The sequence below is a fragment of the Daphnia pulex genome, chromosome 12 (assembly GCF_021134715.1).
Source record: "Daphnia pulex isolate KAP4 chromosome 12, ASM2113471v1".
Lineage (NCBI taxonomy): Eukaryota > Metazoa > Arthropoda > Branchiopoda > Diplostraca > Daphniidae > Daphnia > Daphnia pulex.
The window spans coordinates 6360937-6430171 of NC_060028.1; the positions used below are offsets into that span (position 1 = coordinate 6360937).

The 69235-nt window shown below is 40.7% G+C and overlaps 7 protein-coding genes and 1 non-coding gene across 10 annotated transcripts; 5 read left to right on the top strand and 3 right to left on the bottom strand.

The window, feature by feature from the left end:
* The first annotated feature begins 15872 nt into the window (after positions 1-15872).
* Positions 15873-16989, top strand: LOC124209974 (endoribonuclease Dicer homolog 1-like). Its single transcript, XM_046608225.1, has 4 exons — positions 15873-15938; positions 16492-16582; positions 16637-16712; positions 16770-16989. The coding sequence occupies exons 1-4, from the start codon at positions 15873-15875 to the stop codon at positions 16909-16911; spliced, it is 375 nt and encodes a 124-aa protein (XP_046464181.1). The 3' UTR covers positions 16912-16989.
* Positions 16990-17660: 671 nt separating this feature from the next.
* LOC124209846 (immunoglobulin-binding protein 1b-like) lies at positions 17661-18994 on the top strand. The gene is made up of 3 exons (XM_046608066.1): positions 17661-17843; positions 17921-18639; positions 18707-18994. The coding sequence occupies exons 1-3, from the start codon at positions 17727-17729 to the stop codon at positions 18921-18923; spliced, it is 1053 nt and encodes a 350-aa protein (XP_046464022.1). The 5' UTR covers positions 17661-17726; the 3' UTR covers positions 18924-18994.
* LOC124209844 lies at positions 18978-22194 on the bottom strand. The gene is made up of 9 exons (XM_046608063.1): positions 22032-22194; positions 21445-21967; positions 20457-21379; positions 20182-20390; positions 19960-20121; positions 19737-19876; positions 19621-19666; positions 19254-19555; positions 18978-19191 (listed from the first exon to the last, which is right to left on the bottom strand). Exons 2-9 carry the CDS (start codon positions 21962-21964, stop codon positions 19082-19084), a joined length of 2412 nt encoding a protein of 803 aa, XP_046464019.1. The 5' UTR covers positions 21965-21967; positions 22032-22194; the 3' UTR covers positions 18978-19081.
* A 542-nt stretch (positions 22195-22736) lies between these two features.
* Positions 22737-28758, top strand: LOC124209842 (protein bicaudal C homolog 1-like). 2 transcript variants are annotated; one of them, XM_046608062.1, is made up of 18 exons: positions 22737-23170; positions 23237-23408; positions 23646-23821; positions 24206-24255; positions 24643-24712; positions 24881-24960; positions 25033-25248; positions 25315-25557; positions 25619-25837; positions 25899-26064; positions 26126-26242; positions 26309-26641; positions 26700-26813; positions 26892-27005; positions 27179-27324; positions 27388-27568; positions 27630-27749; positions 27813-28758. In XM_046608062.1, the coding sequence occupies exons 3-18, from the start codon at positions 23653-23655 to the stop codon at positions 27893-27895; spliced, it is 2421 nt and encodes an 806-aa protein (XP_046464018.1). In that variant the 5' UTR covers positions 22737-23170; positions 23237-23408; positions 23646-23652; the 3' UTR covers positions 27896-28758. The 2 variants fall into 2 exon arrangements, with proteins under 2 accessions (XP_046464018.1, XP_046464017.1); XM_046608061.1 differs by having other exon boundaries at positions 22903-23170; positions 26889-27005.
* A 308-nt stretch (positions 28759-29066) lies between these two features.
* Positions 29067-30208, top strand: LOC124209847 (protein C1orf43 homolog). The gene is made up of 4 exons (XM_046608067.1): positions 29067-29294; positions 29359-29506; positions 29590-29809; positions 29890-30208. Exons 1-4 carry the CDS (start codon positions 29136-29138, stop codon positions 29993-29995), a joined length of 633 nt encoding a protein of 210 aa, XP_046464023.1. The 5' UTR covers positions 29067-29135; the 3' UTR covers positions 29996-30208.
* Positions 29980-33373, bottom strand: LOC124209845 (endonuclease/exonuclease/phosphatase family domain-containing protein 1-like). The gene is made up of 10 exons (XM_046608064.1): positions 32941-33373; positions 32651-32876; positions 32363-32571; positions 32076-32295; positions 31725-31872; positions 31490-31666; positions 31214-31398; positions 30821-31139; positions 30610-30753; positions 29980-30542 (listed from the first exon to the last, which is right to left on the bottom strand). The coding sequence occupies exons 1-10, from the start codon at positions 33057-33059 to the stop codon at positions 30415-30417; spliced, it is 1875 nt and encodes a 624-aa protein (XP_046464020.1). The 5' UTR covers positions 33060-33373; the 3' UTR covers positions 29980-30414.
* A 15555-nt stretch (positions 33374-48928) lies between these two features.
* Positions 48929-49001, top strand: Trnak-cuu. The gene has a single exon. It is a non-coding gene; the product is annotated as a tRNA-Lys (tRNA).
* Positions 49002-51656: 2655 nt separating this feature from the next.
* Positions 51657-59698, bottom strand: LOC124209848 (transcription factor MafB-like). Of its 2 annotated transcripts, none has more exons than XM_046608069.1 (5): positions 58577-59698; positions 57816-58068; positions 57413-57744; positions 56381-56743; positions 51657-54756 (listed from the first exon to the last, which is right to left on the bottom strand). In XM_046608069.1, the coding sequence occupies exons 1-5, from the start codon at positions 58880-58882 to the stop codon at positions 54538-54540; spliced, it is 1473 nt and encodes a 490-aa protein (XP_046464025.1). In that variant the 5' UTR covers positions 58883-59698; the 3' UTR covers positions 51657-54537. The 2 variants fall into 2 exon arrangements, with proteins under 2 accessions (XP_046464025.1, XP_046464024.1); XM_046608068.1 differs by having other exon boundaries at positions 57413-57747.
* Between the last annotated feature and the right edge of the window lie 9537 nt (positions 59699-69235).

Consider the following 69235-nt stretch of genomic DNA (forward strand, 5'->3'; position numbering starts at 1 on the left):
CCTGATTAGCTGTAAAGTTTCGACTCGCATTGTCAAAAACACAAAAAATTTTTGTCTGGTGTAATTCCATAATACCCCAAAACCAATAGATTTGGTTTGTGATACAATAGGAGGACGAGGTTTTACAAATTACGTTGGGTTTTCCAATTAAGTGGTCCACAGAGTTGAAAGTATTTCACTGTAATAAACACACGAGAAAATTTTCATGAATATTTTGGTAGAGTGATCTTGGGTCATAAATAAACGTTTGCACTAGAAGTATGACAAACAAGTAAAAAGTTTAGTTTCGAGATATTGCGATGGAAACCTTATTTTATCGATCGAATCTTTCATGAAAGTAAAAAAAAGCAATGTAGAGAATTTAATTTGAGTTCTCCAAACCAACACAGATAGCTGTAATCAACGATTCAAACAAGTCCACACGGCAATATCCTTACTGGGTTCAATAGTTGGGCCCATGTCTAATTTTGCTGTGAGGATTACCTTGCAATAAATTTGGAATCAAATATCATGCTCAATGTCTATTTGGAGAGAATTCACTCTACCCAGATTTTTCGGGGTGGTTCAGCAGACAGTATGACGGTGTCCGACGGTAAACGCGTCGGTGGTTTTGGATGTTACTGTGACTGCTAGTCCTGTAACGACAAATAATAACAATAATACCGATTAGTAATTGTTATCTAAACCGGATTAAGACGAATAGTTAAGACTAGTTTCTCCTGCCTGGCGGTAAAGATTAATTACCTAGTTATAAAAAGGGACTTAACCGTTTTAAGAAAATATGACCACAATGTTTTTGATTGACAAATATTTTCCTCGTTGATTTTTCTTAAAATTTTGTAGTTTATGTTTTAGAATTCTATGAAATCCCATTTTCATGGCAATTACTTATAATTGAAAGACTATAATGATTCGTACGACGTAGTACTCTGGAAAAATTTTCTGTCATCATTTAAGGATCAATCTTCCTAGGCTCATTCACAAATATGCCCAGATAATATACGCATCTTCATGAAGACTTTATTATGAAATTATGTATTAGCACCTAAAATGAAATTCCTCAATGTTGAATCTTCTTACCGCTTCCTTGAAGGCGGTTCGCATCCGGCTGATGGATTGGCGCACAATAAGGCGGTCTTTGCGGTGGACGTGGAAGTGAACGGACCGAGCGTCTGTACTACTTCACGTTTGTACGACGCTTGTACTACTGGCGAAACCATACAGTCTTTGCAGCTTCAGATGATTTAATTGGCAACTTAAGTAGTCTCAATTGAGATTGGATGCAATGAGTGTGGTTGACCAATTTTTTTACTCAACAACAGCTTAAGAGAATGGACTGTGGATCTGCTGGAGATAGAATCATCTGCTCTGCTGATCATGTTTTCGTCGATTGTAGTAAGCCAAAAATCTAACTCTTGCTGGTTTCGTCATCTGGACAGATCAAACCGTAACAATTGATGGTCGCACTCTTGATAGGACACAATGAGATCTTTTTCTATTCATAATTGATATGTAACTGCCGTGTTCAGCTATCAGGTCACGGACGAGTTTCACTAGGTCTGTAATACGAAGTTTCGTTTCGTCTCCTAGCAAAACCTTTTCGTATACCGGTCCTCCGTATATGTGATAAAATGTTTAAACTTAATAGATGAAGCAGTGGAATGAAGCAGCAACCTCTATCAGCAGGTATTACCTAACATTTAGCGACTATGTGTTTACTTTTTTGTACTTCTTTTACTTTTTAATCATTATCGTGTTTTATTTGCTATACTATATCGTGAAATATTTGTTTTTTTCGATTTGATAAGTGTGAAAAAATTCTTTGTCACTGAAAATTTCAGAAAGTTACTTGGAGTTTTGGAACGAATTTGGTTTTGATAAAGACTTTGTTTTTGCAAAGTTAGTCAAAAGTGAGTTACTTCTTGTGTTGCTGTCAAACTTGATATTTGAAATTTGATATTGGAGCTCGAATGTTGATAGAATATTGAATTTTTCACGACTTCGTCGATCTTTCCCGGTTCAGAAATTTTCATGGCCATTTGCACAAGTACTTTCCTAGGAAATTTGACAAGCATCTTGATTGTCCCCAGGGAGGCAGAAAAATTGATAGTATCAAGAAGCTCATGGATCTCAACGTCAAGAAATCGAAGAATAAGTGAATTTACGTTATAAATAAGGTGATTCCCTCCGTCAATTTCTCCAAACTGATAAGTGAATTATTGCAAACATGACCTTTCCAAGTACAAATAAAGAGAGTGAAAGTATATCTTTGAAGGCTAAACAAAAGAAGTATAAGTAAAAAATTAGTGACCGTAATTGTCTTTCTTTTGGTTAGGTGGGTGGAGTGTTTAAAAAATTGTCGGAATCCGGTGAAATTCTTCAGGGTTTGAAGAATTGTTGACTCTAAGTCTCTTTCCCGTATTTCAAAGTTGGCAATGCGTATTGCACCAGTATACCGTCCTAATTTTCAACAGCTGCTTGAAATTTCCAAGCAGAACGAGATGCATGGTAATCCAGGAGGAACCAGAAATCATGTTCATATGTAAATTAAATAAATTTGTCGTTGCTTCGTCACCAATAATGTGTCCTCGAAGAACTTTACCCACTTTATTATTACAACAGATTTTTCCAGTATAAACTGGAGTAAGACTACAGACTCAAAAATTGAAGTATGATTCCCCCTTCCCTGGAAAGGATACAGAGGTTTCCCTCCAGTCTGACATGCATTCCAAAGATTATTACCTTGCTGCTTACAAGTAAGGAGAAATTCAAGAACTCCTAGTAAGTATCTTTAAACTACAGAAACTGGTCCAATCAATTGAGTATAACAAAACGTTTTATAATCATTGTTAGGATAACAATGTTTCATGTTTTCATCTTGGTGGTAATTATAATAAAGTCAGGATAAATAACATCTTTTTCACTGATTTTACAAGGTTTAGTGTATAGAGCTTGCTTAGCAAAACAAGTACATGAAAAAATACAAAAACTCGCTAAGATATAAAGGTAAGAAGTAAATTTATTGGGTTTAAACTCAATAAATGATCCCCGAATTTGTTACTTAATTAAGTAACAAATTATGTGAAATTAATTTTTTTTTCACAAATCTGTGAGCTCTCTCTATATTTTCCTTTTTTAAGTGGCCAATTTGAAAAAAATTGTAGTTCCTGAAGGGGAACAGCTTTTGTGAGGTAGTCCAAAAAAGGTGGAATGATGATCCGATCACTCTTCTTTCCAAACTGACATTTTACATTTTTTCCAAAATTGAAGCCACAGATTCTGCAAACTGCAAAAATAAAACAAATAGTAATCCATAATGAACTATCAGGTCACCTTACTACTGTTGCAGCCAAAGCAGACCTGCAATGAAGATCTGTCTTGGAGTTTTGTAACCATTTGTCCTCATTTTGAGGTTATTCCACACAAGGGTAAATTCCTCGAGAGCAGTAGCTATATAAGTTCAATGCATACAGAAGTAAGCAATACACATCAAATTCATCTTCTGGCTCTACAAAGCCCTCCCCCCAACTTTTAAATTTTAAATAGTTAAATTTTAACAAGCAATCTACCACTCAAGCGCACCAAATCCATGGACCCCCTTTTTCCCCATTCCGCTATGGGACTTAAAAATCTAAAATAATTCAGGCATATCCAGTTTTTTACTCCGGAATCAATTGGTCTTGCAGAATTTCAATATTCCTTGCCGTTCGGGAGATATTTTATGTTAAAGTCTGGGTTTTTTTTCAAATTTTAACAATTTTGTGGGTCTTCGGTATCGCTTTTTTGGTAAATGCTAACCTTTAAAAAAAATTCTCCCAAAAGTTTGTTCGTCCATCCCTCAATACGAATCCAAAAGTAACTTACATTCTGGATTAGATTGGTCGAGTTATTCCCAAATTAGTAAAGTGTAATTTTGACAAGTTTCCCACCCAGCCTAGTCGCCATTTTTTATCACTCTCCCTCGCGTTCCTGGCGGATGTTCTCTGCACCTCGGGCTTCATATTGCCGGCCACTAAACTATATGAAAGGGCCTACAGTATGTCCCCCGGTCTAAAGTGAAGGCCAGGAAAGCGTAGCTTCGGCTGTCATCCGCCAGGAACGCGAGGGAGAGTTCTTGGTTGGGCCCCTTCCTTTGTAAACTAGATCAGTTAGATAATGCTGAACTAATCTGCATAATTAACAAAAGCATATCTCTACTGCGTAATCAGGACAATTTCATGGATGCGTTTGAACAGGAAAGGACAGCAGTTCTGAGGCCTATGGGCTCTTAACGGTAAAGTAGTGAAATAGCTGGAATAAAGGCAGCGCTTGCAACCAAGACGGAGGATGCACTTAAACTTAAGACCAAAATTGCGGATCTGGTAGTAGCTTTTGCTGATTGAACTCTGGAAGCTTTCTTCTCCAAGACAAAGCCCACATATGCAGAAATTACCCGTGCAGAAGGGTTGTGTTGTGTGGGTTCTGTTGTAGTGGATGACTACGCCGATGGTAGGAGGCCAGCAGAGCCTCTGTCAATAACTGAAATTGAGAAAATTTGGCCTCCAAGTCGAGTGACATCATCCCAAATCGCGCAGACAAAGAGAGGGCAGGGAATATATCCCTTTTGACAAAAAAGCCGATGCTGTCAGAGCAGCTTCCATTCTGAGTAAAGACCCAAAGTCAACAAATCTTTTCAAGGAAGTAAATAAGGTAGATTTTTTCTTCCCGGTGGTAGACTCTTTGCGTACATTTCCAACCTGGAGGGCCTCAAGTCAGAACTTGAACATCGTAATAACAAATTCTCCCATAATCAAATCCACTCTATCAAATTGATTCACTCCAAGCAAGGCTCCGAAAGGGGTCATGTTAAGATTAAAGTCCAAAGAAGCAAAGACCGCTTCCCTAGAAATAAAGAGGGGTGTTTTTTATGAGTCCATCAGAATTGTGGATTTTGATTTAAATCGGGAGGTCCGGCACTGCTTCAACTGCCAAACATATAGGCCCACTCCACAAATTTGCCTCTAGTGCTTAATGCTGAAAATGCGCAGAACATCACCGTACATCTCTGTGCACGGTACTCGATGGGAAATTTAAATGTGCTTATTTTGTGGGATTCCAGCAAGCAGGTCACAAAAGCCGTAGGGAAAAAGTCAGTGCTGATAGGGAACGATAATATGCCTATTTATATCGTTAGTGTATTTAAATACCCACTCATATGTCCATTAAAAACAAAAACCTTCTCCACCCACAACCAAATTATTCTTCCATTCGCTGCCTTCAGAATTAACCTTCTTCACTCAAAAGCTGCATCTCAGTCCCTTGGTTCTCGATATCTCTCGATATCGATTGTGTGCTAATCCAGGAACCGTACGCTTTCACAACTTTCTATCCCACTATTATTAATATTCCGAATGGTTTCTCGTCTCATCGCCAGTTACAGCTCGGCGACCATGCCTATGGCTCTGCCATCCTTGTAAGTGATAATAAATTAAAAACTGCAGCCTAACAGCCAAACACCTGGGCAATCACAACATAGTCTCCAAGTCTCAGGTCCAACCATGGACTTGCAATTCTCCTAGCATTGAAAAAAAAATCCTTTCTCCGTTCTGCAAGTTTGACATTTTCTCCGCTATTGAGCCTATATATTCACAAACTGTATTTAGGCAGTCTGTGTTTTTGGCTGGTAGTCATATTTCAGCATCAACGGTACCCCAGTATCTGTAGTCATGGGCTCTCCATTGCTTCCTAAAAACCAAAAGACAATAATAAGGATGGTAAAATATGATAAAGAAGATTAAAAGAAGTATTATCTAGGTAATGCATACCATTTTTAGTAAACATATCGCATGGTATCTGGTTGTTAAGATGACTGAAAACTTGTTTGGAGCAATGACTGCCATCCTATAAGACTTTATTTTGAGTCGTTGGCCGCTGCTTAACGCAATCCACTCTTAAAAAACACTTGCCGGGTTTCAGGCTGTTGGAAACTCGATGAGTAGCTTGTATATCACCTTCTCTTAAGAACGTAACTTTTTTATTTCTCTTTAGGATTCAAATTTGCTTGCAATTCTTTCCTTTTTCATCCATATCTTCTACCAACTTGACAACTGTCTACACAATATAATTTGAGCTGTTTTTCTGTAAAAAATCACAAATGTAAAACGAGAAACAACGAAGGAATAAATTAGCATGGCTGCCCTGGTTCCTGGCAGCTGCTGAAAATCGATTGGAGAGTGGAGACTCGAGACTCGATTACCAATAGTTAAGGCAAACGGCTCAGTTCCAACCCCGGACCTAACAAGCGACCGCTTAGTAAGTCCAAGGTGGGACCTGAGACTTGCAGACTATGTTGGGCAATCATGTGGCTTGCGTTTACATCCCCTCTTTCCTATAAGTGCTTCGTCTAGCCTCTGTATACCTACTTCCATCACTTGGTCCTTCCTTCTCCTTGTCTTTCTCCGGTCCTTCCTTCCTGCTCCTGGTCTGTCAATCATATATTTGCTTCTCTGTCATTTAGGGATTGACTCAAATGCAAGAAGCCAGATGTGGGACAACCCTAAAATTATGTCAGAGGTGAAGAACTAGAACTCCTAATTCAGCAACATAATCTCAACTTAGAAAATATACCCCATCATGACTTAGAGTTCGTACCACCAGGCACCTATTTTGTAGACGTAACGCCTTGCTGCCTTGCTGGCTTAGGAACAAAAACTATGAGGTGGCTGTTTCTTCCAGTCCCCTCTCTTTCTGACCACCCTTTCGTATCTATGAAGTGGATTGGACCCCACAAGTCAAATTTTGCCCAGAAGAGAGGCCCAGATGCCTTGCACCTTGCACTACTAAAAATAGAGCTAGCAGATGTTACTTCTCTCTCCAAACCTTTATTGGTAGCTGGAATTGACAACCAAATTGAGTTGATTACTCGAGCCGTCGTCAAGAGCGCAACTGTATCCAATCGCCCCAAAACTACCGAAACCAAGTCCAAATCTATGCCCTGGTTGTCCCGATAGAGTTGGTGCTCTACGTTTCAAAAGATGGCAGACTTTCAATGCTTGGTTCTATAATAAAACCCCACAGCTCGGAAAAATTTACTGCAACTTTGCAGCTAGTTACCAAAATAACTAAGGCGTGCAAAAAGCAAAGCATGAAAGGAGTTTCAAACTAAGATGACTCCAACTTATTCTTTCAATATCTTAAATCATTTTCTGGGAGCACTAAGGCTAAAAGCGTTCCAAGCACTATGATTATTAATGGCTCTACCACAGATTATCCTACTGAAATCCTTAAGGGTTTTGTAAACCACTTTATCCCGCAGGTTGAGTCAACCCTGTCTACAATCCTTGAAGCCACGCCAAACGGCGTTTCAATTTTCTTAAAGGAGCTGCCCTCCATTCCTCACTGACTCTCACTGACGGAAATTTTACGTTTTTCTTGGTTCTGGTTATTCTTGGTCGGCTTTCCTGGTTTGCCAAATCTCACCACTGGCTGACTGATAGACAGCACGGGTTCAGAGAAGGCAATTCTACAGAGTCCGCCATGCCCTCTGTAGTCTTCGAAATTGATGATGGATTTAATTAATTTAATGCTAAGAGATGCACTGTGGCTGCGTTTCTTGACATCCAAAGTGAGTTCGACAGAGCTCAGCCCAGCCATCTTTTCTGCCTTAATTAAATGCTCTTGCCCAATTTACCTCCTTCACCTTGTTAATTGCAGTTAATTGTAGACTCTGGTTCTGATAACGGGGCGCTTTTTCGTCTAATCAACGACCTTAATTCTCTCAAGATCGAAGGCACTCCGCTGACAAGGATCGAACCCACATTTTTGCAATTGGAAGGATAAACGCATTACTATTTTAGCTATGCAGTCGCTGAAAATGTGAGTTTTTATAAGAACCTCCTTATACTGATAAAGTAGGTTAATTTGGTTTTCTCTACAGTTCATTTGCTCCTGCATTGCTAGGTGGTACAACAGTATGCTGGAAAAATAAGCATACCCACCGAAGCAAAAATTAAAACTGCGTTTTATTACATTACCCAATATTACAGTTTTCGAGTTGGGCCTCACACAAACAACTGCACGAATAAAAAACAACGTCTGGGATTTTCCATACGAATGGCGGACTCTGGGTTAAGTTGATAATACGTAATTTTATTTGGGCCTGCAAAAACGTAGGTATGTAATGTTGCTAAGTCTTATTTAAAAGTTCATGTAATTTTTTTTTTCAGTAAACCAGAGAGACTACAACGGCTTTGAAAGGTTGTGGGCCAGAAACAAATCCGATGGTGGGTTCCAGTGTCGGCGGCGGTTTGTTTGGCAGAAATTTTTATATTCGAATGTTTTGACGAGAGCTGCGGTGAAAAGAAAAACCTTGTTCCGAACCAGAGACTCACCCAGACAAATTAGTTTCCCTAATTAAAATAGAAGTGAATAATATATATATAAGTGAATATTAGAAAACCGTCAAAATTATTCGTGCTTGTAAAATAGTTTGCGTCTCAAAATTATTACCAATGCCGAAAGGAGTAAAGGCTTCGTTTCTGAACAGTTTTCCGTCGGCGTTCAGGTTACGTTCTGGTCGGCAATGTTCTGGGTCGTGCCACATTTTGGTGTCTTGGAGCATAGAATTGATATTGACCGAAACGATGCTTCCCCGTTTCGAATGTTAAATTGATTAGTAAAATAATTATTTATTTTGATTATTCTATGTCTGATGGTAGAACTTTTGGTATGATGAATCCTAGAAGTTGCGTTTCCTTCATGGCAAGATGTTAAACTCCTAATGGATCTACGCTAGACATTCTCATAACTTCCGTAATAAACGCATCGGTAAATGGCAAGGTATGAAACGTGATGAAAGTTGATTGATTATTGCATAATTGTATACTACTCGCAATCTTTCCTCACCTAGCGCGATGTTCCAGTGACGGAAGAGAATCGCCACAGACATTTTCTATTTCTTCGCGAATCTTCTGTTGAATGGTTGGATAATTAATCATGTAGAAAACCCTAAATCCTAAAATTAAATTAAACGATTAAAAATTAATCTATTATTATACTTTCAGGAAAATCAACTTACCAATCGTCCCTGACGAGGTGTTGGAGCCTGCAGTGAATAGATCCTGTACTGAAGCTATCAGCTGATTTTCTGCACATCGTCAATAATTAAATCAGTTTTCGTCGTTCTTTCTCAGCAAAGTCACAAAAATCAGAAGACAACTTGATCTCGACCCCTTGCAGGCTGGATCTTGCTCTGAGTCAGTGACTGATGTTCCAGCATTCGACTCGTTCGTCCTTGTTGGTGTTTTTTACATAACAGAGAGAATTCTGGCTTCCTCAAACAAGTCCTGTTCCCTTGACCCAATTCCGATGCATGTTCTGAAAAGGGTTGTAATTGTGCTTGCTCCAGCTATTACCTCCATTGTAAATGAGTCACTAGTAAGTCAGATATTTCCCGACAGCTTCAAAACGGCGAATGTTACACCACTATTGAAGAAACCATCTCTGTGTCCCGAACAGCTTTCTAACTACAGGCCTGTATCCAATCTGTCTTTCTTGTCTGAATTGACGGAACGTGTTGTAGCTGATCAATTTGTCTCTCAGCTCAACATAACTTGTATGTTTCTGTGCAATCTGCTTATAGTACGTTTCATTCTTGTGAAACTTCTGTTATACGTGTAGTAAATGACCTGCTTAAGTCTGTTGACGAAGGGATGGGCTCTCTACTGCTTTTTCTGGATTTGAGTGCTGCTTTTGACACCGTAGACCATGCAATTCTCATTCAGAGGCTCATGCAGATGGTTGTTGTGTATCGGGAAGGGCATTGGACTGGTTCAAGTCGTACTTGAGTGGCCGGGAGTCAGTCAGTGAGTGTGAATGATGTTGTGGGAATCTTCCAGTGTGGCAATGGCTGTACCTCAGGGCTCAGTTCTCGGTCTGACTCTTTTCTCTACTTATTCTGGTCCGATCTATCACATATCAGTGCGTCATGGAATCAACTCTCAGCTCTACTCGGATGATACGGACCTTTACGCCAAGTTCAAGCTGAACCTTAAGCATTTTCACCAGAGTGAAATGTACTGTCGGCTGGCGGACTGCGTGGATGAAAAGACACCCTGGATGAAGAGAAACAAGCTCAAGATCAATGGTGACATATCTGAGCTTCTTCTGGTCTACTCAGCCAGGAAGCGCTGTCGACATACGAAGATGGTGAATTGCAGCTTGACCCCTCATGCATCTATAAAGAATCTGGGCGTCATCATTGATGTGCATCTATCGGATTGAGGAGCAAGTTCAGAGTCTGTGCAAGAGGGCTAATTTTCACATCTGGTCTATCGGCAAGACTCGCAGATTCCTTGATGACGCTGCAGCTGAGAAGCTGATGCACGCCTTTGTTTTCTCTACAATCGACAGTTGCAATTCCCTTCTGTACAGGCTTCCTGACAAGCTCCTGAACAAACTTCAACTTTTCAGAACAAGGCGGCGAGAATGGTGAAGAGGGTAAAGAAATCTGAACACATCACCCCACATCTGATTGCCTTGCACTGGCTTCCGATAAAGAGCCGAATAGAATTCAAGATTCTTGTTTTGACATTCCGGTGCCTCCACGGATCAGCCCCAGCCTATCTATCTGAACTCATCACACCATATCGTCCATCATCTTAATAAAGATCTGCCGCATCATCTTATCTGCTATTTGTCCCACGATTTTGCCTCGATACATATGGCGCTCGCTCCTTCAGCCATGCATCTCCAACGCTCTGGAATAAGCTACCGAAGGTATTACGGGCAACCAACACCTTGTCATTGTTTAAGTCCTAACTCAAGACGCATCTTTTTAAAATCGCATACAATATGTTATTACAGATCCCTTCAGCTCAATGTAGCGCTTTGAACATTTTATGAAAAGCGCTTTATAAATTCTTGAAAATTTAAATGTAAATGTAATAGTTTTATTTCAGATCGCTCCGCTGTCCTTAGTAGTCATTCTTCCACAATAACCCAAACCGTTACGTTGGGCTTCCCACAAAATGGGGACACATCGCCCCATTTATGGAACATCTTCGTAAAAGATTTGCTCCGAGTTACGTTCCCTTTTCCAATATCAATCAGGCTATGCGGACGACCTTATCGTAGTGGCTCAGCATAATGATCCGAAGATTTCTCACTACAAGCACAGTTGTATCCATAAAACTTTTCAAACTCGTCCACCGAGTAAGAGCTGGACGTTCTTGCGAAGCTACTTTTTTTGTTTTTGGACATCCCAATGTCCTCTCCGCTGGACGTTCATACGCGACGTTTGAACGCTCATTCTTTTAGATACAAATTTTTTTATTCTGCCAGGAATCGAACCCCTGTTTCTTCTCAATCTAGTTATCCGCTCTAACGACTGACCAATATGACCAATAGCTATTAAAATATATACTCCATTTGATGCGTAGCTTAAAACTTCATCTTTTCTTTCCGAAGAGGAATCTATTGAAAAATTTATTCTCAGGTGCCAACATTTTTCCTTTCATCGTGAGCCTCTAATCCGTAGCGTCCTTCATCTAAAGATAACTTGGCCCCCTCAACTTCACGTCTACATCCAATCAAAACAACTTTTCCTTGCCCCTAAACGTTTCCACGTTAAAAACACAGCACCTCAAAAAACCACTGACAAATGCACTAATTTCAATCCCAATCCACACAATCAACTATTTACTTCCCACATTTTCGCCATCTCAACATATGTATCCTAACTAATTTTTTGTTTGTTTTTGTTTTCACGTGAAGAGGATCCAGCAGCAAAGTCATCAACTATATGTGTTGAGAGTATCGGGGGAAGATTGTTCAGAAGCCAGTCCTAAAAAAAGAAAGAAAACTCTAAACTGCAGTTGACATCTATGGCTATACTTTTTAGAGGAGAAAATTCTTTAAACTTCAGACATTAATATTTTATGGTTTCTGTTGGTTTGCCAACACTTGCTGCCGATCTGATTTTACCTGATCTAACCTTGATCCATGTTAGAGTACAAAGAATCATGTCTTGACAACGCCTTTTCTTGTCAATTTTCTAGGCAAGTTGACACTTTACTTGAGGAATAGACTGAAGGAGATGAAGATCATTGTAAACTATTTTCCTGACACAATAAATTATGTTTTTTTGTAAAAGATGACTTTGAATTATTTCGTGAATCGTGTATGGGATTTTTTGGCGTAAGAGGTTTAGATTCTTTCCCTGTATAAAAATGTAAGAAAATTCTATTAAAAAAAATAAAATAAAACAACGAAATGATCTCAGACTCAATGCTGTACTACCTAAAACTACGCTCTAATTAATTTGAACGTACTTCTAGTCGTAGTATTCGTAGTAGTATTCCTGCGGTTTTTCTTCAAATATTATATTCAAAACATTTTGCTCTATCAACATTTTTACGTCAAAAAGTGTCTAAGAGAACCAAGGTAACATTTTAATCCTTGTTTTGGCGCTGACATCGCATTGTATTCGCGCGGTTTCTTTTCAAAAAGTATATTCAAAACTTATTGCTTTGTCAATATTTTTACATCAAAAAGTGTGTAAGAGATTCAAGTTACTGTTTGAATCCCAATTTTGGTGTTTTTTTTGCCTAGTGGGGTTAAATAACCAACCCATCTTGGGACACCTGTTGTGGGTTTATTGCTGATATTTCTTATCAGAACTCCCAGTTTTTTTTTAATGAATAGCCATTGTAAAATACATTAACTTAATTATTTCTAGAAATGAAACGCAAGTTAGAAACCAAAGAGATGGGTATGAGCCCCCTACCTAAGAAGAAGATATGTTTGGACCGGAAAGCCATGATAGAATTTTTGTTCAACGGGCTTGAAGAAGTAGAAAAAACAATTGCTGGGTATGTCTTCAGAGATAAACTGCTGCTTATCCAAGCCGTGACAGACACTTCATTCAAGAACAATTGCCTGACTGAGTCCTACAATGAACAGGAGTGGATAGGTGACCGAGTATTGGGTAAGCTAATTTCTAATTTCTTTTAATATTCTAACTATTTATTTTTAGGATTTGAAATGGCTAAATTTGTTAGCAATTGCAAAGACACGGTGGACGCAAAGTTGGCCTTTTTTCCACTCTAACGAGCAATGAATTTTGGGCCGTTCTGACTGTTAGACATGGCATCCACAATCACATCAAGCTATCTGATAGCAATTTGAAGACTAAAATTGATGCATTTTCTAAGCAAAAGATCCGTAATGGACACCAGCACATGCATGAGGTAAGAGATTCTTATATATAAAAAAGAATCTTTGTATCAAGACAACTTTTTGTTGTTTTGATAGTATTTTAAGATTGTGGAGTCGGTGGACGACCCAGACCTGCCGCAACATTCATTGAACCCCCTAAGGAATTGGCTGACGTCTGGGAAGCCCTTGTTGGAGCTATATTCGAAGACTCGGGTTATTCTAACGACATTACGTGGGCGGTTATCGCCCCACTTCTTGCCCCCGGTAGATTTGAATTAATTTATAAATGTATCAATTATCTTATCTATATTAAAATCTATCAATTAACTCAAAATTTTAAATTTCCGATGGAAAGATCAGTTACTGGCCTAAGAACCCTTTCCAGACGATTCATTGTAAATATAGAAAAGCTTTGCAATTTGCGTAATATAATTTGACATATTACTAATTTTTTTTATAATGTTTTTTTTTTTATAATAGAGAAACAAAGATCATGGGTTTGACCTGTGTTACGCTAAAAATTGATGCAATCCCTATCAGTAGAGGTTTGGCAAAAAACGTCAAAGTTGCCAAAAGTGCAGAAGAAGATATGTTTGGACCGGAAAGCCATGATAGAATTTTTGTTCAACTGGCTTGAAGAAGTAGAGAAAAATATTGCTGGGTATGTCTTCAGAGATAAACTGCTGCTTATTCAAGCCATGACACACACTTCATTCAAGAACAATTGCCGAACTGAGTCCTACAATGAACAGGAGGTTATAGGTGACCGAGTATTGGGTAAGCTAATTTCTTATTTCTTATAATATTATAATATTCTAACAATTTATTTTTAGGATTTGAAATGGCTAAAATTGTTAGTCGCAATTGCAAAGGCACGGTGGACGCAAAGTCGGCCACTTATTTTTTCACTCTGACGAGCAATGAATTTTGGGCCGTTCTGACTGTTAGACATGGCATCCACAATCACATCAAGCTATCTGACAGCAATTTGAAGACTAAAATCGATGCATTTGCTGAGCAACAGATCCGTAATCCGCACATGCATGAGGTAAGAGATTCTTATATATAAAAAACAATCTTTGTATCAAAACAACTTTTTGTTGTTTGATAGTGTTTTGAGATTGTGGAGTCGGTGGACGACCCAGAACTGCCTTTCGCCACCTTCACTGAGACCCTAAGGAATTGGCTGACGTCTAGGAAGCCCTTGCCGGGGCTATATTCCAAGACTCGGGGTTTTCTAATGACATAAAAATAAAACAAAAAAAAATAAAAAAATAAAACAAAAATAAAACAACTAAATGATCTCAGACTCAATGCTGTACTACCGAAATCTACGCTCTAATGAATTTGAACGTACTTCTAGTCGTAGTATTCGTAGTAGTATTCGCGCGGTTTTTCTTCAAATATAATATTCAAAACATTTCGCTTTATCGACATTTTTCGGTCAGAAAGTGTGTAAGAGAACCAAGGTAACATTTTAATCCTAGTTTTGGCGCTGACATCGCATTGTATTCGCGCGGTTTCTTTTCAAATAGTATATTCAAAACTTATTGCTTTGTCAAAATTTTTACATCAAAAAGTGTGTAAGAGATTCAAGGTACTGTTTGAATCCTAATTTTGGTATTTTTTTTTTTTGCCAAGTGGGGTTAAAGAACCAACCCATCTTGGGACACCTGTTATTAATTGCTGATATTTCTTATCAGAACTCCCAGTTTTTTTAAATGAATAGCCATTCTAAAATAATTAACTTAATTATTTCTAGTAATGAAACGTAAGTTAGAGACCAAAGAGATGGGTGTGAGCCCCCTGCCCAAGAAGAGGATATGTTTGGACGGGAAAGCCATGGTTGAATTTTTGATCAACGGGCTTGAAGAAGTGGAAAAAACTATTGGCTATATCTTCAAAAATAAGTTGCTGCTTATTCAAGCAATGACCCACTCATCTTACAAGAACAATTGCCTCACCGAGTCCTACAATGAACAGGAGTGGATAGGTGACCGAGTATTGGGTAAGCTAATTTCTTATTTCTTATAAAATTCTATTATTCTAATATTCTAACTGTTTATTTTTAGGTTTTGAAATGGCAAAATTTGTCAGTCTGAACTGTCAAGACACGGTGGACGCAAAGTCGGCCACTTTTGCAACTCTGACGAGTAACGAATTTTGGGCAGTTCTCACCGTTAGGCATGGCATACATAAACACATCAAGCTATGTGATAACAACCTAACAGCTAAAATCGATGCCTTTGCCGAACAACAGACCCGTAATGGACACCAACACATGCATGAGGTAAGAGATTCTTACATATAACAAAACAATCTTTGTATCAAAACAACTTTTTGTTGTTTTGATAGTTTTTTGAGATAGTGGAGTCGGTGGACGACCCAGAATTGCCTTTCGCCACCTTCACTGAGCCCCCTAAGGAATTGGCTGACGTCTAGGAAGCCCTTGCCGGGGCTATATTCCAAGACTCGGGGTTTTCTAATGACATAACGTGGGCGGTTATCGCCCCACTTCTTGCCCCCGGAGGAACAATCAGTTACTGGCCTAAGAACCCTGTCCAGACCATTCATCGAAAATTTGGAAAAGCTATGGAGTTCGTGTAAGAAGTAGACATATTACTAATTTTTTTTTATGCTAATGTTTTTTTTTTTTAAATAATAGAGAGACAAAGATCATGGGTTTGACCTGTGTCACGCTCAATGTTGATTCCATTCTCATCAGTCGAGGTTTGGGGAAAAACGTGAAAGTCGCAAAAAGTGCCGCAGCCAAGTACGCGTTGCGTATACTAGATTGCTAAGTGTCCACATTTCTTTTCCAACCATTTAATTTGTTTTGCTCCTTACTGTCTTAAAAATGAAATTTACTTCTAACCTGAAACGTGAAAGTCGCAAAGAGTGCTGCAGTCTAATACGCATTGCGTATACTAGATTGCCAATTGTCCACATTTCTTTTCCAAACATTTGATTTTTTTTTGCTCCTTACTGTCTTAAAAATAAAATTTACTTCTAACCTGAAACGTGAAAGTCGCAAAGAGTGCTGCAGTCTAATACGCATTGCGTATACTAGATTGCCAATTGTCCACATTTCTTTTCCAAACATTTGATTTTGTTTGCTCCTTACTGTCTTAAAAATGAAATTTACTGCTTACAAACGAATTGCGTGTGCTTGCTTTTCAAGGCCTTTTCAAATCGGGCCGAACCAATCACATGCGAGAAAGGGTGGGCTAAAATTGCGCTGGGGTAGTGGGAGCACGTCTCTAATTTGGGAAAATTCTAAAAACTCGGCGGTTATAGCCGGATATAGCCCTTGCCGGAGCTATATTCGAAGACTCGGGTTATTCTAACGACATTACGTGGGCGGTTATCGCCCCACTTCTTGCCCCCGGTAGATTTGAATTAATTTATAAATGTTCAATTAACTCAAAATTTTAAATTTCAGATGGAAAGATCAGTTACTGGCCTAAGAACCCTGTCCAGACGATTCATCGTAAATATGGAAAAGCTTTGCAATTTGCGTAATATAATTTGACATATTACTAAAAAAAATTTATAATGTTTTTTTTTTATAATAGAGAAACAAAGATCATGGGTTTGACCCGTGTTACGCTTAAAATTGATGCAATCCCTATCAGTAGAGGTTTGGCAAAAAACGTCAGTTGCCAAAAGTGCAGCAGCAAAATACGCGTTGAGTATACTAGATTGTTAATTGTCTAGCATTTCCTGTTTAAGCATTTGATTTTTTTAATTTTTATTCTCCTTATCGTTCTTAAATATGAAATTTAAGTCTTACAAATAAATTGCGTGTGCTTGCTTTGCAACTGGTTAAAATTGGCGATGTTCCAGTCTGCAGAACCATCGAAAAAAGTCCGAGTGACAAGACTACCCAAAACCTAGAAGTGCAAATTTATACTCGATACATGGTTGTCAAATAGGGTTATATTGGGTGATAAACTGAGCAGAACCAGAGTCATCTAGCCTATGGTCGCTGCAGTCAACGTTAAATTCCAATAGCCCTCGACGACCATTTGCAACATCTATCTAAAATAGGGGTTTAATTAGGAGTAAAAATAGGGGTTTTCATATTTGGGGGTCCCCATATTTCCCATATGGGGATTTGACGGGAAGCTACTTTTTACTAGCGACTTTTGTATGGAGGCATAGGGAGGTCTCAACGAATGCCACGCCATCTAGGCTGTTGCGGCATACGGAAATACATTGAGACCCCCCTTTAGTAAAATGAGCGGAGCCCCCTCTTATGGGAAATTTAACAGGGAGACTGGAAATATTGAATTTTTTTTAATGGTTTAGTATCAAAGTTATAATAAAGTTCATGAAGAAAATCTCATGATGCAATTTGTTTCTGGTTAAAACCGGTTCTTAATGACTCCACTACGTGGTATTCATGGATAGTTGGTGTAATCATTTTACGAGTTACGACTACTAGATGGCAACCCGTGTAAGCACTGTCTCAACTTAGTAGTCTATGGCTCTATGCTTCAGTATAAAAACATAGCATTAAGAAAACGGAAATGTCGGCCGATTTAGAAGATGGATCTGAAACGGTGTCAGGGTTGTTTGACAAAGGATTGAAGATATATCATGGATTGTGTGATACCATGGATCCTTCCAACAGTCCTGAATATCAGGTATGTAGTCAGTATTCTATTCAAAGAATTTCTTGGTTTATTGTGTTTTTCAAACTATTTTTTTGAATGATTTATAGGCTAAAGTTAGAAGTTGCATTCAAATACTGGAGGATGCAACCAGACTTGTCAGCTCCCTTGGACTCTTTAGTACAAATGAAAGTGTTGATGAAGTTGCAACCAATGATTTGAAATTTTTCCTCTTGCCAGTGCTTCTTGGGGATTTGAGTCTGAAACTCAATTCAGATGACCGATTAAATATTCTTAATGTTGCAGAAGTTTATTTTCAAGATTTTCTTCAGCGATGCAAGGATTATTCAGTTGGAGGATTGGATATCCCTGACAGAGATCAACTTGTGAAATGTGAGGAACCACCAAGACATCCTGGTCCTATGGGGTTTGAAGAAATGGCAAGACAAAGAGAGGAGAAAATCAGGAAATTCAGAGAAGCCAAGGACTTGGAATCGAAACTCATTGAACTCAAGAATGCTCTTGAAAACCCTAGTTCAGATGAATCAATTGCACGTGAATACTACATATTATTGATGAAGAAATTTGTTTTCTCAACTATTGAAGAACTTAAATCCATAACTCAAGAAAAACCTATAGTTGAACACCTCATCAAAATTAAAAGAGGCGGTTGTGATGCCAAAAAATTACCACCATATGTGGGCAAACCATTGAAACCTATCATTATTACAAGGGATGCCGTCCAAAAGGCAGTTTACGGATTAGGATATCCTAGTATTCCCGCTATGACGGTAGAAGAGCTTGTTGATCAAAGAATGAAGGATGGATGGTACGTGTATTTAAAGCAACTAAATTAATTTATCAGTTCTAAAATCAATTTAATAAATGGGATTTAGGTATGGAAAATTAGGTGAAACCTCTGGCAATTCTCGTTCTCTGCTTGATGAAGCAAAAAATACAGAAATGGCCGCTTTGAAAGCGGAACAAGAAGCAACAGATTTAGAGAGAAAGGCTGAACTAGACCAAGAAGAACAACTTATCCGAGCTCGCCAATATGATGATTGGAAGGATGACCACAGGAGAGGCTACGGGAATCGGCACAACATGGGCTAATGTTATGGATTAAACATTGAATGTAATTCCAAAAAGAAACCCGTCAAATATAAATTTGCTTGTATAACCAACATTTGTATTCTTTCGTGTAAGATATTGCATACCTCTCAAAATATAATTCTTTTTAGATTACAAGAACAAATAGGAAATCAAAATCTTCAACCAAAATGTGTGGCCGAAAAGCCTTCATTTACATCATTGTTATTTTCTTCTTTATTTATGGGAATGTCACCGACACGTTCAGGAGTCAAAGAATTTATCTCTGCGTCTAGATGAAAGAAAAAATTAGTAGAGGAAATAGCAAGTATGTAAACATGAATACCGACTTACTTTGCTGCTGGGGTTTGGTATATTGAGTAATCCGTGATTTAGGTGTATACGAGGAAACCATTGCCTCTTCTGTTTGTGGAAATCTGTTGGGTGAGTGACTGATTCGTCCGCTACGAGTGACATGCACTCTCGTAGATGGGCTTTCAGATATGTTGATGTGCGGGTGAATTCTTAGTTCCTCAGTTTGACCATATCTATCGGGGGAACGAATTGGTCGCCCACTACGAGTAGTACATTGTGCCGATGGGGAAAATTGTATCTTGGGAATTCCAAGGAATTGGCTGGGTGGCAGAACTTTTTCCCTAAAATAATAATAATTTTGCTGTTACAACTGAAATTGCAAAGGAAAAGAATTGCAATAGGCTACCTCTTAGCTAAAGATGTTGGAACAAGAGGATGATCCAATATAACATCTATTTTTAAAAAATCCAATATCCATTTTAATCTTTTAATTTCATAATAGTTAAAAACTAATAAGCTTACTTGTAGAATGACTTCTTGGTCGAGGACTATCCGTGTGACATGGGGACTGATGAGGCGAAGAAAAGAATGTATGATTTTCAGACTTGTGCTTCATTCTTCTGATCAGTTTGGAGTAAACCGGGGTTTCAGCTTGTATTCCACTATCGTGTAGAATTCCAAAATTAATTAAGATTTATGCATAAGGATTTAGAGAAACTAATTTATCCCTGAAAAGGATTTTTACCTAGGAGCAGAAAATTCTTCATCTCTTATTTTCTCAATAGCTGACTGACCCATTTGGCACGGTTTGTCGGTAAGGTTTAAAGCTGAAGCTGAAGCAACTTCTCTGGGATTCAAAAGCGATGACTGGTCAGCGTAAGAAACAAAATCATCCGTTTTCAACGAACTGCAAATGTTAACAATAATGTTCCATTAATTTGACCAATGGAAGAATAAATAAGTTTACTTTGATTCCATATGTTTTTTCCTCAGAGAGGCAATATGAGACCTGATCCCAGACGATTTAACTTCTACTTCGCCAATATTTTTCTTCTTTTCAGTTTTCTTTCTTGGTTTCTTTGTTTTCTTCAATTGGAAATGGACAGTTTCTTGGCGGGTCCAACCATCTCTATGAAGACAATCTAATTCGGTAAATTTGTTTTCAACATCGGTTACCTGGGAACACAAAATTCTTTAAAACTGACTTTGAAGACTGAATAGAAATTTTTTCAAATGAAATACCTGTAGCAAAATCATCTCCCAAAAGCCTTCCAAATCAGTTTTCGTAATTTTCTTCTCGTCACTGTTGTTCTCAAATTGAAGTATCAGGCCAGCGTACTGATGAAACTTTTCGCGCTGAAGTTGCTGTGTCTGTCCAATAACAGTGAGAACAGCCCCTGTTTCGTCGTCCGGTATAGCGTTGTCTTGTTTGAGCTTGTCGTTCCATAAACGACACAATTCATCCAATTGTGTTTTCTTTTCATCTACTTGGGCTCGTAGTTGCCGGGCAATTTCCATGTTTTTACCATGCGTACTCTGCTGAAGTTGGTCTTCTTCGAGTTCAGCCTTGTTGGGAGACGCTATTTGAACGGTAGGCTCATTGACTTCAGAATTACTCATACTGGTGTCTTCTTTAGTTTGGTGAACTTCTTGTACTTGTAACTGTTGGGCTACTTCCATGTTGTTCTTGGCATGCAAACTCTGCTGAAGTGGACTTTCTTCGATTTGAGTTTTGCTGGGAGATTCTGTTCCAGATTCAGTAAATTCCAACGTACTGTTATTGGTGTCTTCGTTATTTCGATGAACTATCGCTAATTCAATTATTTCGTCATGTTCTTCCTCAGTAGAAGTATCGCTTTTCTCAAGTTTTGATTCAGCGATCTCTTCGGTTACACCTTGATTGTTGCCACGTCTGTTATCCAAAGGTTGCTCGCCATCCGAGTCTTCTGAACTGTCGATGTCTGAGCCATCTTCCTGAAAATCAAACAATTGCGGAGCTGACAATTCTTGCGTATTCAATAATCTGCTGAATGGTTTCTGAACTGAAGTCCTTCGATCGACAGCAATAAATGGATTGTGTGTAGAAAGACGTGAAGAGGAGCTGGCAGCAAAGTCATCAACTAAATTGGTTGGGTGTGATGGGACAGAAAGTTCAGGAGCCAGTCCTAAAAAATAAAATAAAAATTTGAATAGATTGAATTGAATGACACACTTATAGCTATAGCTATACCTGTTAGAGGGGCACAATTTTTACACTTCGGACATGGAACTATTTTTGTTTCTGTTGGTTTGGCGACACTTGCTGCTGATCTGATTTTACCTGATGCTTGACTGGATGTCACCTGCTGTTGGATGGGAGTCACCTTGCCAACACCTGTTCTTGTCACGGTTTTCTTGGCAGGTAGACACTTGACTTGACTAATAGACTGAAGGAGGTGAAGATCATTGTAAACAATTTTCCCTGGTACAATAAATGGTGGTTTTTTTAAAGATGACTTTGCATTATTGCTTGACTCGTGTATGGGAAATTTTGGATTAGGAATTTCTTTCGAAGCTGCAGCCTTTGCTCGTGAAACAGGTCTTGAATGAAAAAATTTCTTAAATTTGCTTGCACATGAAATGACCGACTCAACATTCTTTCCGTACTGTTCCTTCCACTTAGACTTCTTAACCGTTTTCGGCTCATCACCATGTTTTACTGTGCTTCCATATAAAATTTGATCAACACGTGATTTCCGAGGTTCTGCCATAATCTGAAAAAATACCAATAAACAAGTTAGACCTTTCCTTGCACCATAATTAGTTGAGAAATTTTACTTGGGGAAATGCCAAAAAAGTGAAAATTTCAGATCATAAAACGAGGGAAAATTGCTAGCTGGAACGAGAAATATATGTGTTTTGAACGATTTCGAGATCAGACCAATTTTCTGTGTAAGGCGTTGCCAGTTCGATTTATATTTCTCTATGCTTCGGCTTGTTGATCAGCTGTCAACATCAGCTGACCAGAGCAGTGATCGTGTAGCCAGCAACAGCATGGTGTAAATTGTAATACTAATATACACATGTAATACTAATACACCATGGCAACAGCAAGACGCATGCAATATTTTTTTTTTCATTTTTGGTATATTACACTGAAAGAACTTATACAATTTTGCAACATTACATAAATTGAATCAATTGTTTCATAATCTCATCAGTTACACACTCATCTACCCGTCGTTTGATACTTTTAAAATAAAAAAATTAGTATCTGTATATAAAGATTGATAGCAAGATTACAATCGATTTGTTTCCAATCGAAACAATTTGGAATAATGTCTTCAAGTTGACAAGATGGACATCGCCATTTTTTACTACAATGAAAATATCTCGTATTGCCTCAAGGCACGAACAATTAGGGTTTGTCATTGTAATCCATTGTACGAGAGAAAGGGTAAAGAGCGAAAAAATCTGAAAAGAGAAGTAATGGTAAGAGCTGTCCACTTGGAGATACCTTAGCTTTTTTCATAAACGTAAATAAGGTTGAGATAGGAAGAAAGAAAATCTGCGCGCCGCTCTCAACCTTTATTACAGGTATCGGGTAATACCATACCTTGAGAGGAGTGGAATATTGGGTCATAGGTAACCCGTCACCTGGCGGCGAAATCAGTTATTTTCACGTAAATCTGGTTTGCTGCGTTGAAATCGCCCACTAGTGTTTTCACTTTCTATAGGGCGCCCCGTTGGGAGAGTCACCTAGCACGCACACGCACCGTTGAAGGGTTGGCCGATTTTCAGTGACAATCTTCACGCTCACTCAACACTTCATCACTCTTCTTCTTCGAGCCAAGACGTATCGTGATTATTAGGGGGGTTAAAAAACAGTAGACTCGATATTGGTTTCCTATTTTGTTAGCCCATTCTATCTTGGCCTTAGCATCATTCACTGTTTTCTTACCACCTTTCGATCGCCAGTAATAAAGAATTCCTTATTTTTGCCAAAGGCTTTTTCAATCGATTTTAAAACTGATCTGTGCTAGGCCATCTTTTTTCAAAAGTAACTTGGAACCATTCGTTTCATCGCATATCTCATCTCGCCCTTTAAATCGTGATTAATTGCTGCTGAAAAATCGAAAAAAAAAACTTTTAATTCTACCTGCCCTCTGCAAACAATTTTATGTCGACAGTGTGAAATCTCAATAGTGAAATAAGGTAAGAATAATCAGTAATCATTACTTTTCATTGGCACATGTTGTACTAACCCGCCATCTTTACTTTCCTGTAATCATTATTTGCCCCCTCCCCCTTGAAACTAGGGACTGTAATTATGTGTCATACCTCAAAGTCAATGACATTGATTTGATTGTTTGTCCTAGAAATAGTCTCGATTGAGATATTAGTAAGTGATTGGGTCACATTCTTATTTTATCTTCTTTTTTATTTCTACAGGATAAAGATGATGGAACACGTCATGGATTTAGCATCAGAAATATCGGAAAGTTCTTCATTGGTGTCTGAAGATCTGCGAACTTTAGATGGTAGCGTCGATGGTGAACCCCGCGCTGATGGACTGTACGAAGAACGCTTTCGTGTTGATCGACGCAAATTGGAATCAATGCTTTTAGGTGAGGTTGCTACCCAGTATACACTTGTCGAGAAAACGAACGTTTTCGACGTTTTTGAACATTAGCCGAAGGGATAAGTAACTTAAAGTCTCCAGAGGTTTTCGTCCCCCACGACCATTTTTTTTTCATCCTGTTAGCCTAGGGCTGGCTTATCGAGTCAAGGGAATTGCAATCACACAGGACTAGATTCTTTTTTTCGCAAGTTCAACAAAACAAAAGAATGATTGCTGGTCATTCGCCGGTCGTTACCAGTTTGACCCTTAAGCAAGCATCACCTTTCTTTCTTTTTAAGAGAGATAGGGTGATGTTTTATTTAATGAAAATTGTGAAAAGTTATCTGGATTTTGGTTTCAATTTAAGTGTTCTTTCTTATTCTCGTTCTAGTCCCTGCTGAGGGTGGAAGTGAGGCAGCTGCTGAACGATTTTTTCTCAGGGTAAGTTTATTAAACAGTAAAAGTTAATGTGTGTGTAACATTGTAATGGCTATTTGACATGTTACAAAAATTGAATTTTCTTTAACGGCCATTCAGTGACCACCGATTAGTCTGTGTCCTCAAGTCTCTAGAGGGTTAGAGATGAGGGGGTGAACATTTCATTTTCATTGGTCGAAGCCTTAAAAGGGGCTGGATATGTGTTCTCGACTTTTCGTGTTCTTGGACATTTTGAAATGTGCTCCACTATTCCAATTTCATTACATCGGTGTACACCGTCAGTGAAAGTGCTTCCGAAAATTCTTACATAATTTTATTTTGGTTCGGATGGCCATTGTTGTGATTTTTTTTAACATTTTTACTTTGATTATTTCCTACGTTTGTGCGAAGGTCATGCAAGAAACGAGTACTGTTATCATGTGGCCAGAGAAACTGAAAGTTGGTTCGAAATCCAAACGAGGTTAGTGTAAACTATTTAAAAAAATTTTAAATTCGTGATTACGTCAATTTGACAGTAAAAATTGAGTGTTTGAGCTTTTTTAAAAAAATTGTTTATCGGGTTTCTATTTCATGATAAGAATAGTTTAAGACTTAGCATAAATATTCTAATTTCATTATGTCATTCCAGATCCACATGTTCGAGTGGCCGGGGAGCCAGAATCAGTTCGCGCTGCCAAAGAACGTATCATGGCTGTTCTTGATACTAGGGTAAAAAATTAACTGAATTTGAAAATGAAAACTGAAGGTTAATGTTTCAATTTCTTTTTCTTGATTTTCCAGCAAAGCAACAGAGTGACTCTAAAAATGGAAGTGAGCTACACAGACCATTCTCACATTATTGGACGTGGAGGTAATACCATTAGCCGCGTTATGGAAGAAACGCGTTGCCACGTCCATTTTCCAGATTCGAACCGCACTAATCAGACTGAAAAGAGCAACTTGGTTACTGTCGCTGGCGAATTGGCTGGCGTCGAGAAAGCTAGAGCTCGCGTTCGAGTAAGACGCACAATTCCAATGTTTACAATTTTGCATGGTTTTAATTCATTTATTTTCCAATAATAGGATTTGATGCCATTGGTGGTTATGTTCGAATTGCCCATTACGGGTTGCTTTCAGGCTTTTCCCGATGTGGAATCGCCATTTATTCAAAACTTGCAATCGCGTTACTGCGTTCAAGTTTCTTTTCGTGCTCGTTCTCGTGGACCTCGTCCAGGTGTGGTCGTTATTAAAGGAAGTGAATCGGACGTTGCTCCTCTCAAGGAAGCCGTTAAAATTCTTGTGGACTACTTTTGTGGAACATTGGCTGTAAGCAATATTTCTGAATAATTTGCAATAATTTTTTACTCATTTTGCATCTGTTCTGCAGAATCAAGTGCAAGTTTGCATGACATTGGAGATCTCGCCCCAGCATCATGCTGTTGTTCAAGGTGGTAATAAAATGAATTTGCAGCACATCCGTACAGTCACTGGAACTACTATTATGTTTCCTGATCTGACTGATCCGCACATTCCTCCTCTTCGTAAAAATACCGTTTCAATCAGGGGGTCGCTGGATAGTGTACTTCAAGCTCGTTTGATGCTGATGGTAAAAATTTCATTCTACTACCAATGTCTTGTTTATTTTACCTAACTCTAAATATCAACAGGGTTCACTTCCCCTTATGTTGACGTTTGATTTACGTGAAGAAGCGGAGCCTGACCCATTGACTGTTTCAAAGCTGGTCGAAAAGTATGATGTCATTATCTCGATTAAGCCGAAACCCAAACTCTCAGTCAAATCGGTGAACATTCGAGGTTATGAGCGTAATGCTGGTAGGTTGTGTGAATATCATGTATTGGAAATCGGTTTTTATTGTCTCGTTTCTTTCACTAGGTAACATCTACGAAGCCCGTCGTATGATCTTGGGGTGTTCAGATGGCGATGAGAAGGTGGTTGCTTCGATTCCAACAGCATACATAGTTACTTCAACAGATCCTTCGTTTAGCTTCCGTAAGCTCAATTAATTTCAAGTTTTAATTGTTTACTGGTTGCGTTAACAATTTGTGATTGTAATAGGTCATACTGTGATCTCTCTGTCAACTCCAACTATTTACTCCGTTTACCACCAAGGTGGATTCGGTGGTTACTCGTCACCCACATCTCCAACGTCCGCATGCTCATCAACGTCGCCATTCGGATATCACAATATTCAACCAATGGCTTTGACTAATAACTGCTTCCCTCAAGGATTTCCAACTCGACCGCCTCAGGCTTATGGGGTTGTTCCTGGTATTCATCCTGCTGCTGCTCAGTTTCAGCACCGTAATACGCTTTCGGCTAAAAATCTGCAAGCCTTCAATGCCTACCAGACTCATTTGTACCCAGACGTGTACACTGACTTTCGACAAGGTATTTATGTCAAGAAATTCTCGGCTGTTCAGTGGAATAGTTTCTTTTTTCCAAGCAGGCCCTGGATCGAAATCGAGCAGTGGAGTCTCAAGCCCGACTTTTCCGTCTGGCTCCATAAGTCCTTGTGATTTCCCTTTCGGCCATCAAAATACTATGCTGCATGATTTCACTGGCAAGTTTTTCTTTGTTTCAGGATGTGCTATTAATTAGTGTAATTTATTGTAAATTGTAAAATTGAATTGTAAAGCAGAACTTCAAAACCGCATGGCATCCCAGATGAACGATGGGTTGGCTAACTGGGAACGAGATCGTCGTGTGACCTCTTGCCCTGATTATGAGGAAAAACAACTTTTGGCTTTGAATGGTAAATCTATTTTATTTCTTATTCTTGATTTTTTTTTCTTCAAGTATTCTTAGACCATCCTTCTTAGTCAATTGTACTGTAAACGAAATCTTAATCTGCTTAAAAAATTGTACTGCTTGAAAAGGTTTTGAATGAATGGTAAAACAGTGTTATAATTTTTCTATTCTTTAAAGCCATGAGACAAACTCCTAATCCATCGCAAGCTCGGGTGCCAACTCCTACTTGGGCTGGTTATGGTTTCAGCAAATCGTCGCGCCAGACTTCGACATCCGAAAAGGGATTATTTTGCGATACGCCGGATTCAACTACTTCCATTAAGGTATTGCATATTTTTTTATTTTTAATCAGTCGAAGGCATTTAGTAATTTTGTAACACAAACAGAATGAGACCCATCAACGCCGTAGTCCGTGGGATGACCCTGTTTCTTCTGTGAAAAACGGACCAGACTTTGGCTTCAGTAGCAATTTGATTGACTCTGTCTCGTCTTTACCGAAACCCAGCGTTGCTGCTGCTAAAGACCTTTCTACTCTATTGCATTCCATGGGACTCACTAAATATATCGGTAAATTTCTTATATTTTTAAGTTGTAATGATTGGATTTTAAGATGTTGCTTAATGACTAGAACTTTTCGTTGAACACGAAATCGACTTGGAATTGTTTAAAACTCTGACGGAGAATGAACTTCGTGACCTTGGCATTCACGCCTTTGGCGTGCGCAGACGAATGCTACTCACTATTGCTGGTAAGTTTACACAATTATCAGTTTTTGTTTGATGGAATTCTTATTTTGCGCTTGTGTTTGAAGAGCTGAACAAGAAGACCGTATTTTCTGGAAGCGCTGCTCCGGGAGCCGAGCGTCGTGCTGCCGTAGCATCCAAGGACGTTTAAATTTATTGCAAGTTGAAACTTTTCAGATTGTTTGAATTAAATCCTTATTTTTTCATAGCAGCGGAATCTCTTCCTTCTTCTGTCCTTCCGATTATTTATTGCTAATAACGGTTTGCCTCTTTGATTTTTTCGATCGATATAAGCACAACGCGTCACTCCCCTCCTATCTTTTGATATTTGATAATTCCATTTTGTTTGCCATTTCCTCTTTAATCTTTCCCACCATCTACACACTTCTCTTGGTGTGACTTATATATATATTGAAACTTTTTGATAATATTCTCACACTCTTAATTACAAAAAAAAAATCACCAACGAAAAGAAGAAAAAAAAAATAATAAGTGCACACGTTTGGCTCTACTATGACGACTTTTTCACTCACCTCCAAACTTGAATACCTTGATCTTTGTGAACTCACCTCTAGCTTTTTTTCACGCTCATAAATACTCCCAAGTCGTTTTCTATTCAACTTAACCCTCTAGATCCCTAAAAATACTTCGATAAGACCAAAAGAATCCTTGACTTCTTTTTTCTGCTCTCCTTTTTTACGCATTGGGCTGTGTTAGAACACTCAATTTTGCACGAATGTTTAAACTAGGCAAAAAGGATTGATTGTAAACTTGTGTGTTATCTCAAGTCGATGGATGATGTATTTTTTTGTCACCTGCCACCCATTTTTTGAACTATTATTGCTATTACCTAATTTTTTGCATGTTGTCTTGTTGATTGGCGCCATGACCGATAGCGTGTTATTGGCCTTCCCTTTCTCACATGTTGATTTATTTCTACTTTGTACACTTGGTGCGCTCTTCCTTCATAATTTTTTTGCAAGGTAAAAAAAATACAAGCAGTTAAAGCATAAATATTACTTTTGAGATTCTATTTGTAGCATCTCCTTGTGGGAATAATTAGGAAATATCAAGGTATTTGTCGTCTTAACTTTTAATAGCTTCAATCAAAAGCACCAAAATGATAAATGAGTTTGGCCGGTTTAAAAATGCTGGCTACGCTAATGTAAGTTATGATTGATAAGAACGAAGTGAAGAAAATCCATTTGTGCAATTAGCTGGTCTATGAAAATTGAAACACATCGATCGAAGCAGTTGGGCTTGGCATTTGGAATAGATCCATTTTCTTCCGCTAGATGATTAGATATGTCAAACAAGGCAGCAGACGATCTTACTTCGATTACAACTAACTAATAAAAGAGAAGTGATGTAAACACTCCAAAAGAAATAAAATGATTAGTGACTTTTCAGGAGCTACCATTGTTATTTTTATTGCATTAGGTTCCCTTGTGTTAGTCTTATTGTTTATCTTTGCCAAAAGACAAATAATGCGATTTACTTTACGATCGAGAAGGGGTCCACATGTTCCAATTGGTCATTCCGCACCCAGGGTAAACAGAATATTTTTCCTTTCATATTAAACTTATAATAATGTTCAACTCATTTGTTATAAAGTGGCTTAGAAAAGAAATTGAACGCAGGCTTGACCTTGTTGGCCGAATCAAACATGAACCAAAACTTGTTTCTGAAGCTAGTTCAGCTGATACTCACAACCCTGAAACCCTTTGCCGAATGCAAGCTATGGATGACATAAAGATTTTAGGTGCAGAAATTTTCACTATTTATTTGCATCTTAGTTATTATACATTTTAAATAACTGTAATTTTGAATTTTGTATGTCTGTAGAAATTCAATTGCAAGCTGCAGATCCCAAAGCAGGGAGAATGCCCAATGAAAATCTCAGACCCTTTTTAATGGCTCAAATTCCAGGAATATTAAAAGGATGTCATCCCAAAACTATTCACCAACTTTGTGATTTGTATGAGAGAGCACGCTTCTCCCCAGATGGATTCACTTCAAACCACCTTGAAACATACAGAGAACTAGTTGCAAGTCTTGTTCGGATGTAATAATTTTTCACATATATTTATATTTTTAAATCATTAATTGCTTGTTGATTAAATGCATTTCAAATTATGGTTCTAGATCTCAAACCAACAGAGTCAATCAAGGCAATTCTAGCCCCAAAACAGGTATCACTACCAAAATGAAGAAGAAGAAAGAAACATCAGTTGCTTCTACTAGTCTTTGATTATTTGTTTGTAATCATCAGCACTGTCTACATGTCGCGTTGTTTTTTCGACTTGTACGAAAGCTTTTTACTTAACACGAAAGCGAAATCAATTCTAAGTTTGCAATACTGTTAGTTAAATGTATCAAGAATGTGACAGGTATATCAGGTTAATGTGAAATTTGTGTCATTGAATTAAATCACTTTACGTCAAATAAATGAACATGAAATGTACTGGAGAAAAATTGCACGCATATACCGTCCAGTTAAGGAAGGCACTTTTTCCCAATATGAGCTAAAAGAAGGGGGAGTATGGGTGGATTTGTCAAAAGCATCATCCCGATGAGTTTAATAAAAAAAAAATAGAGCAAATAATTGAGTGGGCGCCTCCAACTTCCTTTAAACGTTCAAATAATAAAAAAAAAAACACAATCTAAGGTTTAGTCACCTTCCTCATCTTCTTTAAACTCTACCCAAATAGGACAAAACATAGAAACAGGGCCATTCCAACTCCAACCGTTCGGGATAAGTATATGAGTTAATCCATTCCGGATAACCCCACAAGAACCTAAGCAAGACAAGAAATTATGAATAGTGCATTCTATTTTAAACTGTTTAGTGCCGATTTATATTACCAGTGAGACCTTTCTGGGAGTAACGGCTGACTAGAACATTACTATAAATCTCCTTTGTAGCTTCCGATTTTCTTTGTAAGTAACAGGTTGACTCTCCTTTCGGCACCACAGGTCGATAACCCAAATTCTGGAACTCTTCGACATCTGAATCAAGTAAAAACATTATGAAAATACTTTGCTGACTGTAAATTCGAAAGTTTTTTTTTTTTACAGAGTGAATGGTTTGTTTGACTTAGATCCACCATGCAGAGAATACGTTCGGTTCGCGAGAGATCCATTATAGACTTGACTAATTGTGGAACAAGAGCTGTCGATGTGTTATCAGCTGCGTTTGTAAGGGAGCAAGAGACTAGAGCGAGTACGACATTGAAGTACTCGACTGTCGCTAAATGAATTGGTAGCTGAGTACACGATGTTGAGTCCTTAACTTGCAAGGCCACTCGGTGTAAGTAACCAACCCTTCCATCAGTTGTTGTGCACAAATAAGGCTCAGTTGACATTCCTTCTAATTTGTTGATATTTTCACATAACTGAAAATAACGGATTTATTTTTTATTAGAAAATATGTCTTATGAAGGGGTCATTCGATAGACCAATAACTTACCTCCTTAAGACCAAGAGGATCTTCAATGCCTTCAATGATCGCTATTTTAATGTGATAACGGGTTAACAAGTTGCCCACGACATTAACAACGCCTGGGTTTTGTGCCTTCTCCACACTTAAACCATCCAAATTCCAACTCAAAATACGTAATCCATTTTCGCAGGGCTCAACCGGATCTCCATTGACTGTAATAGAGAAAAAACAAATGAACATTTTTTCCCGAATTTTTTCAAGGAAGTTAAGACCCCCTGGGGGGCTAAAAAAATATGTTATTACTGGATTGTGCGGCATCATTGGCATCTAGGACACTTTGTGTTTCATCGAGCACTCTTGTAAACTGGGACAAGGATGGGAATACAGGTGAAGGACTGGAAAGAAGAGGTGAAGTCGGCCTGATAAATCCGCCCGTGTTTAAAAGAGGACCTGACGGCAACGAAGCAGTTCTTCTATGACCTTAAAGATAAAAGTAGAAATAAATGACATTTCAATAAAAAGAAATCAAATTTCTTACTGTGCAAATTTCCATTTTGCGTTTGCTGCTGGCCATTCGGAGTTGCAATATGACTACTCTCCAATGCTAAATAAGGTCCCAAAGCAGATATAAGTCGCGTGTTGAAACCGGTGACTTTTCGTAAATCGTACAGCGTTTTAAAAGGGCCCTTATAAATAAATAACATTAGGTAAAGTCCATTTTCGAGAGTTTGTGGTCATACGACGAAAGTTTCTCTTGCATGATTTGCTTTTGTTACGCTTTCACACACAATTTGATTGCGTGCGTCCATTTCTTTCGTTCAAAGACTTCACACACTACTTTGAAAAAGCAAATTTCGCGAGAAACCTTTGCTACATATTTGTAACTTACCTTTTTTTCTCTGTAATGTACTAAGTGCGCTGCTAATTCTTGAGTGATGCCATCAACAGTCATAAGCTGAAAGATGGATGCGGTATTGATGTTAACTGGGTCTCGGCGCCGTTGTCGTCGTGGCCGATCAGGTTTGGGAGAGGAAGCGATTGAAATGGTTTCTGCATTTCCATTCAGACTATTAATGGAAGGATTCCCAGTAATTATAGACGCTGTTGAACTGCATCGAAGAAACAAAGACATAAATAATATAACGAACATGAAATAAACAGGCAAAGAAAAAATACCTTGGGACTTTTTTGCCGACGCAGATTTCTGGTTTGATAGTTTGTAATTTTGCAGCACCAACTCCTGTTACTAGAGCAAGGTCTTCCACTTTTTTGAATGCTCCGATAACATTTCTGTGTTCAATAATTGTGTGAGCTATATTCCTGGTGATTCCAGTCAGAGTCATTAACTCTTCTTCTGTAGCTGTATTAACATCAAGCCTAACTACCTTAAAAGTATACAAATAAAAACATTAACATAAAAACTGACCTTTTGGATTGTATGTTTAATAATTTTTCTAAAGTTACTTCAAATTTGTTGAATGACATGTTAAAAGCAGCACTTAAATGATTATCTTTCTCTGATTTTGAGCGAATTGAAGATCCTTTGACTTTCGGCAAAAAGCTAGCAATGCTTGCTTTTCCCAGGCTCTTTCTTGTTGGATGTTTCCTAGAGACACCATCATAGTATTCTGAAGTGGCATCCAATTTTGTTAGGTCATCCAAGTTTGAATTTTCTGGCACAGTTGAATCACTGTGATGATGGATAATAAATTTAGTAGTTAAGTAATGGCAATTAGGAAAACAGAAAGACATACCTAAATTCTGCATGAGAATGATTGTCATGACTTGTGTCAGACACAGAGGCATTACAAGCTGGTGCCAAGATAGCTTGACGATGTGGAAACATTGGTTCTTGGCTTACACATTGACCCATTTTATAAGTAAATTTTATATTGTTGTTTAAAAAAAAACACTGAAGTTTACTCTTTTTTCCAATTCACTTTGATTTTTTTTAGTGACCAGCCCTGACACCATTCCATCCACCGAACATCGGATTAAGACTACACTGTTTGACGATCGAAAAAATAGCTATCTACGAGCCCACAGCAGGCTCAGATAACAAAAAAGCCTTGTGTAAATAAGGAAGTGGACCTAACTCCTAAGTCTCCAGCCACATACACTTCGTACTTGTGTACGAAAGTCGACAGATCCAGAAATCTGTTTCAGCTATCCGTGTTGTTGACAACTAACCTTCCACGACGTTTCTCCCAAACTCTAGAAAGTAGAAACTAAACAAATCACAACTCAAACTTACGGAATGGCCGCTAGATGACCATTTTTTGAAACAAAAATATTGAAATCACCGGAAATAATTCATTTACCCACTAATATGTTTGCGATAAGATCCCTTATGTCGTCGTTCACTTAAAAAATAGAAAGATTCTACTTCCGGTTTATTCGGCTGTGTCATGGAGAATGCGTATTCAATAGATAGTAGAAAATCCAGACATGATATACAGTCTGCATACTTTTTGTTGCAACTATATATATCAGTAGAGCGATAACAACCGTGAATGTACAAACGGACACAGCGATAGTCTGAATAAAATAACCCAGGCTCAAGCTCAGATACTCCTTACATGGAACAGGTTTCACCAACATTTATTTGTTTAAACCTGAAACCGTTAACGAATTGCGCAATAAACCCAAGTTTATTCGTTTGACGTCTATGGAGCAAACTTGGAATCGCATCTAGGAAGAAAAGCGTTTTATCAGGTTCATACCTTTTTTTTAATCTTGTGCGTCCATGCGTACTTGTTTATTTAACGTTTATAAATGACGAGGTTCAAATGATTGTCGGAACGATAAAACTTGCACGCGTCATTCTGAATTTCCCACATAGTCTCTGTCAAGTTCCGCCGGAAGCCCAAATTCCTCTTAAATCTATCTTTAGCAGGTAATATAGACCTGCTGGCCTAACGTGTAACCATTTGAATTTACTAATCTGATTGTATAATTAATTCAGATTGACTCATTCTATCATAGTCGAGATTATTTTGTTAAATTCAAAACACAAAACTAGATTTTTTGTCACGAATAAAAATGCCCGAACAATGAGCTAATGACCAAATAAAATGTGATACATCTGCTATAATATTCGGAGAATCTTGACTTTGGCAGATCGACTTCGATACTAGTGAAATAGACCTACCAATGAAAGCGAAAATAGTTTGAGAAATGAGAAGTGACTCAAAGACCCACGCAAACGAGGAAAACTACAGTAAGATAAGAAATTCAGAAGTAATATTTTTTTAGCGTAAAACAAGGCTATCAGCTAGTTATCAGCTAGTGTTGGATTATTAACAATTGGATGGTTAACCGATATTTCCCACTGTGGTCAGGAAACTTAAACAGATATTACTATTGTGTATCTGCTGGAGGCGTAAATAACGGAGTCGTAAATTATTCAGATTTTATTTTTTGTATTTTTACATTTCTGTTAGATGATGACGACTATGACCTGAAAGGTGCGGAACCATCCGAGTGCAATGCTTTCTAGCACGTACACAAGCTGGATTTTTTTTTCTGAAAGAAGATTATTTTACATCAAGTCCTTAATCAATTTCAAACCACTTTCTACACACGTGACTTTGACTTGGGGGATAGTCCGACTGTGCAAACCACAGGATATATCTGACCTTGAAATAGAGATGAGAATGTTAGCCTTTTTTTAACACTCGAGACTGGAGGCATGACTAATCATCGAACATGAGATAGTCCAACAGAGAAGTAAAAGAACGGAGAGCCAGCAGCAAGTAAAGAACAAATGAAGGGGAGGGAGTGTTAAATGACGAGAGATAAGAGATTGGCACAAGCTCGAATTTCCTGCGCCCCGAACGAACCGTTCACCAAATAATTCAATCGTTTATCAAACATGTAGAACAAAATACACATTTAGAATGGAATTTGTATCGTTATTAATTATAACACAAAGGAAAACACAAATATAATTTATTGTGAATTTTTTTAAAAGAAAATAAGTTAGTATAAATAAAAAAATGGTCTGAAAATTAACATTTATAGAAACAGCAAGACGACTGTTCAGGTTCAAAATTAAATTTTATGCCCGAAACTGGTAGTCACTTTTGCCGCTATAAATATTGACAAAACAAGATCGCAATTTAACATTAACATTGTTATGGACTTATGGCAGTATTAGGAAGAATTCCAACGCCTTATATCTTTTGCCGAGAAAATTCTTGAAAATGTAAATGTAAATGTAATAGTTTTATTTCAGATTGCTCCGCTGTCCTTAGTAGTCGTTCTGCCACAATAACCCAAACCATTACGTTGGGCTTCCCACAAAATGGGGACACATCGCCCTATTTATGGAACAACTTCGTAAAAGATGTGCTCCGAGTTACCTTCCCTTTTCTAACATCAATATCAGGCCACGATGTATAATGAGAGGTGGGCAAACGCGAGAGGAAAGAACTGTGCCAACTTTCGGTACTTGTTCTCACTTCTGCCGCTAGGTTCTCTAGTGTTAGTGGCCCTGATGTGGCCAACTGGCCATGATGTTTTTATTGTAAAATATGACTTTGAATTATTTCGTGAATCGTGTATGGGATTTTTTGGCGTAAGAGGTTATAAGATTCTTTCCCTGTATAAATATTTAAGAAAATTCTATTGGAAAAAAATAAAACAACTAAATGATCTCAGACTCAATGCTGTACTACCGAAATCTACGCTCTAATGAATTTGAAAATACTTCTAGTCGTAGTATTCGTAGTAGTAATCGCGCGGTTTTTCTTCAAATATAATATTCAAAACATTTCGCTTTATCAACATTTTTTGGTCAAAAAGTGTGTAAGAGAACCAAGGTAACATTTTAATCCTAGCTTTGGTGCTGACATCACATTGTATTCGCGCGGTTTCTTTTCAAATAGTATATTAAAAACTTATTGCTTTGTCAAAATTTTTACATCAAAAAGTGTGTAAGAGATTCAAGGTACTGTTTGAATCCTAATTTTGGTGTTTTTTTTGCCAAGTGGGGTTAAAGAACCAACCCATCTTGGGACGCCTGTTGTTAATTGCTAATATTTCTTATCAGAACTCCCAGTTTTTTTAAATGAATAGCAGTTCTAAAATAATTAACTTAATTATTTCTAGTAATGAAACGTAAGTTAGAGACCAAAAAGATGGGTGTGAGCCCCCTGCCCAAGAAGAGGATATGTTTGGACGGGAAAGCCATGGTTGAATTTTTGTTCAACGGGCTTGAAGAAGTGAAAAAAACTATTGGCTATATCTTCAAAAATAAGTTGCTGCTTATTCAAGCAATGACCCACTCATCTTACAAGAACAATTGCCTCACCGAGTCCTACAATGAACAGAAGTGGATAGGTGACCGAGTATTGGGTAAGCTAATTTCTTATTTCTCATAAAATTCTATTATTCTAATATTCTAACTGTTTATTTTTAGGTTTTGAAATGGCAAAATTTGTCAGTCTGAACTGTCAAGACACGGTGGACGCAAAGTCGGCCACTTTTGCAACTCTGACGAGTAACGAATTTTGGGCAGTTCTCACCGTTAGGCATGGCATACATAAACACATCAAGCTATGTGATAGCAACCTAACAGCTAAAATCGATGCCTTTGCCGAACAACACACCCGTAATGGACACAAACACATGCATGAGGTAAGAGATTCTTACATATAACAAAACAATCTTTGTATCAAAACAACTTTTTGTTGTTTTGATAGTTTTTTTAGATAGCGGAGTGCGTGGACGACCCAGAACTGCCTTTCGCCACCTTCACTGAGCCCCCTAAGGAATTGGCTGACGTCTAGGAAGCCCTTGCCGGGGCTATATTCCAAGACTCGGGGTTTTCTAATGACATAACGTGGGCGGTTATCGCCCCACTTCTTGCCCCCGGAGGAACAATCAGTTACTGGCCTAAGAACCCTGTCCAGACCATTCATCGAAAATTTGGAAAAGCTATGGAGTTCGTGTAAGAAGTAGACATATTACTAATTTTTTTTATGCTAATGTTTTTTTTTTTTAAATAATAGAGAGACAAAGATCATGGGTTTGACCTGTGTCACGCTCAATGTTGATTCCATTCCCATCAGTCGAGGTTTGGGGAAAAACGTGAAAGTCGCAAAAAGTGCCGCAGCCAAGTACGCGTTGCGTATACTAGATTGCTAAGTGTCCACATTTCTTTTCCAACCATTTGATTTGTTTTGCTCCTTACTGTCTTAAAAATTAAATTTACTTCTAACCTGAAACGTGAAAGTCGCAAAGAGTGCTGCAGTCTAATACGCATTGCGTATACTAGATTGCCAATTGTCCACATTTCTTTTCCAAACATTTGATTTTGTTTGCTCCTTACTGTCTTAAAAATGAAATTTACTGCTTAAAAACGAATTGCGTGTGCTTGCTTTTCAAGGCCTTTTCAAATCGGGCCAAACCAATCACAAGCGAGAAGAGGTGGGCTAAAATTGCGCTGGGGTAGTGGGAGCACGTCTCGACTACGAAAATTCTAAAAACTCGGCGGTGCAGATGCACTAGTTCACTTTAAAAGTAGATAGCAAAGTGGCTTGTAACTAGCCAACTGTTGACACAGAACTATTGACACAAAACGTTTTCAGAAATTCACCTTGTAGTTATCCGAATAGAAAGATTATCCAGAGTCAGTATATCCAAGACATTTTATGACGTTTACTCCAGAGCAGAGCTTCCACTTTTGGCTATTTATAGCCAAATTGGCTATTTTTTGGGTGTCGGGCTATGGGCTATGCTATGGCTATTTCAACGAATTTAAGGGAAATTTCAAATTTAATTTACAAAAAAATTAGAGCAGCAGAAAACACTATGAATTTTTTTCTTAAATAAAAGTGTACATTTGGCAGTGCCTCCACGGGACGTCTGGCTGAGAACGAATAGAACGCCTGAACTGAACTAGTGAGCGGCAAACTAGAGGCGCAAGTGAACAGGCCGAAAAACAGTTTTTTACTATGTTTTTCCCCAAAGAGAGAGCCACTGACGGCCACTGACGAGGAGAAAGCTAGGAAGTATGCACTTGCGTACCTCAGTAAACATCAAATTCAGATTCTTTCTAAAAATGCTCCTTCAAGTGATCCCATTCGTATAAAATATGATCGAGCCTTTTAGCTCGCGTTCAGTGAGAATTCCGAATTTGAACGTTCCTTCACCCCGATTGATTATTTTTTCGCGTCCGTCCAGAAATTCTTTATAACTTCCATTTCTTAAATTCAGAAACGCTTTAGTTTTGAGGACCATGTGTTCCAAATTATTCCGCTAGTGAAACCGAAGAATGCTCGTAATCTTTGTCCTGCATCCTTGTCTTCCCTATTCAAACGTTTTCCTTTGCTCAATGACCATTGTAATGTTGTTGAGGCAGATAAAGAATGGAGATCTCATGTCAATATGCCCATTGATTACTTTGAAATCGATTCTAGTCAATCTACTTTTGCATTCTACAACATATAATGGATGTAGAATTTTATTGGAATCGTGTATTTGCTGGATTTGCTGCAAAACTTCCAATTGGGGAGCCACAATTTCCAACTTTAAAGTATGTTTTTCCCTCCTACTTTCTTTGCCGTTTAGTAATGCCTCTGCGGAGAGATTTTTTAGTTTCATGAAAGAAATGAAACTCACAAAAACTCCCTTACAGATTTGGCCTTACATGACAAATCTGTAAGTGCGTTGTTGAAGGAAAATAATCGGTTGAAAAAAGAAGGATTAACTGCTAGGAAAATGGAAATACCGGTAAATCTAATAAATTTAGCAAAAAAGGTTAAAACCAATGCAGCAATCCAAGATGAATCGGATTCGGATATGTTTAATATTTTTGTTATAATTAGTAGATATCATTTTTTAAACCAGAAAACAGTTCAAAAGAAACAAAGAAAACCAAATAAGTTGATTAAAATAATAAATCTGTGATCAGTCGATGTTTTTCGCGGTTTTTCGTGTATTTTCTAGGCTATCGTTTTGGCTATTTTCTTGGCTATTTGGAATAGCAGGTTTGGCAGTTGGCTATGACAGGCTATATCTGGCAGCGTTGGAGGCTATAAGACAATTTTCTGAGTGGAAGCACTGCTCCAGAGCGAGTCAAGTGTGTCTAGTAACTTTAGTATATTATATATATTCCCGCCTGTGTATAACATCAGTAGATGTTGATTTGCATCCATATGAAGAAACCAGGAGAAATAGAGACGGAGCTAGCAGCTGAGATCTGAGCAAAACGGTCAGTCGGGAACTCGTCGGAGAGTCAACAACGGACAATCACTCGGGCAGAGAATGTCCCGTCCGGTGACATTTCGATTGATGTTTTCCACGCGGTTTATTTATTTTCTTTTATTACATGTAAGAAAAAAAAGGGAAAAAAGGATATATAGAGGAGAAATCAGAAATCAAATGCAATTCAATATACATCCAATAAGTACTTGTATACACACATACTGACAAGAAGAGAGAAGGAGTTGTTGCTGATATCAAACGCGCAGTCGATACTTTGGGTGGAGAATAAGACGTATAGAGAGAGAGTGAGCTGTGTATAGGCCCACCCCCGTAATATTAGCATAAGAAAACATGCGAGAGACCTCAGATCTGTTTCCTATCCTATATTATATACTTCCCCTCCGCCCGCCCGTTCGGTTTCGATATGTTGGACGGTTCAACGCGATTGTCTCCTTCCCTTTTTCAATACGTTTCCTCCGGCTGTTTCAAACTTAAAACTCTACGGCTATATAGACATATATACTGAGCGAGAGAGTCTACTACCACTCTGAAACCGGACGCGACCGATGTTTTGCAACGGAAATTGAAAATCTCTTCCTTCATCCTCGTGGAGAGATGTGCCGTCACGAATGGAACGATGCGGAAATCGGTATTAAATCCATACGTTTTGAACGGATCGTTCTTTATTCGTCTATACACGCTTCCCCTAAAGTGATTGCACAAAGCTCTCGACTGCTGAAATAATTTCTATGACTCAATCATGTGTATAGAAGAGATGAAACATGAAATTGATGTGTAGCAAGTAACTCCTTAATATTTTCTATACATCTAACTTGATTCGAATTTTATTTGACAGAGCGTAGGTAAAAAGGACATGTTTAATATTAAGGTAAAAGGGAAAACAAGGCCAGTCTTATATTACTGCGTTCAAATTTCCTTTTTAAAAATTGGGTGTGGGTTGAGAAATGAAAGTTCCCAAGAAAACCAACGAAAAAGTCCGGAAAAAGTGGTGGAATTTTGGCTCTCGCACTTGCCCCAGATTTTACATCAGAGGATGGAGCGGGTATAAACATGTACAGGCGATGATGAAACTGACATTGACATGACTCCTTTGAGAAGAATTTCTCTCTCATTTCCAGTCGTCAAAATCAAAATAAAAAAATATAAAAGACAAGGCAGCGCCAAACTGCGGCTGGATGGCTCGATGAAGAGACTCCGAAACCCGCCGTAAGAGATGGCTGCTGGCCGGGTGATGATGGCTGCTGGGTTTTTTTGCGGCCATCAAACAGATCTGCGCCTATCAAAGTCCATCAAGCGTCAATATCTGTGAGCTCTTTTGTGAAAAAGATCTTTTGAAGATTCTCCCGTCGCCATTTTTTTCTTTCTACCCTCACGCCGACCCTTTCCACCTTTCTCTCTCTCCGTCCTCCCGCGCCTCTTCACCAAGGCAATTGCCCATATATACGAGATCAATCCGCATCGAAACATCCAGCGCGCCTTCTTCTTTTTCATCCGGCACACTCGCGCGCGCTCATTTATTCTCTCTCTTCTCGCCCATCATATTCATCCCCCCTTCTTTTTTTATTTTATTATTATTTTCTTCCTTTCTTCTTTTTTCACAGGCCGATGTAGTATAGACATTCCTTTTGGCGCGAACCTAGTCGGCCGATGGTAGTCCATCTAATGTATTCAAATTTATTGATATTTTTATTTGTTAACGCCTTTTGGCCAGAGTGTTCATCCATCGCGTCTATGTGGCCTATGTATTAGTCTTCTTTTTTTAAAATTTAGGTTAACCCAGTCATCTGTAGTCCAGTTAATGTTTACAAATATCAAATTTTTATCTCGAAAGAAAAAAAAAGAAAAAACATATTACGAGTCTAGTCTTGCAGTCATGTACATATAAGAGCCTAAAGGCACATGACATAATGCACTGCTTATGAGCTGCCGTTATTGATAGAGTATACATTTATATGTATCGGATAAGGTTGATAGGGCGTGTGTGTACTGATAATAAACCTCTGAGATGCTGCCTCAAATCGAGATCGCATTTCGTCCCTCCGCCTAATAATGGAGAAGCGCCGAGTAATAAAGGTTAGAGCCTATAGACATCAGTCTCTCGTCTCCTCGTCTGTGTGTCAAAGTGTGCGGTGAAAAGCGGATTTGCTCCACATGGATACAGGCGGCAAGGCGAAGAAAGGCGGCCAGCGAAGAAGAAGAAGAAGAAGGGGAGAGCGACAAAGCACAGGACCCCGGAGTTGCGGAGAGAGTCTAAGCCGCCGCACGGATTGGGGAACAAGAACAAGTCAAAAGAGAAAAAGAGATAGAGAGAAAGAGAGATATATAAAAAGGGCGCGGCAATTCATTAGCGTTCGGCTGAACGCCCGTTGCGATCCGCTCAGTCGCGCTTGGATGAACCCCGCCGCCGTCTCTCCCTTCTATACGCCGTTCTTTTTTATTTTTATTATTTTCATCTCTTTGGCGGATTTGCTAGCGGGATGACTACCAACCCAATCATCTCACCTCAATTTTCTCGAGACGTATAGAGCTCTGCCAGCTATGTAGTAGCATCTGTGTGCCACGCCAGCACTCGAATGAAAAGGAGCGAATGACGCCAACCCAAAATATGGCGCGAAATATGAAATCAATTGGATTGAAATTTCAGCTAGGAGAGAGTGAGATAATAGAAAATCAAACAGAGCACATCACATCACTAGGCTATTGCCCTCGCTCGACCAAGTCAGCAGCAGATGAGCAAACGACGCATTCATTAGCTCTGCTCTGCTCTGCTCGTATATCTGTCGATCCTCTCGCTCTCTTACCTCCCGATTCTTTGTCGTTCCCTCAATGTGTCTAACGCGCGTGAAGCCGTCAAGTGAGCCATGCATTAGACGTAGAAGAGACAGAAGTCAGTCACTTGAGGTTAGCCAGTCGATCAACGAGAAAAGAGCGCAGAGCCCTGCTGGCGGTGGCGGGGTGTCGAAAAAGTCAAACAGCCAACACGCACTGATGATCGAACGGTGAAAATGGAAACGCCAGAGAGAGAAATTCTCTCTAACAGATTGATTGGGCCAAATGAAATGATGTGATGTCTTTGATTTGTCGTCGAGCGCGCGCGCCATTCAAATTCAATCATTTCGCTTCCACCCAACTCGCAGATGGCTGCGCTCTCTCCGACGCCCATCTGTGTGTATCGGTGATCCAATTTGTAATCCAGCCACTAATAGAGTGACGCACATAGAAATCAGTCGGGGGTGTATATAGAAGAAAAGCCAGTCTCATGTTTGTTGGATGCGATATAAGATAATAAACCCGCTTACACCCGCTGCCCTATATATCTCACCAGCTTATGGCCATTAACTCACGGGCACATGTGTGTATAGATCTCACTAATGGATTCCCAGTTTCTTATTCGGTGGCCGATTCTTTTTAAATATACCAGCAGCTCATTATTATTAAACACTACTCCCGTTTTATTACAGTATAGGTCTTGGCAGTTATATCTTGTGGATAAAGTTAATTTTCAATCATTTTTCTATAATTCTTTTGGCTAGAATTTTCAATAGTTTAGCAGGTATATTTTGATAGTGTTGGCCAAGAGGCAATCAAGACATAGGATTCCTATACAGTCGAGCTATAAGAACAACAAGTGGATGATTACAGATCTCGATCGAATTGGCTGTGCGATCAAAAGGCCAACGTGAATCCTCACAATGGCGTGTCGTGTCGGTTGACTTTGTGTCTATAATGTCTGTTGGCGAGACGACGACGATACGTTGACGCATACAATCAACAACACGATCGCGCGCCGTCGTTATTAGACATGGGCGACGTGTTGACCGAAACTAATCGGCTATCCTTTTTGTCCTCGCCATCATCCTGCCTGTCTCCCAGGAGGAATTACATTAATAAATGGTGGAGAGCAGTTTCCCCTCTGCACGTTGCATATACACTCAATATTTATTTATTATACACACAGTGTGTATATCTGTATGCATATATAGCTTATATAGCCGCCGTCGATATAGCCGTATACATATATACTGAATAGGCACGATAAATGTTGGCCGGCTGCCCAGCAGCATCCAGCCGAACCCTTTCCCCCCTTTTATATTCTTCCTCCCACCATATTCTTCATACTATTTTTTTGAATAAAAGTTTGGTGGCGGTGTAGACGGGATTATTTCATTTGTCTGTACAACATGCGACATGTAGCTGTGTGTTATACACATATATATACGTATACAACGGGGCTATGTCTGGAGGAATAGAGGCGATGCCGTCCTAATCCGCATTCCCATTTGATTGAATTTGTATCGAAAGCTTGTGATAATCGCAGTAGTCTCAATCCAATCTCGTTATTCTCTATATATGTTCAAAGCCTGAATTTCCGTTATGTCTAGGCCTCAGATGTCTCAGCCTGACCCAAACTTGAAATCGATTTACTATTAATGTATTTATTGGAGTAATGAATGGGAAATATGTCAACCTATTCCCGATAAATGTTTCCAAAAATTAAGCCAATATTCTGGATTGAATTATGAATTTGTGCATTCAAGGAAGCTTTTTTTGTCGCTTATTAGTTTGAAACTGAAGAATAATTTGTTTAAGTAATTCGACTAAAATTGAAATTTAGTTGCGTACATCTCTGAGCATAGCCGGAATATTGAGCAATCAGACGTGAGGTACACATACGGGTAGAGCACGATGCGAGCATTCAAATGAACACGCGCACTCGTCGTCAGTCTCATGCACTGCACTCACTCTACATACACAGCTAGGCGAATAAAAAGCCAATTTTATTACAGACAAATAACTTAATACTCGTATCAAGTTTCAGACATGATGAATCAACCCTCAAATGGATGAACAATATGTTATACACGAACACGGAATCTATATGAACCTCTCGCTCGCGCGCCTATTGTTCCCGTCTATAGTCGCTTCCCTCTTACGCCTTTTCCTGTGTGTGACCGCCTGACCTTTTTTGTGTTTTTTTCTCTTTTTTCTTATTCAATCTTCTTTGATTGTTGGATTATTTCCGCACGAGGCGACGAGGACGTGGGTGAAACAATGGATGCCTTAGCATCCACTTCTACCACCGGCTCTCTATATAGCTCCCAATCATGTCCGTATTATATTTAGTTAAATAATATTATATAGACCAACGGTTAAGTTCTCGATGGTTGGTACTTTGGCTGTTCTTTGGCACGGCACGGTCTTGTTGCTGGCCCGTGGGGGAGGATGCCGAGCGACCCGGATGACCTGACACGCGTCGGGACGCCCAGGACACCCCCAAAATATCATTTTTTTTTTTTTTGTTCTTTCTCTTCTGTCCTTTTGCAGCTTCCACTTTGAAGAGATGCTCTTTTGTTTTGTTTTTTTGTGACATCTTTTTTCACGAGTGCTGCTCGTCATCTTCTTGTTCCAACTCTTAGATTTCGTGGCATTCTATTGTTGCTGTCGGAAGAATAAGGAAAAGAGAAAGAAAGAAGAAAAGAGTTTTTTGGGGCTTGTTCACCCGGTTATTATTCAGAAATTGCCTCGTCAGGAAACCGGAGAGACTCACTGAGCTGATGCACACATGGTGGTGGTGGTGGTATAACTATAATAGGATATTCCTCCGGGCACTATATACATGCTCTCCTCTCTATACCGTCATACTTGACACCTCCGTTTCATCGGAGAATATTCATTCAAACAAACCAGACAACAATTTTTTTTGATCCGCATCATATACACCGAAATGGAAGAACTTTAGAACTCGCTCTTTTCTTCGTCCACTTGACTGTATACATCTTTTTTTTTCACCCCAATTTTTGTATAGACGAGGGATGGAAAGGAGCAATGGCCAGTCCAGCGCATATGGGAGCCGCCGCCCGTCGTCCTACTTGTAGACAGTAGCCATTGAAAAGCGAACATATATAGCGTACAAGACTTCAATCAAAACGGCCACTCTTTTCTTCCCTTTTTTGCCTCTCCATATAATACATATATACATACGATGTCGTGATTTTAGAAAGAAAAAGAAATAAAAAGGAGGGATTGTAGAGAGCTGCTGGATAGAGGGGGGGAAGAATAAAGATACAAAAGAGGGCACACACCCTCTTTTGAATATGTGATGAGACGTGATGTGGTAAAGAAAAGAAGCTCCAGTGCACTGCAAATATCGCGTCCGAGCGCACGCCGCTGGCCAAAAACTCTCAGACTTTTTTGATTTTATTTTTCTCTTCTTTTTCCATCTTCTTTGATTTCTGGTTCGATTTGTCCAATGGTATAAAAGAGAGAAAAAAAAGAAACAAATAATCAAATCCAAAATAAGTGAATATATCACGCCACTGGCCTGTATATATACGTGTCCAGTTTCACCCAGCACTATACGGTCATCGAATCCGTCCAATAAGGTTATATACAGCCAGTTTTCTAGAATTGTCCGAAAGACATTTATTCTTGGAAAATAATACACCAAACGCTAATAAAAAGAGAAACAAAAAAACAAGCGCAATGCAGTGGATGATGGCGAGTTATACATTAGCGGCATCCAAACCGGATAATATATGGGGAGCCATATAATGCCGCATTCATCCACTTTGGTAAATTATTAGACCGCGCCAGGACAATAAGCTCGTTTTTCGTGTATTTATGTCTTTGGTTGATTGTGGCCATGTATGTACAAATTAAAAGGCAAAAATCAGATAGAGAAAGCTGATTTATATAATTCGTATAGAACCGCGTACAGAGTTTTTTTTTTCCATTTGATCATCGATAGAGTTAGGGAGAAATAATCAGAACGGCCTCGGTCGTCAAACGGTCAAGCAACACCCTTTTTTTCCAGTGCACCCTTCAATATAAATAGTTCCCCTAACAAAAAAATACACAAACCAATAGTCTCTACATAATATTGATGGATCCGTGTGTCTAAGGTCTATGTCTATCTATCTACTATATATATAAGAGATAAAAAGGGGAGCAGAGCTACATAGGGGAGAGAGAAGATTCAATAAGTGACTGTAATAGCCTTCAATAGTGTCCGACGAGTCCCAACGAGCGTAACGATCTCGGCAACCGGCGCAGTGACGCTCCGTCCAGCAGCGTCCAAGGAAGGGTGAGGGTGCTGGACGAATGTACATAGGAGGGAGAAAAAAAGAAAACGACCGTTCATTTTTTTGTTCTTTTTTCCGATATATTATTAGGTCTGTCCTATAGGCAAGGAATCCTATGGAAAGTGAACACTTGTATCACATCGAAGGGGGGGAAAAATATTTGTATTAATAATAATAAACCGCCATCAAATCAGTTTGCTCTCTCGGTGATGGACTCGTGTATCTGTATATAGTGGAGGATAGAGTTTTATGAGCCGGAGCCAAAGTCAAAGGCCATTCATTTTCTTTTCTTTTCGTTCTCCGCGTGCGTACAGAACTGTGTGCGTAATATACTATATATCACCGAGAAGACTGCTTTGAATATTAGTCTATATACTAAATAAATAAATTTATTTAGTATCTCTAGATGTAATATACCGGGAAAGGAAAAAATCAAATAACTGCTGCGGCCATAAAGTTTTAGTTCTTTACCGAAAGAAAAGCTATTTTATTTGTTGTGTTTGTCTTCTTATTGTACGTGGAAAACACACGGGTCCTTTTGCTTTTGATGAAGGGGGGCTGTAATGTTCTTATATTGTTGGCCATATTTATCTGACTGCTCTACATAGCGACATATCAGATCTTGTTTTGTTATTTTTTGTTTTCCTCCCCAACTTTTGTGACCCTCTTTTAATGGCTAATGAGATTGCTCCGGCGGTTTTCAATCGAGGGTGAGCGATTGCCGGCAGCAGCCAGCATCAGACAGGAAGCACAAGTTGTAGTAGTAGTAACATGTATACTTACTAGACGCGCAAGAATTGGATATGAGGGAGAGAGAGAGAGGGGACGACACTATAAGTCAAGACAGGTCACAAAAAATGAAGAATGATCCATCGAGAGCCCTGCAGGGCCGGCGTCGAAAGAAGATGCTCCAGTCCTTCACTCTACTCCACTTGGTGTAATATAGGCTACTATAGATATATTTAAAAAAGATGTCGTATATATATGTAACATATGATATATTATATACCACCGGGCCTGTTTGTATCTGTGTTTATATGTGTACAGGCCATAGAATCAGTGAATATATGGAAATTAAATGGCCTGCAGATTGGACTCATCCCGGCGAGTGGTGTATTCATGTCCTATTTTATGGCCGCGGTTACGTATGTACATACGAGCGTCGCTCTCTCTCTAACCATTCCGGCCCTTCTCAATCGTCCACCTCCTCCTCGTCTCTTTTGGTTCCCATCCCCAGCACTTTGATGCGATATGATTTGATGAGCTTTTGTCTCAATTTGGACGGAGAGAGATCCTTTTTGGGGGTTGGATTGTTGTTGTGTTGTTGTTTGTCATTTCCGTTCTGTACATAGCCTGACATCGTATAGATGCTGGCATTGATTGGTCATCAAAAACCGCAGGATACCCATTGCCTTCACAGGAGTACTTGGACACAGTACACCAGCACGCTAGTCTATTTATAAATCTCTCAAAAATAGCCATATTACGCAAGATATCGCTACTTGTTGCCATGCACTTGGATTGGCAATTGGTTCCCATTTCGTCTCGTTGATTTGTTCTTTTCCTCCAACGAGTTTCAAGTGGATTTTTGCCAACTGGAAATTGATCCCATTAGATGTTATACATTAGACGGATAGGTTATGCGCAAACTGTGTATAGGCTCTATATTGCAATTGGCCGTGTATATAACTATACGATAGTATTGTTACGAGTCGTGAGTGATGAGTCACGAGTGATCGATTATTTGGGTTGGCTCCAGTTGGAGATGCAAGTCAACACTGAGAGAGAACGAAGCTAATTAAATCATGAATGGGATTGTACTAGACGATATCTTCGTCGGACTGTCGCCTCCGGTGAAGAGCCTCAGAACTAAAAGAAGATCCATCACGCCAGCAACCGTGTGTCACAGTTGCGACAAGATGAGCCAGTAGCCCCGCACTGCGTATTGTCTTCGGAGATGGTCCTCCGGACGACTGATTAGGATCGAGCGTCTTCGCGTTAACTCGATCGCATAATGCGCGGGATATAAAACAATGACAAATGGTGAAAAGAGATTTAGAGATTTACATTTTCGATATTATTTCACCCATGCAAAGTGTGTGTATAGGTTCTTGACTTTGCGAAGAACTATCGAATGATTTAAAATGTCACATGAAATAAACAGAAGCATATAATCAGACTGGTTTTAATGCGGTCTTCAGCTATAAAATTCTATCCTTAAAAATGAATTTTAAGTGTCTTTTAATTATATTACCTCCAATAATCACTAATTTGAGATAATAAAATGAATTAATTTGATTAATACTTTGTTTATTATCATTCATATTTTCTTAAGAAAAAGTATTAAAATTTATTTTTTAAAAAGTATATTCGAGCGCAAAAATATCTTTTAAAGAATTTTTACGCTACTTAGATACGACCAATATAAGCCTGGCTAGCTCAGTCGGTAGAGCATGAGACTCTTAATCTCAGGGTCGTGGGTTCGAGCCCCACGTTGGGCGACTCCTTTTTGCACCCTCGAATGAAAAAGTTCATTGAACATTTCCGTTAGAATTCACAATACGAGTAACTTTACGTAACCAACCATTTTTATTTCGAAACAGTATGAGAAAAAGCTGCCGAGTGCGTTGCTTGTTACTCGATTTCCAAAAGTGGACCGGAGACGATTTGAATATTTCTCGTGTTGAATTCTGGATTCTCCTTCCAACTTCTTGTTTTATTTTCTTCTTCTCTCATTCTTCTTCCCTTATGTATTATTTGGCGAGCTATACGCTGTCGAGCTCGCATATACATAACACCCGCAAGCGAAACCCTGTAAGTTCGGGTGGCACTGCGACTGGGTATCTGCTCGGTTGACCAACAATAGCCAACGCAGGAACACAGGAGCGCATAAGGAAAGAAAGCGATATTTGACAGGGAAGCAGCAGCTCAGGCAGGGCAGCCGGCAGCAGCAGTTTGAACGAAGCCAACGCAACAGCCAAAAGAGCGAGAGAGAGAGAGAGAAAAGGAGCAACCGGATCTCTCGTCTGTTGCTGCCACTTCTTGATGTGGTCGGAATTCAAAAGAAAAAAAGAAAAAAAACTATGAACAACAACAAGGCGAGAGAGCGTGTAGCTGCGGAGTGTATTGAACTTCTATTCAGCACCGCAATTGGGCTCTCATCTTCTTTCCTCCCGCATTGCAGGTTCAACTTTGATCTTTATCTCTCTCAGTCGAAAAAAGTTATGTAATTATACATTGTTCAACACACAGCACCTCGCTTGTTTCAATTATTCATTAAGCGCCCCATGCCAAGAGCCATTAACTTAACCACATTGTGAGTCAATTTAAAAATCTAAAACGAACCAAAAATGTCGATATCTGTCAAAACAACGGCGTCTGACAAGGTTCTGGCAATTAATTATTGTGACAAATGGAGGAATTTGTATCAATCATTTGATCGCCTCGATTGTTGTTTGTTATCGTGAGAGTTGAGACCCTTTTTCTTTTCGACGTCTTGAAATTTCTTTCCTTAAAATCCAGCGGAGAAATAAAAGAAATAAAAGAAAAAGTCGGAGCGGGACCCGCAGTTGTTGGCGCTGATGGAACGACGACGGCGTACATATGCACGGTAATTCGACGACTTTGTAAAGCTTGGCGATATATGAATGAGAGCGCGGCGTAGAGGAAAGACGACACCGGTCGCCATCTGGCCAGCACAACTCCCCCCCGCGTCCACACAAACTCAAACTAACAACAGCAAATATTTCTATTACATATTTTATAGATTTATTATTTTCGACGATTCCCGACTCCCGTTCGCGTGTCGGACATTGTATACCGCTTCTCGGATATGAGAGAGTCTGTATAGAATCGAGTTGAGCCACACACAGCAGCATTCAACTTTGTAAATCATAGGTTTGTCGACACTGTTGTTAGCTGCTCCCCCCTCAAATGAGGGAGATGAAGATGCTGCCTGGAACCTTGTTCGTTAGAGAGTCGAGGCCGGTTGGATGGGCCCAGCTCCTAGCTATGAGGAGAAATACAGGAAGAATAAGAAAATGAAAAAGGGCTGGTGAAATGAGTCGTAAACACGGCACGGCATCCGATGGCAGTCGGGCTGAAAGACAACGGGCCGGTCGTGACTGGCCACAAATGTTCTCCTTCGTCGTCGTCGTCGTTATCGATCGGCTTCGGTTGCGCGGACATTGTTCGACTGGCAATTAATTACGTATACACATTGGCGTGTGTTGGCTATGGGTCGAGAGGAAGGAGAAGAAGAAGATGAGAAGATAAAACCACAGACCGTATAGGACGCAGCAGCACACAATAGAGAGGAGCCAAAAGGGGGGTTTTAAAGGCCCCCACCCGATAAAAGATAATTATAACGAGCTTATCTGCCCTGGTCCATCACGCGGGCAGTGCTCACGGCCTCACCGGAGTTTTCTCCGTCCTGCTGCTGTACATGTCGTCGCAAAATAAAATCAAAAAAATATAAAATAAAATAAAATAAAAGGTTTTTCTCTCTCTCTCTCTCTGGCAGTCTGGTTCTTTCGTCATTTCTTTCATCAATCATCACGAATTCCTTTTTATAGATTGATCTCCGTGGCCAATCGCGACGATCTCTCTCCTCCGTCCCTCCGCTTAGACTATATTCCTTCCCCCCTTTCCTTCCGTGCCCTCCGGCCTCTCCTTTACTTGTGCCCGCGCCATCCACTGCTCCTAGATGGTCCGTGTACTGTACTACTACTGTCTACCGCACATGCACAGAGTGTATATACAACACACGGCTCTGCTCTTGATGATCCTGGGATTGTTGGTCGTTGTATATATTTTTTCCTTTTACCCATGTTTTTTCCAGCTCTTATTATTTGCCCTTGACGATTCCGGTCAGAAGATTTCCACCTTGTACGCACTCGCCCGCTTTCCCCCCCAAAAAATACCCCATTGTGTGTACATACGTCGATGGTTGGCAGTAGTCTCTCATCTCCCGATAAAGATAATGCGTGCCAGTTGGGACCTCCGGGGCCCTGGTACAGTCCAATTACCATATGCTGCATAGATATTTCGCGGCAACATTTGATTCAATCAGCTACGTAGTAGCTGGTTCCGCTGTCACATACCAATCGGTTTAACATGATGGGAGTTACTGTATCCAATCCAATATAAGGAAATAATTGGAGGTCAACAGTTTTTTTTTCTTTATTGAATCTCAAAGTATTTGTCATCATCGCCATTTAAAATAAACACAGCATCACCATTCATCGTAGATATAGTCACCAGCAGAGAGTAGACAGAGAGAGATGCAGCGGGTGGAGTGATGGTGGGGTGGGGGCACGGGGTGGAAGGAATACACGTCACGGTTGTGTGAATCGATGGGCAGAAAAAAGGGGGGAAAGATGAGAGAGAGAGGAGAAGAGTTTGACAATTTAATCGCATCATATACAGACAATCAAACACAACTGAGAATGCCTTTGAATGATTTCCTTATATACTGTCGACTATTTACGACCAATGAGGAAGAAAAGATGAGAAACTTAAAAAAGAAATCAATGAATGAAAGGACAACGACATGTTCCAAACAACTTCAGACGGACCTGCAAACTGCGCGTGAGTTTTGGCCACCAGCAAAACAAGCGCCGATCGTCCCTCGACATCAGATTTATCCCAGCAGAGAATCAAATTCCGATCGAAACAAATTGACGAAACAAATTGCACACGTTAATAGACTTTTATGTATATAATTTATAATATGTAGGCCTATAAGCATTTGTAATATGGAGGCTTATTTTTTTGTGTGTAGGTTGTTTTTCGCTTATTTCTTAGTTTTTGTGTCAGAAAAATTCTGATTCGATAATAATTTATATTACAAATGTATATAACATATTCCACGGGATTGATTGTGTCGTTTTCGTCTTCTAGACGGTGGCTGAACTTGCACAGCGTCGCGATTATTACAAGTATACACAGCAGGCCTATAACTTGGAATGTCGTGACAACAAGGGGGGTGAGAGTGAGATTGATAATAAGGGGGGTGATGGTGTAGGACGCCAATCAACAGAGTCGAAAGCTAATAATAATAATAACAAATTCAATTATTACGTTTTTTTTTCCATACAATTTTTTTTTGGAGCGTCCATCGCTCCTGCTCAGTCCTCACTTGCTAACAAAGTCGACAATCCAAAGGGGGGATGATTGGAGAATAAGCGGATAGACAGCCACAACAAGAGCATTGCGAAATTCAATCAGATATACAGATGGCGAATCAAAATTAAGTTCAGTACCATATGATGACAACGTATAGGTTGGTGGCGAGTATACAGGCGGATCGAAACGAAGCGCAACAGAATCGAATCAAACTATCACAGAAAATGAAGAAGAAAAAGACAATCAAACAAAAAACAGGGGGGCTGCACACACGCGGGTTGAACAATGTCGTCATGACATTACATAGCAGAGTCGATCCGATGTTATATTAGGTGACAAGACGAAGATAGAATCAAGAACGAAAAAACGAAGATAACCGAAGGAATAAATCAGAAGGAAACAAAATGATTGGGAGCAATAACAGGTGCGTGTGTCACATGCTCAAAAAGAAGATGGGAGACTGAAAAAAAGGAAAATTTAAGATTCAGGCCGTCGTCTGTTTCCTGCTGTTAGTATATAGAGCCGGCAGGATCTATGTGTGTGTTGTGCGATGGCCAAGTGAACCGAGCGTGATTTCTGGCCTTTTCGTCTGGTCTCTCGACGAAGAAATTGACACAACACAATTGACTTCATTTTCTTGTTTTCAATACGCAACGAGCTCTCTCCAACCGGCCACGTCCAGTCGTCATCTGCCCGGCCATTTTCGCCTGACTGGCTCGCTCCCTTCTCTGACACAAGGGCCGGCCAAAAAGGGATAGAGAGCAGCAGCCAGAGGAGGGTGAAAAAAGGTTTTTTTTTCGACAACGAGCTCTGCTGAGCTGGCACACAGGCGAAAGAAGAAGAAGACCGACTTGGAATACCTGATTAGCTCCAATAACCAAACCCAAACAGAAAGAAAATAGAAAATGGTGAAAAAAAAGAAGAAGAAGAAGAAGGAAAACCGGGTGCAGTAGTGTACAACATGGTATATAGGTCTAATTCAGAATGGGCACACACACACACACACATCTCGACACGGTATATCACGTCGTGGTGTATATATGGTACAAGTCAAGCCGAATCAAAAATATAAAGGGATTACAACAACCGCCGAAAAGGATAAGAAGATAAAAGAGAAACTGGTATAGGATTTTGGCTTCATCGCTCTCTCAAATCGGTTCAATCGTGGAGGCATACACACAAGAACCTATTATAGACATGTAGAAAAATAGGCAATGACTTTTATTTGGGAGGGGAGAGTATAAAGAAACATATAGACCTCAAATAGGTGATGAGATATCGACTTACACCTGGTCGTGTAGGCAACATTACGTCGTCAGCCGTCGTATAGTTTTGGTTTCCCCCTTATTTTCCCCAATCAGATCGAACCGTGACAATTAAACGCCATGATTATATTGCCATCAAGAGGGGAAAACTGAGAATGACGCCGATGTCTAAAGAGAGAGATAGAGAGAGGAAACAGTAGGTAGTATCAATGAGAGTATGTGGGCCGGCTAAAAAAATCTATAATACACGAATAATAATAGATATAAGAATTTTTAAAAGCAATTGATGATCATTTAGAAACCCAACCATGAGATATAACAGATGAAAGAGGTAGAATCAAGACGGGGGGTGATAGGGAGGGGCACCGGATGTTTCTATTGGGAGAGAGTAGTACTATAACATGTATATGCAAAAATAGTAGAGCGGTAATATACGAACACATCACTATCATTAATTAATATATGTAGTTTACAATGCAATATGTACAGGCACGCTTATCAATTATGTATATATGAATATAGTTAAGAGAGAGACAAAAGATGAGAGAAAATAAACCCAACAGATTCGTTATGTAAACGGCGACTCAATTATTTTTCTTTTTTTAATTTCTTTTTCTTTTCTATTTTCAATTATTCTTGGTTGACTTCACAGGTAGTAACTGGTTGGACCGTCGTTGATTTGGGAGCCGGCCGTTCGGTTGCTCTTCGACTGCTGTTGCTGCTGCTGTTGCTGCTGTTGCGGTTGATGTTGCTGGTGATTGCCGTGCTGCTGGTTGACGCGATGGATGGCGTCGCATTTCTGTTTGTAGCTGTCGCGCTCCTGCGCCACTCGGCCCAGTTCCAGTCGCATTCGTTGGATTTCGGCCTGGGCAAATGGATCAAACGCGGATAACATATCCAATGAAAAAGAAAACGTCAGTCTCAATCGGACCAGAATAAACAATCTGACAATGAAGAAGACGCGGTAAGGAGATAATTATATTTTGAAACCGTAGCGTTGGCATCACCGTCACGATTTTCAAAACATGAGCCGCCATCTCACCAAACACTTTCCCCTATAGAAGAATCATCAACATCCTGATTGGACATGAGACTATCGGACGGCCATTCAAATTCAAAGTGGAATGAACTCTGGTCCTCGTTTGTTTTTCCCTTAGAACGGCAGCAGACCCAACATACGGCAATCATCGTCGTGTAGAGAGAAGAAATCTGACATGAGGCAGTACTCAATTGAATCGAAACGGGCGGGAGGTGCTGGGGGGGGGGGATACGTAAGGCCGGCCGAAATCAAAGGAGACGACAAAAGAGTGTCGGTACGCTAATCGGACGGAAACCAACGGAAAAAGGCGATCCGTGTATCACGCCTTGATGGCTGGCGCGACCGGATCGCTGTGTCGCCGGCCCAGTTCTCACGCTCGGCGGCCATCACCGCACTAACACGGCCCATCATCGCCAGACGTCTACATTCTCTAATGACCAGTAAGTCTCTGTAGGTCCCCCACCACCAAATAAAAGGTGTCATTAAACACGGAAACAGACTAATATGTCGTCACAGCCACTAATAATCTACAAATTGATTGAAAGCTGAGACTTAATCAAATGATAAAAATTGTGCATTCCGCTTCACAAAATTCACTTGGAAAAATTGGGTATTTCTGTATTTTAATTGTGCATAGAATGAGGTCGTTATTACCAAGTTCTCGGTAGAGTCGTGTCACAATGGCGTTTTTACGTCATCGTCGACTCTCGGCCCTGCCGTTTTGAATATCAGCTGCAGCACACAACAACGTGCACGACGAATCGACAGCCGTCAGTGGCCTCCTCTCTTGGTCGTCTATACGCTATAATACATCATCTGATTATATACCAACATGACGCGCTAGCTAGCTCTCTGCTGACATGTGAACCCGATCGCCGAGTCGCCCTCGTTCGCATTTCTTTGATTGTAATGTTCAATGATTTTCCTCAAACTGTTCAACCCGATACTCGGGAAAGTTCTCAAAGCCCTCCCCAGCTTCATTCTTATTTGAATTTTGTTCTTTTTGTTCTTTTTATGATTTTGACATGACTGCATGAATAATTGAATATGCTGCTACTGCAACTGGAATGTCTATTCATATTATGTGGTCCAGCGCAGTCAAACAAAAGGGCGTGTCGGTGTAAATAATTTCGGCAGCGACATGTTCTACAGAAACAATCAGATCCTTTTTCTCGATTCTTCGACTTTTGACTTTTTTGATTTTTGTTTTTTCGGTTCCGGAGAACCACCCACACCACCCGAAACCCAATTCCTATACTTTTTTCGTAATCAAGGAGGTCAACATCCTCCCCGACTGATCTTCTATATCGAGTCTGCTATTGAACGCCCACAGATGGAAATTATCCATCTATTCAAGGTACTATTATTAGATAATCGTGTTGTCTATGGTGATTGTCAGGTCGACATTGATTAGCGGCCAGCGTCAAAAGTGTCAAAGCGGTTAAATTACCTTGAGGGCGGTGTTGGCGCTTTCGAGCTCGTGACGCTGTTGCATTCGCTTGGAGCGGCAGTTTTGGGCGTAGCCGCGGTTCTTCAGCGTCCGCCTCTTCTGCTTGAGCCGCACCACCTCCTCGCGGGGGAAGCCGTTGAGCTTCTTGTTGAGTTCGCGGACCGAGAGGGAGATGAGCGCGTCGTCGTCCAGCAGGTCGTTGCCCCCTGAACCGCCGTGATGGTGATGGTGGTGGTGATGGTGATGGCCGCCCGAATTTGGACCCAGGCCGACCACCATGCCGCCGTTGCTGCTCGGACCGCCCATCTCCGAGTCGGACGTCGAACTGTCGCTAGAAGAGTTGGAGCCACACCCACGCGGCACCTGTCATTCCATCCATCCATTCGTCGATTCAATCAAAAAACAATTGCCAATTAACAACGGTGTTAGTTGCTGCCCGTCATGAAGACATGGAATGATATCTTGTCTATGATATCAACAGCGTGTGAACCGAGCATCTAATGTAACGGTGTTCGAAGAAGAAACCGCCGTGATAATCAATCGAAATGCCAATCACAAAACAAAAACAAGCCGAAAAGAAAAAACAAACATATCAAACAAACAAACACAAACAAGCTATCTTATAGTGGCGGATATGATGTAGAGGTTAGAGAGAGAGAACAAACTGTAATCTATCTCATGCTGGCCTTTCCAAGGATATAATACAGGGGGGGTGCAAAGTTGAACGGGGATTAAGTGACCAGGAGAATAATATACAAGCAAAGAGGGATTATGATCCCTCTATCACTGAGAAAGTTCAAGGATTCGGACACCCGGGGGGTGCAGGCTGGCAAGTGCGTGGGCCAACACACGGCGATGACGCCATGCCAAACGCCGTGCTAACAAGTGTATACATTCAATGGGTTGGCAACACCAGAGAAAAGATTTCGTTTCAAACAGAGAAATGAATTGACACATTTCTTTGATCGATTCATTTCCCTCAATTTTACTATGGCACCAAAAATTATGAAGGTTTATTATAGTCTTATATACCTGGTGATGGTGATGCTGGCTAGGATGGCAGCCGGGCAGGTGGAGATGAGCGATGGAACCTTCCGAGTAAGAGTCTCGACGTCCCAGAAGATGTTGAGTCGGCGGCTGCTGTTGGTGCTGTTGCTGCTGGATCTGGTGCTGGTGCTGTTGCTGCTGCTGATGCTGCAAGCTGGCGTGATGGACCCAGGCGGCGTGAGGATCGTCCAGCGGTGACTCGGATCCCTGCGGCCGCAAATCCAGCGGCTCCTGATGGATCTGCAACGGCGGCACGGCGTTACCGTAGCGCATTGAGGCCGTCACCCACAAGAATTCGTCTGACCCTCCACTCATTCCTGCTGGTGAAATAAATTACAGATAAGTGTAAAGATATTAAATTTTTCGGTGAAGTCAAATTTAAAAAAACCTTTGTGCTGGATGACTTCCAAACTGCCGGGGCCGATGGGGAGCACGGGAGCGGTGGAGACGGAAGCCGAGGCCTGTCCTTGTTGTTGCTGTTGGATCTGCTGTTGTTGTTGCTGGGCGTGTGAATGTTGAGAGTGATGCCCGTGTTGTTGTTGTTGTTGCTGTTGCTGCTGCTGTTGGTGTTGAAAAGGAGATGCCGGTGACATAATGCTGCAAGGTTGGCCGGGTGGTGTGTCGGGTGGGGTAGCCGGTGCCTGATGATTATTGGTCACAATATATGTTGATAATCAATAGAACAACGTCTAAACATCACGTCGAGGACTTGGAAACACTTGTGAAATCGATACGCAAAGCACCAAAACTGATATACCCTCCCGGCGTACTGTACATAAGACATCGCACAGATAGCTATAATCTAATGAGGTTATATTATTATTACAAGAACACATATCCAGCGTTATAAAAACAGCCATTCATCAGTTATATATTCACCAAGAAAACTTTTTTTTTAATTTTTCGCTATCGCTTATTTGTTTGATTCACCTTCTGACATAAGTGGGGTCATTGCTATGCTATGCCGTAGGCTACATTACAACACCCAAGATTTTAAATGTGAAAATCGACTCCAAAATAAAGAAATCCGGTGCGAAATTGATGCAAACGAGAATCTCCAATCGAAGAGATTTCAATCCATTGGTTTATTTAAATGGCGATATGTTTTAATAGATTTAATACGGATAGATAAAAATTGGTAGTTCTTACCTGGAGTTGATGTTTGAGTGGGACGGCGGGTTGTTGGATGGCGGCCACCGCCGCCGCCGAGTGGTGCGAGACGACGTGCACTTGCTGCGGCACTTGCTGGGCTACCGTTGGCGACGGTTGTTGTTGTTGTTGTTGTTGAGGCGGTTGGGATTGAGGCTGCTGGACCGGCGGCTGCAGGTTTTGGTAGTGGAGGGCGTAAGCGGCTTCGGCGTTGCGTCTCTGTTCCAGCATTTCCCGCTTGACCACTTCCTCTAAATGTTCCAGGTCAAAGTCGCTGACGTACTCGTCCTGGGCCGAGGCCTCCATTCTCACTGGGCGTTGAATCGGGCGTGACGAATCCGGCCGTCGGCAATTGTCTTCCCTCGGCTGGACTATACCACAGTCGCCCGCACTTCACAGGAGCGGGAAAAGAGTCACGAGAGAGAGTGAGAGTCTGCGAAGATGAGCACACACAGGGGAGAGCACAGGGGAGATGCGTTGGTATGACGCTGGTGGGGAGAAACAATGTCTAACGGCACATTTCACGACGACGAAATCAAGGCGGAGACGGCCAAGTCGGACGCAAATGAGCCGGACGACTGTCGTGTCGTGTCGTTGTGTCGAGGACGTCGTCAATTCTCTTTCTCGTCCCCCCCAAAAAAGTTGTTCCGTTTTTGTTGGCAACTTTCCCGCTCGCTCCCGAGCGATCACAAAGTGGAGAGAGAAACCAACAGGAGCGGCCAGAGGAGCCGGCAGGAGTAGGAAAAACAAAAGAATACGCGGCGCGCAAGTTTCAAAAAACAAATCAGGAGGTGAAAGAGAAGAAAGAGATGATAATCAAAAAGATATAAGGAAACGTAGAGAGAGAGAGAGAGAAGGATCGTCGACAATGTACGAGGCCGAAGTCTGACGGATGTTGAATGAAGGTTTCGACGCTGCCGGGCGCTCACATCATCAACGCTGGGCAACTGGCTCCAAGCTCGGCGACTTGCTCTCGTTTTGTTCTTCCGCTCCTAGCTGGTCCACCCACCCACACCCGCTCTCCTTCCTCCCTCCCGGCCCGTTCCTCGTGCAGTTTGCGTGTTGTTGCGCGCACCCCCTCTACTATACACGGCTGCTCTCTCTGTGTGTGTGTGTGTGTGTGTCAGCTGGCCGCGTTCAGAAGCTGCTGCTGGCCAGCCACCACCACCCCGTGTGTATAGTGTACACGCGCATCGATGCTGGTGGGTATGTGATGGCCATCTAGTGCATCGGAACGGCGCATGTGTTTTCCCCTTCCCACCTCCTCCCACCCCAACTCATAGGGCCACCACCCCCTTTTTTTTCGGGGGTACCGGAGGCCATCCCTCTGCGACTCGGTCGTGAGCGATAGACGACCGACGCCCAGGACGGGAGTTGCAATAGACGCGGAGGGTGTGTGTGGTGGGAGGGAGAAATCATAGGAACAGGAAACCCTTTTCGGACATACTACACTCCAACCTTCCATGCTGTGTGTGTGTGTGTGTGTGTGTGTGTGTGCGAGATGGTAGTATAGTGTGGTGCCTTTTGGCCGCTTTGGCCAATCCCGACTCCACTCGTCAGCGCGCAAGCGCCCGACCGCCACCTGCTGGGCGGGGTTTCGAAAATTCTTCCATACTGTACACACTACTACATACAACACAGTACACAGCGCATATAGATCGAATATGCGTAACATGGATGTACAACGCCTCGCTCGCATCCGAATTATAATAGATCGGATACATTCGGTGATCGATATGTTTTTATTTCAAAAATTAAAAATTCAATTCAGCACTATTCCAAATTATTTCTAGTAATGATGTTATAACATCTTTTCTGAAAAAAAAAAAAAATTTGTTAACATAAATAAAACACAATTCAATTAAATTCATTAGAATTTACGAGATTGCAAGAGAACGGAACGCTGGAACGGCGCTAAGGGTTTCTATTAACTTTCTCGCGAAATTTTTGAATTTCTTTATCTCGTTCGCCGATGGGATTTGTTTGTTGCAGAAAATGTTGTGACCCCTTTCGTTATTATTGACACATATTGGCCGTGATAAGAGCAAGCGACCAGAACAGGACCAGATAACAAGGTGTTTCATTACGAATTTGCATTAGGTTACACCACTCGCCCCAACTTGCACAGTACACTACAACAGCCAACCATCAGTTTATTGTATAAGGTCAACGTGACACGGACTGTCGTGCACTTGGACACAAGTTTGGAGCTGTTCACACCATACGCGTGTGCGGATAGACGATCAAAAGGATGGATCGGATACAAACGCGCACTTGAAGGACACCGCGGAAATTCTAATCGGGAAAAATAAATCACGAAATATTGAAATTATATAAAAACTGACCAATCTTTTTAAACAAATATACACAGAGATATAATCCTGTTATTTGATACGTGTACAGTAAGTTTGCGAAGGGTGACGCAAAACCTATTTGTCGCTCATTCAAAAATGCTTTTCCTGTTGGCTAATAGGAGAAGTCTAGCCAAACATTAGCAAAAATGTCCAGCATCAGCTGTTGAGAGGAACATCCTGTACACTACTGTATGTAGTCAAGCGGGTATGAATGATGTTTTTTACGTAAGTATACACAGTTTCAATTTTTTCTCGCTAAATAAATCCTGAAAAATATTTAAAATAAGACTCCGAGTTTGTCCGAATCACGTGGCTTCAAGTCATTAACAACTAACGATGCGTTATCGGCCTCTTTATCGCGCTATAATGAGACTTTTAATTCAATTTGAGAAATTGTAATATGGATTCAAGAAGGACATGTTTAATGACGACTCCAATTCTAGGAACTTGGGAGCAACCTTGAAACGCAATCAAGTTTGAAAGTTCAAAAATTGGATAATATTTCATTTTATTTTGTTCCTATTGGAAATGTATACCTTTGGATAACAATTTGACTTTATCAGGTGAAGGTGACAAAAGATGCACGAAAATGGTATACTTTCCGACAAAATGCGGCATAAAACAGGTAATATACTTTCATTATTCTTTACCGGAAATGACTCTAGTTATTGCAATAAAAGGGGAAACAATTGAAATAATTATTAACCGATGGTGATTGTGAGATTGCTTCTTTTTCTTCAATATTGTCCCATTGACTATGGGTTTGATTTTAGGTTTAGTCACGAATCATTTCGTCTTGGTTGTTTTGCTCGTAGCTCATCAGCCGTTGAAAACAAAACGACAAGCCGGTCATAAAGTAGATTTTGACGCGTCTCCATTGTATTGACTCTGTGGGCGCGCGCTGAGCTGCTGGCCAGCGCCAGAGGTCCGTCTAAAAGAGAAGAGGGGCCCGTCCACGTGGGAAAGAGTCATGCCAACTTTGTCAATGAGAAGTTGCATCGTAAATTCGGGTTGAAAAAAGAAAAACAAAAAAAGAAACAGAAAACGAGTGATGTTCTCTCGTAGCTGAACTGCTACACGTCAAAGAAAACGGACCCGGTTGACTGCTGTAAAAGCTGCGCTGGCCCGTTCACCGGCAGCTCAGCTAGGCCGCCAAGACGAAGGATATTTAAAATGAAAGTTCTTCCTATTTTTCCACCCCTCGTCCGGCTTGCTTGTGTCACCCTCCGTTCTCTTGGATATATTCTTCGGGCCACGAATAGGCTAATAGAGAAGCTTCGACTTGTGATGTACCTTAACGAGCGTGAAGCGTTTGCCAAAACGTGCCCGTCTCTCTCTCTCCCGTCCGTCTTCCTTCTTGTATGGGATGAGTAAGAGAGAGAAGGAGACTTGAGTTCCACGGCCTTGGCCGACCAACGTAATTTGCCCAAAATTATAACTGGGCGAAAGAGAGATGGGACCGCTTGAGTGAGCGAGAAATGGGAGTGAGCCGCAGTGTATAGCAGCAGCAGTAGCAGGACAGGAGGGCAGCAGTCAAGGGAACTGTTGGCCCGGCGCCAAAAAGGTGTTGCGGCGCAGCTATAACGTCCGGTCGAGCCAAACTGGCCAAGCTTCTTCTTCTGATCTACTAGCTGCATTCTTTGCCATGCCGACTTCCCAGTGTCACGATGGCATTGTTGCTTTTGACGAGCGCATTAGTCACCCGCAGCACTGATGCCATGGATGTGTACGCCATATACACACACCCGCCGTGATGATATGCTGGCGTCTTGGCCATCATTCGTCACCAAAAATGGAAATTTGATTAATTCAACCCAATTCAAAATTCAAATATTTTTATGCAATTGTTAAAATTTGCGACAGGTTCATCTGATTAGTCCTGGAAAAAGATTAGGAGCTGAATTCTAGTGGGCTGGATGCTCCCCTGTTGAAATCTGGTGGGTGAATCGATGGCCACCTGCAGGATAAGGGATCGAGGTGTGCGCGTAGAGATGACAGCCGAGTCGAGGGAGGAAGAAAAAAAAGGATCAACGCAAAACTTTTTGTGTGTGTTTCTTTAGATGAGGGGGTTGGAGAGAGAAGTTATTTTTCCTCCATGCGACGGTCCACATGTGTATGGGCTATATATACAGACAGTAATGGAGGAAGGGAGGTGGACCACTGGGGAGTCATGAGGCCAAAATAATCAACCTAACCTAAAACCCATGGGCCGAAATCGTCAATGGACGATCTGGACATTGGAAAGTCTAGGACGGAAGGACGGACGGCTATATGGGGTAGGTGGGTGGGTGGTAGAGGGGCAGGGCTATTATATATTGTACAAGTCGGTAGTGTGATGCCAATTCCCACTTGGAGTCCAACTACTCTAAAGCGAGAGTCGCAGTGGCTGCTGCTGGTCGGGACAAGAGAAGACGGAAGACATGACGAAGAAGACACAAGCAAGTCCGGAACCAGCGCTCGCCTATGGCACTACACAACACACACACACATCAGCTGAGAGGAGAAAAAACTCTATTTATGAAACTCTGACTGACGTCAATGGTTTGCACCGGCCGTGTACGCGTAGCACGAGGGATATGGCTAGAGCTCTTCTCTCTCCTTTCGAATGTTGTTGCATTGTTGGTCTCTATCTCTTCTCTTTCTCTCTCTCTTGGCTGTCGTTTGGCAACGATAACCAGCCCCTGTGCCCACCTTTTTCAAAAGTGAAACAAATAGAACGCAAAATAAATATATGTCCCTTAGAGCCTAGTCAAATGGAGGACCAGAAAGGGAGAGAGAGAGGAAACCGAAACCCCCGCTCGTCCCGGAATTCTTTCACTCCCGCTGTCCGTTATTTAAGGAGACGAACAACAGGCAGCGCCCAGTCCAACCAAAATAAAAACTAGGATAATAATCAATAAATAATAGCGAGGTGAGGGGGAAAATATAACGAAACCAAAAACGAGACAATGTGACTCAAACTGCGGAGAACATCCGACGCGCCAAAACGGCAATTTTTTAAAAAAGTCGGTCGGGTCGAATTTATCCAATTCCAGTTTGATTCACGACGCGTCTCCAACAACCTCAAAAAAAGAAATCAGGAGCAGGAACAATACTCGTTTCAAAATGAATCAATGTCTCTCCTATATTACTTAATACACTGGCGCCCGTCAAATATGAGATTGCGCAAGAAAGAGCCCTCTAGATGATATATTGTACAGTAGTATATTACTTTTGCCTCTTTTGTTTCATTTGATTTCAATGCCGTGCGGTTCAATATACTATGGGCGATATGAAAGGATGAGGGGTGTATTGGGTATATACATACTACGGCCAGCAGCTGATACGTATATACAAGTGTACAAGTGTGTGGATCGTCATCGGCCGCCGGTTGAATTTTTTCAATACGATGGGCCCGATAAGGAAAGAAATGACTGAATGAAGTTGATGGATGCTCCTGCGGGAGGAAAAGCAGGGTGCGATACCGTGTAGATATCTCCACACCCGAAACGCGCTTGTGTGTGTGTATATAGACACAATCCGTGGTTGGAATCGCGTCCCCCCTCCACTTCATTGAACAACTGTCGAGGAGCTTGTAGGGCCGGGATGTAGAGAGTTCTTTTATTATTTATTATTTTTTTTATTGGTGGTGGTGATATGACGGACGGGTGGGTCTTTCCCGGTGTCGACATTGTTGTTTGTTTGCTATAAGAAAAGAAACGGAGAGCGGGTGGGGTGGCGGATGGCAAAACACAATGAGGAGTTTGAAGAGAGACTTGACGGGCTGTCGAATATAGACATTAGACACACGGTGTGTGGTGTGGTGTGTGGTGTCTACCATCAGCAGTGAATTGAATGAAGAGAATCCAAGAGGCAGAAACCCAAGGAACTGATGATGAGTCGAGAGCTCAAACAACAAGCGACTCTGACTCAATGGGTGTGAGCTATGGCGCGGCCCATTGTGATGGGCGAGAGGATATCGAGAGGTGGCAATAAGCTAATGAAGAAGCAATCTAAAGGCCGGCGCTATGCTCGTCTACATATGACATGTATGATAGAGAGTCTTTTTTGTCAAAGAGCCGCGTGAATTTCAGTTCCAACAGCATCGGACGACACTTTTTCGCTTCTTTTTTTTTCCGGCTTTATTGTTCATTTCTTTCTAGACTTTTCATCCCACTTCTTTTTTATCATTTTGCTTCCATCTTTGTTCTTATACCCTCTTTATACCCCTTTTTCGTTTGATTTATATTACTAGAGTGCCATATCCGGTATTATATCAATTCTTCAAGTTTGACTGTGAAATATTATTTGGTTCATTTCCTCGGCGGCCAAAGGCGCTGGCTGCTGCCCGGCAGTTGTGCATTTGTTGTTGTAATTGGGTTGTTGCTTCCTAAACTTGTTTTCATTGGATTTCCCCAAGCGCGCGTGAATTCGAAACTCTATCCGGCCCCGGCTATTTGTTCTCCTTTTTTTATTTTTATTTAGGAACGGGCAGGCGGCGGGTCAATCGGGGTCAGACTAACAACACAGGGAGGGTGTGAATGCCAGTTGCCCGTCAGAGGACATACTATACGCAGAATATATAGGCCCATATCCAAAGGAGCGAAGAAGAAGAAGAAGGGAGGAAAAAGAGAATAGAGAGGAAGCGAAAAGAACCGACCGAGCGCCCAGTGTAACACGCGGACACAAAAAAAGAAGTCGAGAAAGTAAAACGGGAAGATTGAATAGATCGCCTCTTCTATGGGGAGGGGGTTTATATAGATCCATAGTCGTTGATGTGATAGACCCGGTGTGTTTCCTTCTATCAGTCCCCACACACCCCACACCCCTCTTTCATTTTCTTTCGTGTGTGTCTCTCTTATTTCTCCTCTTCTTTTTTATCCGTCACACACTCGACACTCGTCGTCCATTTTTTTTCTATTTCGTCGATTCCATTTGTTCCATACAACATCAGCCCAGTACTATATAGCTCCGGTCTCTCATCTCATCATCACATCTGATTCCGCCATAAGGATATAGAAGGAGGGGGGAGGAGGACCGCGGCGGAGGAAAACCCAAAAAGAATTTTTATATTCCGTCCTGGTCTCTCCGACATCACAAACCATATAGCCGCTATATATATACTGTACTATACTATACGTAGAGACTCGAAAAACTTTCGGAAACAACTGGCTCTAGCTCTCTCTGTGTCTATCGAGAGACTCTTTCCTATTCGATTCGATTCTTTCTCCTTTTTATGACAGAGTTCAACTTCATCATCGCCGAGGATATCACATTGACCACACCGCGCGCGCCAGCCAACATCGACGACGACGAGACGCTCTTGACTCTCCCGTCGCGCATCAAATAGATATCCACCCCGGCCCCATTATCTGCTGGCCAAGTGTGTAGGCGCTGTGCTGTGCCGGCGGCTGCCCGGTGACGCCCACCTTGCCGAGTTGTATTATAGACCCTAGTTTACTATAAAGGGGAAAAAATAACGATCCTCTTACCCATATTTTGGTTCAGAAATATGTGATTGTAATCGACACAATCTCATTGTTGTTGATCAAATTGTAGTTTGACACAATGTCGTAATGCCCGCGGATTCCTGTTTCATTTGATCTAGACCTCAAATCTAAATGGCGCGAATAACACAAAACAATCAACACACACATCGGAATCTGATTGGTTGCTGTAACCTTGGGCTTTCATCGATCGGGATTCGGCATCTGAGGATCGGTGCACGGGATCCCGAAAGAAAAATAGAGTTGGGCCACGGTGGTGGTTAAGTCAAAAGAAATAAAAGGAATAAATAAAAGAAATGAAGGGAAAGCCTATCCTTCATTCAAGCAGCGTCTTGTGTTGTGTGTGTGGATGCTCCGCACAACGGCGAACGTCGGTGCGTGCGTGCAAGCCGGTGAAAGAATAAGGGAGCACTAGGGTGAGGAGTCCATCAGGGGCTATTAAGGTACCGAGAAACCTGCCCAGGTCCTATAGACGTACTACATATAGGAGAAGAAGAATAGCGTAACGGGGGGTGCGTCCGATTAGCCCTCGCTCCATTGGCCTCCAACATCGATGCTTTAATCGCCGGCCGCTTTTAAAAGACTCGACGTCGGTACATGTATAGCCATGTAGCCCCCCTCTCTAAACGACTAGACGTATTGTATAGGCCCCAGATTCTCAAGAGATATTGTGACTGGCCATGGGCTTATGACGTTCGTCCATTGTGCATCGCCATACTATTTGATATCGATGGAAATTCGTAGATAATAATGATGGATATTTTACAATATTTCTCCGATTGAATAAAGATCAAAACCAGACAGTCGCGTCTACTGGTAATGGGTAGAACTTGTGGTTTAGATTTCAAGGAGGAGTTCACCGACCGTTGACGACCGATTTCCATTTGGTACTTCAGCCAAGCCATAAAGCGGCAATCACAATCACATCGTTGAAATTCGTCTAAATAACGACTGGAAGGAGAAGACGAGTGTGTAACACCGCAAAGGGTGAGCTAATTGTTGGATTCGTTTCGACAGAAACACACACACGCCGATGGTCATAACTCGGCAGCCACTTGGCGACGACTCCTGGTGTCCCCTCCCCGCCAGCAGACGCTCGCGCGGTGATTCACGCTGAGCTGTGTCGATTAATATCTCTGCCGCACCAATCGTCTGTTGCAAATTATACTCTATATGTTTGTCGCTCGGCTTTTGTGGTCAAAAGCAGAAGGAGATGAGTCCCCCCCCCCCTCCTTCAAATTGAATTTCTTTGAAGCTTTGATCCTTTTAAATCGAGCGCAATCCACCGACGAGAAAACGAAGTAAAATCGTGTAAAGAGAACTGGCAAAGGCGTTGGCTGCAGATTAGGTTGATTGAATTCGTTTGACAAGTTTCCGGCGTTCCGCCGCCGAGCGTAGGAGGGTACACACATAATGCAATCAAGATGGCGAGAGGTATGTCGAAGAAAAGGTCAATCGATGCGCCGAGACTTCAAGCGCTGCCACAACGAAAACAGGGGGGGGGGGGGATAATAAAAAAGAGAGGCGACAAACCGGTGTATAGAGCCCAACGAGTACGAAAAGAAGATGGCAAATAATATAAGAAGGACTCTGTAAAACGAGTTGAGTCAATTGGTTGGCTGGTTATATATGGTTGAATGTGTTGCGGCGCTCGTCGGCGACGCTGCTGGGCGCCCAACGGTTAGGACTTCCGATAGTCTCCATATAAGAATAGGGAGTAACCGGCTGGGCTGGAAAGATTTTTTTTTAGACGAACAGGAAGGAATATAGGACCATGGAGAGGGGGCTGCTGGAAGGAGCGTGAAAGAGAAGAAGCAAATACAGCGGGACAATGACACACACACACCATCATGTTACGCGATGTTACGTGTCAGACATATTGTCGAGGCGCCTTCTTTTTCGTCTGTAAACTTCCAACACTAATGGACACCATTCAGAAAAAATATTATACGGGAGAAAAATGAGTCGTCCCCGTATATCTCCCAACAAATTGCAGACATACAACTGATGACCGTTATAGTCCTCGATTTAAGCCATTCAATTGCGAATCATTTTTTAAAAATGCAAATTTTAAAATTGTTAAAAGTAATACCAACGTTTTGTACTTTACCGATAGATGTAGAACTGGAAACATACTTGCTGTGGGTCGTCGCAAAAGCTCAGTTTTGATTCAGACGCAATCATATTATTATATTTGAGATACGGTATAATAACAAAAATGACGGAATCAATCCAACGACAAGTGTATATGTGCTGAATAATGGATATACATCCGGCTGATCGACATCCCTACATGCTACCCGTCATCGTTATCTTCCACACATGTCCCGGTGACAAGTATATACCAAGTGTGACGTGCTGCTTTCATTTAAAATCGTTACACAAATTGCTGTCGGTGGATTTTTATCCTTCCACTTTGCTGATCGATGAGTTGCTACAGACTCTATCGCCCTGCTATGCTGTTATTCCTATACGCCAGTACGACTCGTTTTAAAGGGGGGGGGGGATGTGATGTCACTGGCAGATGATGGAGAGATGATTGGTGTCGTGAGAACGTGTACTAAAAGGGGGGGGGGGTTGGTGGGAGAAAGAAGAGGACGTCCGATATTTACCAAAAGTCAGGCCGATCGTTGAACTCGAATCAAAACTAATTTTTGATTCGAATTTCAACAGACACGAACGACGGAGACAATCTCCGAAGAAATAGACTAAATTAGTTGAAATTCTAAGGTATAATCAATCAATAAACGCAGAATTAAAATTAAGCGTTATTGCTGTTGTGTTAATAAAAATTGACAAAAAAAAAATGAAATTGATTT

Bases quoted from the DNA above. Each gene is read 5' to 3' on its own strand.
- LOC124209848 (XM_046608068.1), bottom strand. From the start codon at position 58,882: ATGGAGGCCTCGGCCCAGGACGAGTACGTCAGCGACTTTGACCTGGAA. The intron at 56,744-57,412 runs GTATATAAGACT...ATGGAATGACAG, and splicing joins GCCAGCATCACCATCACCAG to GTGCCGCGTGGGTGTGGCTC. The intron at 54,757-56,380 runs GTAATTTAACCG...CCATTTGCCCAG, and splicing joins GCGCCAACACCGCCCTCAAG to GCCGAAATCCAACGAATGCG.
- LOC124209842 (XM_046608061.1), top strand. From the start codon at position 23,653: ATGATGGAACACGTCATGGATTTAGCATCAGAAATATCGGAAAGTTCT. The intron at 25,558-25,618 runs GTAAGCAATATT...TCTGTTCTGCAG, and splicing joins ACTTTTGTGGAACATTGGCT to AATCAAGTGCAAGTTTGCAT. The intron at 26,814-26,888 runs GCAAGTTTTTCT...TGAATTGTAAAG, and splicing joins TATGCTGCATGATTTCACTG to CAGAACTTCAAAACCGCATG.
- LOC124209845 (XM_046608064.1), bottom strand. From the start codon at position 33,059: ATGGGTCAATGTGTAAGCCAAGAACCAATGTTTCCACATCGTCAAGCT. The intron at 31,399-31,489 runs GTAATAACATAT...TCTCTATTACAG, and splicing joins CAATGATGCCGCACAATCCA to TCAATGGAGATCCGGTTGAG. The intron at 31,140-31,213 runs GTAAGTTATTGG...CGTTATTTTCAG, and splicing joins ATCCTCTTGGTCTTAAGGAG to TTATGTGAAAATATCAACAA.
- LOC124209846 (XM_046608066.1), top strand. From the start codon at position 17,727: ATGTCGGCCGATTTAGAAGATGGATCTGAAACGGTGTCAGGGTTGTTT. The intron at 17,844-17,920 runs GTATGTAGTCAG...AATGATTTATAG, and splicing joins CCAACAGTCCTGAATATCAG to GCTAAAGTTAGAAGTTGCAT. The intron at 18,640-18,706 runs GTACGTGTATTT...AATGGGATTTAG, and splicing joins CAAAGAATGAAGGATGGATG to GTATGGAAAATTAGGTGAAA.
- LOC124209844 (XM_046608063.1), bottom strand. From the start codon at position 21,964: ATGGCAGAACCTCGGAAATCACGTGTTGATCAAATTTTATATGGAAGC. The intron at 19,667-19,736 runs GTAAGCTTATTA...TTTTAAAAATAG, and splicing joins ACCAAGAAGTCATTCTACAA to ATGTTATATTGGATCATCCT. The intron at 19,192-19,253 runs GTAAGTCGGTAT...TCTTTCATCTAG, and splicing joins TACCAAACCCCAGCAGCAAA to ACGCAGAGATAAATTCTTTG.
- LOC124209847 (XM_046608067.1), top strand. From the start codon at position 29,136: ATGATTAGTGACTTTTCAGGAGCTACCATTGTTATTTTTATTGCATTA. The intron at 29,295-29,358 runs GTAAACAGAATA...TTTGTTATAAAG, and splicing joins TTGGTCATTCCGCACCCAGG to TGGCTTAGAAAAGAAATTGA. The intron at 29,810-29,889 runs GTAATAATTTTT...TTATGGTTCTAG, and splicing joins GTTGCAAGTCTTGTTCGGAT to ATCTCAAACCAACAGAGTCA.
- LOC124209974 (XM_046608225.1), top strand. From the start codon at position 15,873: ATGGGTTTGACCTGTGTCACGCTCAATGTTGATTCCATTCTCATCAGT. The intron at 16,583-16,636 runs GTAGATTTGAAT...TTTAAATTTCAG, and splicing joins CGCCCCACTTCTTGCCCCCG to ATGGAAAGATCAGTTACTGG. The intron at 16,713-16,769 runs GTAATATAATTT...TTTTTATAATAG, and splicing joins GGAAAAGCTTTGCAATTTGC to AGAAACAAAGATCATGGGTT.